Raw genomic sequence first — 72,089 nt, forward strand, 5'->3', positions numbered from 1 at the left:
AAGAAAGAATATTAAAAGCCATAAGGGAAAATGGCCATGTAACATATAAAAGTAGAACTATCATAATTATACCAGATTTTTCAACAAACACTCTGAAAGCCATAAGATCCTGGACAGATGTCATACAGACCCTAAGAGACCAAAAATACTAGCCTAGGCTATTATACCCAGCAAAACTCTCAATCATCATAGATGGAGAAAACAAAATATTCTATGATAAATTCAATTTTAAACAATATACATCTTCTAATCCAGCCCCACAGAGAATAATAGGAGAAAAATTACAACGCAAGAAGAGTATCTGTACCAGAGGGAAAAAAAATCAAGAAATTAATCATCTCACAACAAAACCAAAAGGAAAGAATCATACACACATGATACCACCTCTAAGAACAAATATAATAGGATCCAATAATCATGCTTTTAATATCTGTCAACATCAACAGACTCAATTGCCCAATAAAAAGGAATAAGCTAACAGACTAGATACACAAGAAGGATTCAGATTTTGCTACATACAAGAAACACACCTCAACAACAAAGACATATACTATGTCATAGTAAAAGGCTGGAAAAGTTTTTCAAGCAAATATTTCCAAGAAACAGGCAGTAGTTTCATTCTAATATCTAATAAAATAGACTTTCAACCAAAAGTTATCAAACAATATAGAGATGGACAGTACATATTCATCAAAGGAAATATCCACTAAGATGAAGTCTCAATTCTGACCATAAATGCCACAAATTCAAGGGCAACCATATTCATAAAAGAAACTTTACTAAACCTTAAAACTCTCATTGGCCCTCACATAAAAAAGAAGACTGAATTCAATACTCCACTTTCACCAATGGACAGATCAAGGAAGCCAAAACCAAACAGAGACACAGTGTAATTAATGGAAGTTATGAACCAAATGACTTTAACAGATATTTACAGAACATTTTACCCCAAAATAAAGGAATTCACTTTCTTCTCAACATCTCATGGTTCTAAAATTGACTATATAATAGGACCCCAAACAAGCCTCAACAGATACAAGAATAAAATAATCCCATGCATTTTAGCAGATTACCACAAACTAAGGGTGGTCTTCAGTAACAACAAAACAACAGAAAGTCCACATATTCATGGAAGTTGCATAACTCTTTATTCAATAATAACATGGTCAGGTAGGAAATAAAAAAAACTTTAAAGTATTTCTAGAACTTAATGAAAGTGAAGATATAAGATACCCAAACTTATGGGACAATGCATTACTAAACGGAAAATTCATAGCACTGAGTACCTTCATAAAGAAATTGCAGAGATCCTACTCTAGCAACTTAACAGCACATAGGAAAGCTCTAGAAGAGAAAGAAGCAAACGTATCCAAGAGGAGTAAAAGGCAATAAATAATCAAAAACAGAGCTGAAATCAACCAAGGACAAGTATATAAGAATCAGCAAAACTCAGAGCTAGTTCTTTGAGAAAATCAATCAGATAAATAAACTATTAGCCAACCAGACTTAATGACAAAATACAGTATTAAAATAAACAAAAGCAGAAATGAAAAGGGAAACATAAAAACAAAAATTGAAGAAATTAAAACAGCCATCAGATCTTACTATTCAACGCTTTAGTCAACAAAACTGGAAAGTCTAGATGAAATAAATCACTTTTTAGACAGATACTATGTATCAAAGTTAAATCAAGAGCTGGTGAACTATCTAAACAATTCCATCTCCCCTAAGGATTTAAAAGAATTCATTAAAAATCTCCCATCCAAAAAAAAATGCCCGGGGCCAGATGATTTAGTGCAGAATTCTACCAGACCTTCAAAGAAGAGCTAATTCAAAACTCTTCAAACTATTTCACAAAACAGAAACAGAAGGAACACTATCTAATTCCTTCTACGAAGCCATAGTTACTCTGATACCTAAAACACCCAAAGACCCAAGAAAGAAGGACAACTTAATACCAATCTCATTTATGATTATCGATACAAAAATATTCCACAAAATTCTCACAAACTCAATCTAAAATCACTTGAAATCATCATTCACCATGATCCAGTAGGCTTCATCCCAGGGATGCAGGGATGGTTCAATATAAAAAAAGATCAATTAGCAAAATCCACTATACATACAAACTCAAAAGAAAAAAAATTACATAAAAATCACATTAGATGTTGAAAAAGCATTTGACAAAATTCAACACCCCTTCATGTTGAAATTATTGGAAAGGTCAAGAATTCAAGTCTCTTGCCTAAATACAATAAATGCAGTATACAGCAAACCAAAAGCCATTATCAAATTGAATAGAGGGATTCTTGATTCCCACTAAAATGAGTGAAGGACAAGGCTGTCCACTCTCCATATCTATTCAATATAGTGTTCAAAGTTCTAACTAGAGCAATAAGACAACAAAAAGAGAGCAAGGCATTAAAAATTTGGAAAGAAGAAGTCAAGGCATCACTATTTGCAAATCAAACAAATCAATACCCTTCTTTTCTATGATTAATAAAAAGGTTGAGAAAGAAATTAAGGAAAACAATACCCTTCAAAAATAGCCATAAATAGTATAAAATATCTTTATGTAACTCTTACCAAGCAAGTGAAAGATCTGTACCACAAGAACTTCAAATCCCTGAAAAAAGAAATAGAAAAAGTCCTCAGAAGAAGGAAAAATTTCTCATGCTCATTGATTAGTAGGATTAGTATAGTAAAAATAGCTACCCCAACAAAAGCGATCTTCAAATTCAATGCAATCCCCATCAAGATTTCAACGCATTTCTTCTCGGACATGTAAAGAGCAATTCACAATTTCATGTGGAAAAACAAAAAAGGCCACAATAGCGAAAACAATTACTTTTTTTTTTTTTTGAGCTGAGGACTGAACCCAAGGCCTTGCAAATACTAGGCAAGCGCTCTACCACTGAGCTAAATCCCCAACCCCCACAAAAACAATTCTTAACATAAAGGAATTTCTGGGGGAATAACTATCCCTTACCTCAAGTGTGTGACACAGCAATAGTGAAAAAAAAACTGTATGGTATTGGTGCAGAGACAGACAGGTCAATAAGGGAATAGAACTGAAGACCCAGAAATAAGCCCACAAACTTATAGACACTTGGTCTTTGACAAAGAAGCCAAAAACATACAATGGGGAAAAAGATAGCATCTTCAATATATGAGGCTGCTCTAACTGGTAATCTGTATGTAGAAAAATGAACATAGATCCATATTTATTACCTTGCATAAAGCTCAAATCCAAGTGGATCAAGGACCTCAACAAAAATCAGATACACTGAATTTAACAGAAGAAAAAGTAGGAAAGAGCCTCAAGTTCATTGGCATAGGGGAAATTTTCCTAAACAGAACTGCAATGGCTCAGGCTCTAAGATCAAGAACTGATAAATGGGATCTCATGAAACTAAAACACTCCTGTAAGACAAAGAACATAGTCAATAAGACAAATTGGCAACCTACAGATTGGGAAAAAATATCCAAAATATATAAAGAACTCAAGAAGCTAATCACCAAAAAACAAACAAACAAAAACAAAAACAAAAACAACAAAAACAAAAAGAAAACCAAAACCAAAAAAAACCCAACCCAATCAAAAAGTGGTGTATAGAGCTAAACCATCCCGAGTGTGGTGACTCAGACCCCAAAAGACATATATGGTACGTAATCATTAAAATGTGGATATTAGCAAAAGTACAGAATACCTAGGATACAACCCACAGAACTTAAGAAGTGTAACAAACAGGCCAAGTGAGGATGTTTCAGTCCCACTGAGTAGGGGGAAGTTAATAATCACAGGAGGCATAGGAAAAGATGGATCAGGGTGGGATGGGGGAGGGGAGGGGAAAAGGGAACAGGACCAGGTAATAGTGGGGGGCAAGAGGGAAGTCCTGAGGGCCAGCAGAAGGAATAGAAATATGCAGCCTCAGAAGGTGGGAGATGGGGAAACCCTCTAGTAAGTGCCAGAGACCTAGGAGGTGAGAGATTCTCAGGACTCAATCAGTGACCTTAGATGAAATGCCCAGCAAAGGCAAGAGAGAACCCAAATAGTCCACCTCCAGTAGATAGACAGGACCTCAGGAGTGGGGATGGGGTTACCATAAACCCACAGTCAAAATTTCTGACCCAGAAATGTTCCTGTCTAAAAGAATGGCAAGGACAAGAAAATGGAAAAGAGACTGAAGGAAAGGTGGTCCAGCAAACTGAATGGGGATTTATTTTATACGGAGACACACTATTAATGATGCTATGGTGTGCTTATAGACAGGAACCTATGTCTCAAAAAACATGGCTGTCTTTTGAGAGGCCCTATCAGCAGCTGGCTGAGACAGACAAAGATACTTACACTCACCCATTAAACTGAATTTTGGGGACCCATATTGTTGAATTAGGAGAAGGGTGAAAGAAACTGAAGAGGAGTGTGACCCCTGTAGGAAGACCATCGGTCTCAACTAACTTGGACCCCTGGGAGCTTTCAGACACTATGTCACCAACCAGGCAGCATACAGGTCCCGAGCCCTGGATACACATATAACAGAGGACTGCTTGGTCTGTCCTCAGTGGAAGAAGATGGGCCTAATCCTTGAGAGACTTGAGGCCCCAGGGAAGGGGGGAGGCCTGGTAGTGAGGAAGCAACCTCTTGGATATAGGAGGGAGGATGAATGGGACAAGGAACTGTGGGAGAGGAACCTGAGGGGGACAATAGCTGGAATAATAATAATAATAAAGAAATTATGAATTGTCTGACCTGGGCACTCAGAAATGAAATTAGGTCAGGTCATCTGCAGAAGCGACACACACTTTTATGTGGTCAGTCATATCTTCAGCCTTCAACATTGATAGTGTTATTGAATCATGCTCTTTAGTCTCTGGAGTAAGAAGTTATATGCTAAATTATTTTTCAATGAAAATTATAAAGATAAATTTAATAAAACTATATAAATTTGCAATGACCTTCGAATCTTAATTACACCTAGAATAATTAAGATTATTTAATTTCAGATGAAAAATAAAATGTACTCTGTAATTTCATAGAAACTGGGTACTTTTATTGGTAAAAAGTAGAGTTCCTTAAGTCCATTGTAATATAACTTTGCCATTTGATAAATAATATTAAATTTTGCATTTTTCAATTATTGGATATTTATTTTACATGTGGTTTCTACTTTCAAGATATGTACATTCAAGAAATATCTTGAAATAGTATGAACTGGATGACACAAGTAAAAGTATCACCTATACTATAATGGACATTTGACATGTTTGAAGGAAGACAGATGTTTTTATTTAAACTGTGGGTATTGGGTGGAGGTAACTCTACCCAGCGACTGACTAGGAATCACCAGGTTTAGCAATAACCGGGCACATTTACTGTCTCACACCTTTTGCTAATGAAGAAGATAAGCACTGCTTAGCTGAACCCTCTCCTAAATTTCACACAGACTACAGCTCGCACTATTTAAAGGCCTAGATATTACCATCTGCCATTGCCGCTAAAGGGTCCAAAGTCTACCCTTTGCCCCCTTTACTTTCTTACTCATACAATAGAGCATCTGAACGTTTCATCAAATATGCAATAGAATCTCAACGATAAAGTAATCTGGTTTAGTAAAAGTCCAACAATTAGCCCCCACACAGGCAACTATGTCCATGTGATTGACGCTTCTTCCCAGGATGCTCCCTAGCTCTAGTTCTTAGCACGTGAGAGGAAGAGCATTAAGATGTTGTTTACATTAATTTCTGCTTTGAGGATTAATAATGATAACAGATTAGTTAAGATCATTTGGCCTTGGAAACTCCTTGCTAGTCAAGAAAGCTGCCAAAGATAGGAGGGAAGGAAATATATTTTCAATAAATGACAAATTCAGTATATCTTCTTTCTCAGCTCCAGTGTCCTGTTTTAGCGGGCTAGCATGTCTAATGTTTCTTTTTTTACTCAATTTCTTTTGAACTATTTAAAGCTCTATATCTAAATGTTTTATTTACTCGTTCAATTTGAGTTTGCCTAATTTATATTCTGACCTTGGTGCATTTCCCTTCATAATTCTGGTTCTTGACCCCCCAAAATGTGGGGCCAAAAGAATATAGCTCTGCGATTGCTATAAAATATATGATCAAACTTTCCTTTTCATATGTCTATGCAAATGCGCAAGCCCAGCACAGTTTCTACAGTGCAGGTAGCTAGGCATATTCTTTACACTCTGTGTGACCCCAGGAGGAATTTCCATGACCAAAGTAAAGGAGCCCTAAGGCAGATTATAAGGGCTAGACAAGAACAAAGAGGGACATTTCCATCCAATCCCACTGTGTTTTGGTGTCAAAAACTTGATGTCTTAACAGAGGAGATTCTGCACATCTCTTCACTGTGAGAAAGCTACTCTCTTAGATGGACAGAACAATTACACACTAATATCTCATTCAGAGAGGCTTTTAAAAGTATTTGTTTGGAGGTTGTTTTGAGAAACATCACTGAGCTGAACACAAAAAAAGCCTCGTCCGTGTAGATTTGCCTTTGAACTAGGCATTTAGCTCTTATTCTACGGTGGTCGTTTATCAGTAAAGCTCATAGGAAGAAGCATATTTACAGGCAATGCACTCAGCAGTGGAGGGACCACCCAACTCTTGGAAATAATCAGTGAACTATTAGAAATCTGTTTGGTGACAGCAAGAGGCCCTGGATGAAGGAGCCTCCTTCCATGTCCTTTAGCACCCAGGAGAGCTACATTACAGAATGTCTAAGGGCCTAGGTCTAGTGCCTAAGCCAATTACATTGTTTTGGCCAAGTTACTTCATTTCCCTCTATCTTAGTGTCCCCATATACTTTTATTTTTGGATATTTTATGTAGTTACATTTCAAATGTTGTCCCTTTTACCCCCTCTCCCATTCCCCCTCCCCCTGCTTCTATGAAGATGCTCCCACTCCCACCTCAATACCCTGGCATGCCCCTACAGTGGGGATATGAGCCTTCACAGGACCAAGGGCCTGTACTCCCATTGATGCCCAACAAGATCATCCTCTGCTACATATGAGGCTGGAGCCTTGGGTCCCTCCATGTGCATTCTTTGGTTGGTGGTTTAGTCCCTAGGAGCTCTGGGGGGGGGGGTCTGGTTGATTGATATTGTTGTTCTTCCTATGGGGTTGCAAACCCCTTCAGCTCCTTCAGTCTTCTTTCTAATCCTCCATTGGGGTCTCTTTGTTCAGTCCAAGTGTTCGCTGCAACTACCCTCATCTGTGTCACTAGGGCTCTGGCAGAGCCTCTCAGGTGGCACTCGTATTTGACTCCTGTCCACGAGTACTTCTTGGCATCAGCAATAGAGACTGGGTTTGGTTGCTGCATATGGGATGGATCCCTAGATGGGGTAGTCTCTGAATGACCTTTTCTTCAGTCCCTGCTCTACTCTTTGTGCCTGTATTTCCCCCCATGAGTATTTTGTTCTCCCTTCTAAGAAGGAATGAAGCATCCACAGTTTGGTCTTTCTGCTCCTTGGGCTGTGAATATGATCTGTGAATATTTCTTAGGTATTCCTAGCTTTTGGGCTAACATCTCCTTATCAGTGAGTGCATACCATGTGTGTTCTTCTGTGACTGTGTAACCTCACTCAGGACGTATTTTCTATTTCCATCCATTTGCCTATGAATTTCATGAAGTCATTGTTTTTAATAGCTGAGTAGTACTTCATTGTCTACACATTTGTACCACATTTTCTGTATCCATTCCTCTGTTAAGGGACATCTGGGTTCTTTCCAGCTTTTGGCTACTGTGAATATGGCTGCTATGAACACAGTGGAGCATGTGTCCTTGTTGTATGTTGGAGCATTTTTTGGGTGTATGTCTACATACTTCTAAAGGCTTGAATATTTGAAATCATCTAAGGTACTTAGAATGGTACCTGGGGCATAGCGCTCACTCAGTAACTATCAGTTATCAATGTCAAATGATTAAAAAGCTGGAAACTATAAATATATGAGGGTAAATAATCAGGCTCCTGACTTAATAATGTAAAGCCAACATGAGTAGCACTTGAATATCCAGTGAGGACAATCAGTGTTCACCCTGAAACCTGGTAAAGCAACTCAACTAGCCATCCTAAAGAGAGTGTGAGACACACACATGTCCATTCATAATACTGGTATATGCCCATCCTGCAAGACATTCATACGCACTCACCAGGTATACTATGGAAATACTGCATCTTATGGTAAGTTGGAAAAAAATAATGAATTGGGTGAAATGAAAATAAACATTTGAAAGACGTTCCGCAGCAAGCAGAAGTGATCTAGAGAGGCTAATCTTGTACTCATTATTAAATGGAGGCCCATGCACACTGAAGGAGGAGCTGAAACATTAAATAAGACAAAATCATCTCAGATGAAAGGCATGCTGAATGAATAGCAGGCAGATTTAAAAGAGAACGGGATGAAACACAGAACCATTGTAAGGAAGCCGAGATAAAATATTCGTATCAGCTCTCCTAACAAAAAGAGCAAAATCGAGACTACAGAAAATTAAGTCAATGATTAAGGAAATCTTGAGAAACGTACCCAGAATACAGAGCATAAAGACAAAGAGATGCAAAGATGAGAGAGAATATTCAAAATGTGAAATAGAAAGGAATGAAATTGCACTCACTGCCAATTAGTATTTTTGAGACAGGGATCGGACCTATTAGGACAAGAGCGAAGATCTTCCGTCTAAATTAGCCATAGAGACGAGCAGAAGGCGAATGCCATTTTTTGAGGGGGGTGTCTGGAGAAAGGTTCAAACTTAAAGATTGAAAGTTTCTATTTTGCAACAAACATTTAAACTAATTTAAAAAGTAATTTAAACTAGTTTTAAAAATACCTATTGAGTTCTAAGTCCAAAGGACAGGGCTGAGTGTACTATGTAAAACAGCAACAGGCCACTACTCCATCTCAGTAACTCACAGAAGAAGATGCATTTTAAGAGGGAGCTAAGAGCAAGGGGCAAAGACTGGAGTGTAAATAAATAAAATAATTTTTAAAAAGATCTCTGAAAAATTGTGCTGCAATTTATTATTTTCCTAAATGATTTCATTATCAATTTCTTTCCTTTAAATACAAAGGACTAGCAGTCTGTGGATAGAGTGATTTATAATACAAAGTTTAAGGAACACAAAGTGAGAGGGTACTGTGACTGTTTTGAGAAGCATTGCTTAAATGCTTGTATAAAGATTAATCACTCAATTAACAAATTGAGCATCAATTTTTTGGAGTTTCATAACAAAATACCACAACTGAGAATCTTTTTTTTTCTTTTTTTTTTTTGGAGCTGGGGACCCCAGGGCCTTGGCAAGCGCTCTACCACTGAGCTAAATCCCCAAGTCCCACAACTGAGAATCTTTAAACAAACTGGAAGTCTAATACCATAGTATCGTCAGTTCGTTTCTTCTCTAGATGTTGTCATTAGTTTGCAGGTGGCTATTTTCTCTGCTTCTTCCTGGTCTTCCTGATGCACATCTGTATCATAAAGCCTTTTCTCATAAGACCACCAATACATTAAAACAAGACTAATGTAATCATCATCATATTTTAATTAGCTTCTGCTTTATAAACCATAGCAAAACTACAGCTAGGTTCAGAAGTACTGGGAGTTAAATATTTAACACATAAATTTTAGGTAACATAATTTAGCCCATGATAGTTTAGGTAGAAAAAGAAATGGTTTTTATCAGATTTCCAGATCATTTCATAAGTCAAAAAGCATGAGACCATTCATCCGGGTATAATGGAATAAAACCATCTTATATTTTAATCATTATATATACAACCATCCTATAACACATACATCACTTTAAAAATTTCGAAACATTAATTGTTCATAATATTTAATTATATTGATCAAGATACAGAATCCAATGTTCTATGAAGAAAACTGAAAATAAAAAATGTATAAAATGTATTGTTATTGATACATTAAAAAACAAAGCAGAAAGATTGTAACACCATGTGTGGGTTCTTTGTGATTGGGTTACCTCACTCAGTATGACATTTTCTAGTTCCATCTATTTGCCTATGAATTACATGAAGTTATTGGTTTTTGCTAGCTAATAGTACCACATAATTGGATATTAGCTAAAAAGCTCGAATTACCCAAGATAGAATCAACATACCACATGAAGCTCAAGAAGGACAACCGAAGTGCAGATGCTTCAGTCCTTCTTAAAGGGGGGAATAAAAGTATTCATAAGAGGAGAGGTGGAGACAACATTTGGAGCAGGGACTAAAGGAATGGTCATTCCTACCTGGAGATCTAGCCCATATATATACAGCCACCAAACCTAGACAATATTGATGAAACCAAGAAGTACATGCTGACAGCAGACTGATATAACTGTCTCCTGAGAGGCTCAGCCAGAGCATGACAAATACAGAGGAGAACGCTAGCAGCAAACCATTGAACTGATAACAGGGTTCCTATTGGAGGAGTTAGAGAAAGGACTGAAAGAGCTGAAGGGGATTTCAACACCGTAAGAAAACCAATACCAGGGATTAGGGATTTAGCTCAGTGGTAGAGCGCTTGCCTAGCAAGCACAAGGCCCTGGGTTCGGTCCTCAGCTTTGAAAAAAAAAAAAAAAAAAAGAAAACCATTACCAACCAACCAGAGCTTCCAAGGTCTAAACCACTACCCAAAGAGTACATATGGACAGACCCATGGCTCCAGCTGCAAATGTAGCAGAGGATGGCCTTGTTGGGAACCAATGGTAGGAGAAGCCCTTGGTCCTGCCAAGGCTGGACACTCCAGTGTTGGGGAATGTCGGGGCGTGGAGGCAGGAAAGGGGGATGGTTGGGGAGGATAGAAGAAGGGGCATGAAGAATGGGATGGGGGTATATGGATGGGAAAACGGGAAAGGGAATAACATTTGAAATGTAAATAAAAATCCAATAAAAATGAAAATAGAAAAATAAAACATAAAAGATTACAATAAAACAGTAATTATAACTTACAACTAAATTTATAAAACTAGAAAGAAAGTGCATGAGAGGAAATAAAGTTATCATTGATAAGGCTTCCATTTTTATTTTGCAAAATTAGCCCCACAGAAGATTAGAAAGGAAAATCCAACCTGAAGAAAACACTGGAAATAAATAAATAAACTCACACCAGCAAAACCGAAGTAAGCTCTCTCTCTCTCTCTCTCTCTCTCTCTCTCTCTCTCTCTCTTTCTCTCTGTCTCACACCTCACACACACACACATGCACACACACACATACACACACATAAACACACACATACACACACATGCACACACATACACACACATACACACATGCATGCACACACATGCGTACACACAAACAGCACCATCACCATCACCACCAACACAACAGGCATTAACAACCAGTTGGCATTATTAACTCTTAATTTGGACTCAGTTCCCTAATAAAAAGACACAGAATAGCACAATGGATATAAGAACAGGATCTTTTTGGTGTATAGTAGTAACAGAACTCAACATCAAAGATGGATATTACTAAAGAGTAAAGGGTTGGAAAAAGACTTTCTAAGCAAATGTACCTAAGAAGTGAGCTCATATAGACATTGTGATATCTAATATAATAGACTTTAAACCAAAGATAATCAGAAAGGACAGGGAAAGACACTTCATAATCATCAAAGAAAATTCCACTAAGATGACATTTCAATCCTTAAAAATCTATGCCACAAAAACTAAGGAAAGCCACATTTATAAAAGGAGCATTACCAAAGCTTAAATAATACATCATCCATCAGCTATCAATAGTGGGAGACTTCAGTACCACACTCTCACCAATGAATATGTCCTTCAGACAAAAAATAAAATGGGATATATTATAACTAATAGACATTATGAAGCAAATGGATCTAAGGGATATCTACAGAACATTTCACCCAAACACAAAAGAATGCATCTTCTTCCCAGCAACTCATGGAACTATGTCCAAAATTGATCACATGCTCAGTCACAGAACAAGTCTTGACTTGTAAATTAAAATAACTCCCTAAATCCCATCAGACCACCATGTATTAAAGCTGGATTTCAACAACAGAAACATCAGAAAGCTTACAAACTCATGGAAACTAAACAACCATTTACTAAATGACATCTGAGTCAAGGTCATATATAATTTCAAATAAAGAAATTAAAGACTTTCTAGAATTTAATGAAAATGAATTTACAACATCCCCAAACTCAAGGGGCACAATGAAAGTGGTGCAAATAGCATTAGGTGTCTACATAAAGAAATTGGAGAGATCTCATATGTCAATATAAGAGCACAACTGCAGGCTCTAGGAAAGGAGGAAAAGGAAGAATAGGAGGAGGAAGAGGAGGGGAGAAGGAAGGAGAGGAGGAGGAGGAGGAGGAGGAGGAGGAGAAAAAAGCAGCAGCAAATACACTCAAGAGAGTAGATGGCAGGAAAAATTAATGAAACTGAGTGATAAAATCAAGAAAATAGAAACGAAAAGAACAACACAAAGAATCAATGAAACGAAGAATTGGTTCTTTGAGAAAATCCACATGATAGACAAACCCTTATCTAAACTAAAGAAAAGACAGAAGGAGAATATCCAAATTAACAAAATAAGAAACAAAAAGAGGGACAAAATAGACAGTAAGGAAATGCAATGAATCATTAGGTCATACGTTAAAAACCTATACCTTTTGGGAAACCTAAATGAAGTGGGCAACTTTCTTGATAAATGCCACTTATCAAAGTTAATTCAAGGTGAGATATCCAATTTAAAAAGGCCTATCATAAGAAAATAAAAACAGTCATGTAATGTCTCCCATGCAACAAAAACTCAAGGCCAGATGTTTTGACAAGGAATTCTACCAGATTTTCAAAAAAAATTTATACCAATACACCTCAAGTAATTTCATAAAATAGAAGTAGAATGAACATTGACAAATACATTTAATGAAGCCACAGTCACCACGATACCCAAACCACACTAAGATTCAGCAAAGAAAGAGGATTACAAAATAAATTCCCTCATAAACATAGATGCGAAAACACTCAATAAGATAATCTAAAATGAAGGTCAAAAATATATCAAAAGGTCACCCACCATGACAAAGTAGGCTCCGTCCGACAAGTTCAGGAATGGTTTAACATATTAAATCAGGCAATATGAGCCGCCATAAAAACAAACTGAAAGAAAATATTTTGATCATTTCATTAGATGCAGAAAAAGCCTGTGACATAATTTAACATCCTTTCATGGCAAAAGTTTCAGAGAAATAAGAGATACAAGTGACATACCTAAACAAAATGAAGGTAATTTACAGCAAGCTTACAGCTTATATTAAACTAAATGGAGAGAAATATGAAGCAGTTCCACTAAAGTCAGAAACAAGACAAGGCAGTCTACTCTTTCCATATCTATTCAATAAAGTATGTAAAGTTCTAGCTAGAGCAATAGCACAATTTAAGAAGCTAAAGGGGATAAAAAATTGAAAAGAAAAAGCAAAGTATTGCATTCTTCAGATTATATGAAAGTATACATAAACAACTCCAAAAACTCTACCAGGAAACTCCTACAGTTGATAAAAACCCTTAGCAATGTGACTGAATACAAGCTTAAATAATAATAAAAAAAACAGTAGCCCTACTGTATATAAACAAAAAATGATCTTGGAAAGAAATCATTCACGATATCTTCAAATGATATAAAATATCTAGAATAACTGTGCAAGCAAGTGAAAATCCTGTATGAAAAATATTTGAGCCCTTGAAGAAATAAACTGAAGAAGACCTCAGAAGATGGGAAGGTCTTTCATGCTCATGGGTTGGTAAGATTAATTTAGTAAAATATAGCCATCTCAAGAAAAGCAAAATACTGATTCAATACAATCCCCATCAAAATGTCAACACAATTATTTAAAGACCTTGAAATAACAAACTTCAACATGGAAAAACAAAAAAATCAAGATAGTTAAAACAATCCTATAAAATAAAATTACTATTGGAAGCATCAATGGTCTCTGATTTCAAGCTCTACTACAGAGCTATAGGAGTAAAAATCTCAAGTTATTGGCATAAAACAGACAGGTTGGTAAAGAAGTGAAATGGAAGACACAGCTATCAATCCACACACCTATGGACACCTGATATTTTATAAAGAAGCCAGAAATATTCAATCAAAATATAAAGTATTGCCAATAAATGTTGCCAGTCTAACTGGATGTCTGCATATAGAAAAATGCAAATAGATCCATATATTTTACCCTGCATACAATTCATTTGCAAATGAATCAAAGATCTCAAAATAAAACCAGATATACTAAGCCTGATAGAAGAGAAAGTCAAGATAGCCTTGAGTGCATTGGCATAGAAGACAAGAGTGAACCTACTGAAGACTCCTATTAATGGCTGTCATAGATCTGAACTGGCCGGCCTTCTTTCGTAACAAGTCAAGGCTGCTAGTGGTCAGACTGCTATATCACCCCAGCCACAAAACCTGCAGCCTACAATTTGTTCTGCCTCCAAGATGTGCTGTCTTAATGGTGGCACTGAATTTGTGGTAGTGGCCGACAAGTGATTGGTTCAACTTGATGCCTACACCATGAAAGGGAGCCCACACCTTATAGTACTAAGATGGTTAGGAATCAGAGGCTGGATAACCCAGAGATCTAAGATAGAGCCAAACACAATTGACAAAAACAAAAACAAAAACAAAACATACACATAGAAAACAAAACAAAAACAAAACACCAAACCAACTACCGCCACCAACAACAAAATGAAGAAAACAGAAACAGAACCAATGAAATGATTCCTAATGATATTCTGCTATATTCATAAATTGCTGTCTTGTCCACTTGTTATCAGAGAGGCTTCCTCTAGAAGCTGATGGAGCAGACGCATATACCTCTAATTAAATATTAGGCAAAACTACCTAAAGACTATACATGGACTGACCCTGGACTCTGACCTCATAGGTAGCAATGAATATCCTAGTAAGAGCACCAGTGGAAGGGGAAGCCCTGGGTCCTGCTAAGACTGAACCCCCAGTGAACTAGACTGTTGGGGGGAGGGGGACAATGGGGGAGGGTGGGGAGGGGAACACCGATAAGAAAGGGGAGGGGGGAGGGGGATGTTTGCCCGGAAACTGGGAAAGGGAATAACACTCGAAATGTATATAAGAAATACTCAAGTTAATAATAATATAAAAAAGAGTATATTTAATAATCTAAAAAAAATATTAGGTAAAGCTCAGGAACCTTTCATGGAAGAGTGGGAGGAAGTATTTGAGGAGTGAGAAGGATCAAAGACACCAGGATATCATGGCCCATAGAATGGAGTAAGCAGGGCTCACAGGGGCTCACATAGAGTGAAGCAACAGTCAGTGACCCTGTATGGGTTTGAGCTATGTCCTCTGCCTATACATTATGGTTGTTCTTGTTTGTTCTTATGACACTCTTAGCAGAAATGGAGATTGTCTTTGCCTCTTTTGCTTGCTCTTTGAACCATTTTCCTTCTACTGGGTTGTCTTGTACAGCCTTGATTTGAGGGTATATGACTAGTCTTATTTTAACTTGTAATGCCATGCTCAGTTGATATCTGTGGGAAGCTTGTTCTTTTCTGAAGAGAAATGGAGAAGTGGATCTGGGGAAAAGGTGAGGGTGGGGAACTGGGAGTAGTGGAGGGAGAAGAATCTGTGGTTAGGATGAAATATATGAGAGGAGGATAGATAGATAGATAGATAGATAGATAGATAGATAGATAGATAGATAGATAGATAGATAGACAGACAGACAGACACATAAAGAGATATATGGATACATAGATAAGAATGGTCTATAAGAACAAGAGAAAAAATTGTATATTCTCCTGTTACACTTTGAGTTGTCTAGCCAGAGTTTCTTGGTTTGGTAATGGTGCCAGGTTCCACATGTTTCATTTTGTGGCATAGGACCTAAATCCAATTGTTCCTTTTCATGATGTCCATGCCACTAATGCACCAGTGGGAATAATTTGTCACCCTGGTCATTATTATAGATGGCAGAGGTCACAGATCAGAAGGATTGATTATTTCTTTTGTTCCCTGGGGAATAATGATACAGGAATGATCAATTGAGGTTGGGAGTTGAGAGGGCAGTGCGGGCAGAATAATGGGAGGGAAAGCTCATACTCAAGGCATTTCAAATAGTCATGGTGAAATCTATTACTGTAGAGGCTTCCTAAAATATACACATACATAAAAAGGATTTAAATAAAATAATACTATAAAAGAGCAACAAATCTATTGTAAAGTAAACAAGAAAACAAAGACAAAGAAAAAGCCCAGAGCCAAGCTGGATGTCCTCCTTTGGAGTATCTGTTCCATGAATTTCCTAGATAGTATAAGTTTGCACTAATGCTTTTGATCATCCACCAGAATGTGTCAGTAAGACACTATTCTTGAAGGGACTGCATACTTGAGTCACAGAACAAGACACCAACTGATGGTAATGAGCAGCTTCATCCCTAATGACTAATTTTACAAGCTCTAGAAGATGACCATGCACACTATAGGAGAAAGAAATAATCCACCTTACTCATCTGTGGACCCTGCAAGCCCAATAAAGACCAGCATGGCATTAAACCACAACCACAACAAAAGAAAAAGAAAATCACAAAACAACAATAACAACAAAACATCATTGAGGAATTAGCAGGGCTTTGACTTGTGTGGGTTCCACAGGTTGATACCAATAATTAAAGATCAAAATTAGACACATGAAAGAAATCCAAATAAAAATTCCCTCAAGGCCTTAAAATAATAGCATCATCATGGCATATATCCTCTGAAAAATGCTACAGTAAATTCATGAAGGCACAAGTGTATAATGAATCAAATGTCTTAGTACTGGCATGGAAATAGCTTTGGAATGGTGGATACAACTGGGAGAGACATGTAGATGCCAAGATCATTTGAACTACTTTGTTCATTTGTTTGTTTGTTTGTTTGTTTAGCATATGTGGAGATCAGAGGGCAACTTGTGAAGTTCTGTCTTTCCTCATATGAGTACTAGGAATGAAACTAAGGTCATCAGGCCTGTTGGCAAATGCCCTCACCTAGATTTATTTCCCCCTTTCCATGGAAAGAGTGGTCTACACAAATGTATCTGTGGCATTTTTAATGACTACAGGACACACCTGAGGCAGCATGGTCCCTAACTGTCTGCAGGTGACACTGCTTCAAATGGATTCTTTCTCATTCCCATTGTGTACTTGACGACCATTAGAAAATCTTGTGCTTCCCACGTGTCACGTTCATTTTATTCACTGGCTGATTTCTTTTCCCTGTGGGATTAGGTGGATTGCTCCTGGCATCAATAGTCACTGCTAAGTTCTTGCCTCTCTGATCTGCTTCCTGACCTCTTCCCTTTACATAATACCTTGAAGACATCTTACTCATTTGCCTGAGTTTAATTTACCTTCTTGATGATTTTTTGTTATATTTAATCTTGGTTATACATTTATATATTTGTATAAATGCATACATATTCAAGTGATTATAGGACAACCATGCTTATGTAAAGCATGCCTCTTAAATCCACCCTACTCAGAACCAGTTAGAAATGTTTTGATTATGTTTCTGATCATAATTATAAAACTCATAACATAAACAATGAGGAGGTAGAAATAGCTCATGTTTTTAGAGAGGTTGGACATGGTTGCTTGACCTCAGGCACTTGGGAAAAGCAAGAGGCATCAAGATCACTAGCATAGGAAATCCTTTACCTCTCCTGGTAGATAGATCACAGGGTAAAGAATGGGACGGAGAAGTCATCTTCAAAGGCGTTTCTAAAGTGACCTCTTGACCACTTGTCCTCTCGTCAGATTCCACCTCCTATAGCTTTCACCACATTCCAAATTATTGCTTCCAGTTGGAAAGCACGTGTTTCACAATTGAGGCATCAGGGCAATTTCCTATTCAAACTATAGAAGAAACTTTCTAGGCTCAAAATAAATTTTACTCCAAAAATATTCATAGGAGGAGATATGGAGACAAAGTTTGGAGCACAATCTGAAGGAATGGCCATTCAGAGCCTGCCCCACCCGGGACCAAGCCCATATACATATGGCCACCAAAACCAGAGAATACTGCTGATCCCAAGAAGTGCATGATGACAGGAGCCTGGTATAGCTTTCTCCTGAGAGGCTCTGCCAGAGCATGACAAATACAGAAGTGAATGCTAGAAGCAAACCATTGAACTGAGAATGAGGTCCCCATTAGAGGAGTTAGAGAAAGGATTGAAGGAGCTGAACGGCCTTGCAACCCCATAAGAACAACAATACCAACCAACTGGAGCTCCCAGAGACTAAACCACCATCCAAAGAGTACATATGGACAGACCCGTGGCTCCAGCTGCATATGAAGCAGAGGATGGCCTTGTTGGGCACCAATGGTAGCAGAAGCCCTTGGCCTGCCAAGGCTGGATCGCCCAGTGTAGGGGATGTTAGAGCAGTGAGACAGGAAGGGGTGGGTGGTTGAGGAGGGGGAAAACCCTCATAGAAGTAGGGGAGAGGGTATGGGATAGGGGGGTTTATTGATGGGAAGCTGGGAAAGGGGATAACGTTTGAAGTGTAAATAAAGAAAATCCAATAAAAAACAGATTTTCCTCACACATATTCAGCATCTCTAATCTGAAAATCTGAACTCACTAGTTCATTAGTTCAACGCACAATGAAACAAAGTTCATGCTTTTTTATGCACAAAATTTTTAAAAAACTTGTACAAAGTTGCTATCAGATGGTTTCTAAACCATATATTAAGCATGTGCGAATTTCAGGGTTGGAATTGGGTCTCCTTCCTACAATAGTTCATTATGTGTGTACAAGTGTCAAAAATCTGGGAAAAATAAAGATCTGAAAGACACAAATCTCAAGCATTTTTGAATAAAGGATACATAATCTGTACCATTCAGTCAATCTCAAGCCTCTGAATTCTATTTATTATTTTACAATTTGTTTTCTGTCCTTATTCTTAAGTACTATTATCCAAGCTTGAAACTTTATCATCTCTTCTATGGATTACTGCATATCTGATTTCTGTGAGGTTTTTGTTACCCATCATTATAAACTTTGAACTCACTTATCTATATTAAAATCAATTTTCTTAAAACCCCAGGACTACATTGAAACTGAGGTTTCAACTCTTGCTACATCTCATAACACTCAACCCTGTTTATCTTTGTGTAATATTTGTACTCTTCACTTTGCAAAATATAGCATAAGTCCCAATAAGCTTACTGTGTGCCTATGATGCTATCCTAGTTTACTCTATTTTTGCCATGAGTGAAAACAATTTAGTGGAAGAAAGGGGCTCATATTAGCGTATCCTACCAGATCAGTGTCCATCACTGAGACTGTAGAGTTTGATGGCATTATGGGACAAGGGTGGTAAGATGGGACCTAGTTGAAAAAAGTAGACCCTTGGAGATGTGCACCAAAAAGACATTTAATCCTCTACACTTTGTTTCTCTTTGTTTCTCAGCTTCCAAGAGAGGAGCAACTCAGTACCATTGTGCTCTTCAACAATGGTGTTTTACTTCATCTGAGGCTCCAAAAGTGAGCCGGCTGAAACTGTGAGCCAAAATTCATCTTTCAGGGACACGCAACCTTGTGACATATTTATAAACCTCAAGCTCAACAACGAAGCAACCAAGTTATATCAAAGAAATTTCTTTCTCTACATTCCTCTCTTTCTGTCTCTCTCTCTGTCTCTCTGTCTGTCTCTGTCTCTGTCTCTGTCTCTCTGTCTCTCTGTCTCTCTGTCTCTCTGTCTCTCTGTCTCTCTCTCTCTCTCTCTCTCTCTCTCACACACACACACACACACACTCACCCTAATATTTTAAGTACATATACAGTTTTGTGTTAAGCGACATTCATAACTATCTTTGGTCCCATGAGGCTAGCAGGTTATGAGATACATATTTTTAAGCAATTATCTCAAGTATTTGTCATAGCTGTGAAAAGAATTAATGCAAATTCTTTCTATCTAATGATAGCTGTCAAAGTCAAGAAACATGTTTATTTGAAATGGAACTAATTAAACTATAATAGAAATGTAGTAGTAGCAAATGTATAACACATGCATATATTTGACTTTGTTTTTATTATATCTTTTATTCTGCATGTTTTAGTTGAATATATGAGTGCTCTGTCTACATGTACACCTACACTGCCAGAAGACAGCATCAGATCCTGTTAGAGTGGTAGCAAGGTACCATGTGATTACTGAGAACTGAACTCTTAACTGCTGAGCCATCTGTCCAGCACTTACATTTGAATAAGCCAGTACTTATAATAAAACCAAAGATAAAAAAGTTCATGTAATTGTAAGTACTACTCAAAATAGCATGATTCAAAGTTTGAAATTTCACATATGCTTTCAGACACGTAAAAAAAGTCTATTAGAATTTTCAAAAAAATGTATAAAATTGAACACATGCTATGATCAAAATAAAATTGCACAAAATCTACTATTAAAACTATATTTAAGGACTGGAGAGATGGCACCGTCGTAATGGGCATTTGCTTCTCTTCCAGAGGACCCAGGTTGTATTTCTAGCATGCTCTTTACAGCTGGAAATAGTCTGTAACTCGGCATCCATGGTATCCAGTGCCATATTATGTCTCTACTGGCTCCAGGCAAGCCTAAAGTATACGGATATACATATGGACAAAACCCATGTTGTGCTCAATAACTTCATATATATTTTTCTTGAATGGCTATCAATTATAACATTTCAAAAACATATGAATTTTATACTTAGACAATTCTCTGGTGATAAAAAATAAAGTGAATGACATTTAAAATAATAAGAAATTTTGAATAATCTGTGAAGAAATTGTCTGAAATATTTTGAGAAATATGAAGTGTTATATTGTATTTCTAAGTTTGTCTCACATACTTAAAATGCTTCTATGAGTTTTCTATGATTTATATTTGAGGAAAATAATAAATCACATAGAAATATTTTCTGTTTATATGTAATTCATACAATTATGAATAATCCAGGAATATATACTGACTTCTAGAAAATAATACCTAATATTTTCCTCTTGGTCCACTTGAATGATACAACTTTAACAGTTAATATTTTTATTTAAGTTTACTTAGATATAGAATTAGTATTTTTAACTTTTTAAAAACAAACTAAGGCACAACATGTGCTCCAGGATGAAGTAGGAATTTTCACCAAGAGTAAAAGGAGGGTTTCCCATAAAGATGAATCATTTAATACTTTTGCCTCTTGATCCAAGGCACTTGACTTTCTCTTCCCTTCTAACACGTCATGGTGATACTAAGAATCAAAGGGAAATTGTGTTTATTTTTCTTTTATATCCTGTACTAGCCCATGGATCCCTTCCTTATTCTAGTTTTTTCTTGTTTGGTTTTTTAAAACATGCTAAGGAGCTGGGGCTTCCTATTAATAACTTGTGAGGAAGAGGAGAACAAAGGTCTTGCAGGTTACTTTCCTTTCTCGCTGCCTCACTATTCCAAGATGTTCTCTTATTTCATTGGTTTCATATGAGTTATATGTCATGACACTCGTTGCGAAGTCTAGACTTAGTTTTTCTGCTACATTCTTCGGAAGCCTGCACTCATCTCTGGAATAATGACCTATACTATTCCTTTCCATTTCTTCCTTACATTTTATCTTCCATGACAGTTTTATACTTCAAAAATTTCTGGCATTGGTAATTTAATGGACCCTTGGAAGGACAGATCCATAGAAACAGTAGTCCTAACCAACTTCAGTTTCAATGTTTGTTTTTGTGAATCAAGGCAGCTTTTTCCACTGAAGACATGTATCCATTATATCTAATAAACTAGAATGTTTATCTATCAAAAATATAATTGGTTTCTCAACTTCTTAAGAGATTGCAAAAACTCATGTGTTCCCTGATTTGAAAGAAAAATACAAAGCTCTGAAGACATCAAATTCCCAAAGAGTTTATTAAAGGAGCACAGATTGCTTTTCTACAAAGATCCCTTGCATAAGTGAGCTTGGAACTTTGATTCTGTATAAAGTATACAACAGAACATACTTGATTGGCTTAGGCCTGGTTTTACATACTTGAGCATTCAGACACATGTCCTTTTGTGTTACTGGAGAATATACACGCATATATGGAGGTCAATTTCCGTGGAAACATGGATTTAGAATCTATTAGAATATATATTTATATCTTTATCATTCTTAAGTTTTCTGTATTTTTCATGCATTACATTCCGTGATGGACTCACATTAAACTTTCTACTAGAAGGATTGACATTAGTTATGGGATAGAATCATCACAGCTCTTTTAGACATATAACCACTGTGCCATTTTGATGTAATTCTGTATAAATTTCAAACACTCCTATTTAACATAATCAAGTGGTATGAAATCTTCTTTTTAAATGGCAAGTATACAGTACTGCTCAATTGGCACTTAGCCACAGCCCTTTTACAATATGCACAATAGCTTCCAGCAGGGAGAATTTTAAGGACCATCCTTTGAAAGCAAAAACTCGCACACGTAAGATCAGTAGACTTCAAGGTTCTATCTCTAGCTTCCCTTGAGATGTTATTTAGCTAATGCACAAATGTTACAGCTAAGCAGTTAAAACTAAAAAAAAAAGGTACATTCAGTTTTGTATCCTCCTGATCCTCCTGACTAATGTTGTCACCTCCTAATTCTACATAAAATAATATCTAGAATGAATTTGGATTAATTTCAGCATGTCAGTATTTTCTGGCTTTTGAAGAAGCTGGCAATGAGCATTGACAAATGTAATTTTTCATAGAGGAAGAGCACCATGGAGTGACTATGCACTCAACGACAGAGCTTGATTATATAATACTCAGTTTCTATGCCAGATGATAATTGTGTCATAGGCTTCTGGCATTTGCCATTGTAACAAAGGACATACAGTCCAGTATTATGCATCTCTACAGTGCACTCCTGAGAAATGAAGATTGGGTCTTATCTAACCTTGAAAGTGCACAGTATCTGCACATAGTTTACTTGGACAAACTATTTAAATGAATGGATTGATACTTTCACATTAAAAACGATTTTTTTAGAAAAACAACATGATCTGACAATCAAGACCACAATGGACTATACATCAGCACTTTCAATCCCGTTTCATCTGGCTGTCCCTTCATTGTTCCATATCTATTTCCATCTCCTTGAATTGATTTGCTTATCCTACTGAGAATATAATGAAAGACGGAGAAATACAGAAAATCTCCAAATTGAGCTTGATTGACTTATGAATTAAAAAGCCTTAAATTCTGTAAGTCAAAAACCATACAAAAAAAAAGAAAAAGAAACAAAACAAACAACAACTACAACTCCCCTCTCCCTTTGTTTTCAAGCCATCAGGATTGAAGGTTTTATTTCTTTTCCTATCATGTCTGGTAATGGAGAGGATCGTGTTATCGTATGTATTTTCTCTTGTTCTGTTTCCTTATTTTCTTTAGTATACTGGATTGTTAAAACTTCACGATTTCCATGTCTTGAGCAAATGTCATTTGCCCTTTTTCTCCTCTCATTCTTTCACCCCTCTGCTTAAAAATCATTTCATGGCACTGCAAGCAAGGGATTCTGAAAATGGGATTTTGAAAATGATTAGCCAATCTGCACTTGATCAATGCAAAACTCAAGTGAAGTATTGTTCCTAGGATGTATTGCAATAGTAGTAGATCACTTCTACTCAAGTTTATCATTAATACTTTCCTCAAAGAAGCGGGTGAGGGCATGGCACTTATTTAACTCAATTATAGTAAATATTAAGCTCAAAATAGTCTTATTTGTACATTTTCATTTGTGCATTCATTCACTCTAAATACCAAGTGCAGATTCCCTCATATCCTCCCAGTCCCACCCTTAAAAATTCCTCTTTCCATTACCTTCTCTCCTTCTCTTCAAAGAATGAGAAGCTCCACTTGAGTACCATCCCACCTTGGGACAGCTAGTTCCAGCAGAACCATGGGAGGCCCAAATAGACAGTCCAGTTAAGAGAAGGGCGCCCAATAGCAGGCAACAGAGTCAGAGACAGCTTCTGCTCTAATAGTTAGGGGACCCACATGAAGACCAAGTTGCACATCTGCTACAAATGTGTAGAGGGAATTAGTTCAGGCCCAGCATGCCCTTTGGTTGGTGGTTTAGGCTTTGTTGATATGCCCTGGGCCCAGGCTAGGTTGAATCTGCAGGCCTTTTTTTCTGTTGTCCTTGAACCTTCCGGCTTGCTCAATCTATCTCCCTCAATTCTATCCATTTTCTTTTTTCTTTTCTTTTTTTTCATTTTATTTTTTTTTATTAACTTGAGTATTTCTTATATACATTTTGAGTGTTATTCCCTTTCCCGGTATACGGGCAAACATCCCCCTCCCCCCTCTCCTTCCTTATGGGTGTTCCCCTCCCAACCCTTCCCACATTGCCGCCCTCCCCCAACCAGTCTAGTTCACTGGGGGTTCAGTCTTAGCAGGACCCAGGGTTTCCCCTTCCACTGGTGCTCTTACTAGGATATTCATTGCTACCTATGAGGTCAGAGTCCAGGGTCAGTCCATGTATAGTCTTTAAGTAGTGGCTTAGTCCCTGGAAGCTCTGGTTGCTTGGCATTGTTGTACATATGGGGTCTCGAGCCCCTTCAAGCTCTTCCAGTTCTTTCTCTGATTCCTTCAATGGGGGTCCTATTCTCAGTTCAGTGGTTTGCTGCTGGCATTCGCCTCTGTATTTGCTGTATTCTGGCTGTGTCTCTCGGAGGCGATCTACATCCGGCTCCTGTCGGTCTGCATTTCTTTGCTTCATCCATCTTGTCTAATTGGGTGGCTGTATACGTATGGGCCACATGTGGGGCAGGCTCTGAATGGGTGTTCCTTCAGTCTCTGTTTTAATCTTTGCTTCTCTCTTCCCTGCCAAGGGTATTCTTGTTCCCCTTTTAAAGAAGGAGTGAAGCATTCACATTTTGATCATCCATCTTGAGTTTCATTTGCTCTAGGCATCTAGGGTAATTCAAGCATTTGGGCTAACAGCCACTTATCAATGAGTGCATACCATGTATGTCTTTCTGTGATTGGGTTAGCTCACTCAGGATGATATTTTCCAGTTCCAACCATTTGCCTACGAATTTCATAAAGTCGTTGTTTTTGATAGCTGAGTAATATTCCATTGTGTAGATGTACCACATTTTCTGTATCCATTCCTCTGTTGAAGGGCATCTGGGTTCTTTCCAGCTTCTGGCTATTATAAATAAGGCTGCAATGAACATAGTGGAGCAAGTGTCTTTTTTATATGTTGGGGCATCTTTTGGGTATATGCCCCAGAGAGGTATAGCTGGATCCTCAGGCAGTTCAATGTCCAATTTTCTGAGGATCCTCCAGACTGATTTCCAGACCGGTTGTACCAGTCTGCAATCCCACCAACAATGGAGGAGTGTTCCTCTTTCTCCACATCCTCGCCAGCATCTGTTGTCCCCTGAGTTTTCGATCTTAGCCATTCTCACTGGTGTGAGGTGAAATCTCAGGGTTGTTTTGATTTGCATTTCCCTTATGACTAAAGATGTTGAACATTTCTTTAGGTGTTTCTCAGCCATTCGGCATTCCTCAGCTGTGAATTCTTTGTTTAGCTCTGAACCCCATTTTTTAATAGGGTTATTTGTTTCCCAGCGGTCTAACTTCTTGAGTTCTTTGTATATTTTGGATATAAGGCCTCTATCTGTTGTAGGATTGGTAAAGATCTTTTCCCAATCTGTTGGTTGCCGTTTTATCCTAACCACAGTGTCCTTTGCCTTACAGAATCTTTGCAGTTTTATGAGATCCCATTTGTCGATTCTTGAACTGAGAGCATAAGCCATTGCTGTTTTGTTCAGGAAATTTTTTCCAGTGCCCATGTGTTCCAGATGCTTCCCTAGTTTTTCTTCTATTAGTTTGAGTGTGTCTGGTTTGATGTGGAGGTCCTTGATCCACTTGGACTTAAGCTTTGTACAGGGTGATAAGCATGGATCGATCTGCATTCTTCTACATGTTGACCTCCAGTTGAACCAGCACCATTTGCTGAAAATGCTATCTTTTTTCCATTGGATGGTTTTGGCTCCTTTGTCAAAAATCAAGTGACCATAGGTGTGTGGGTTCATTTCTGGGTCTTCAATTCTATTCCATTGGTCTATCTGTCTGTCTCTGTACCAATACCATGCAGTTTTTATCACTATTGCTCTGTACTACTGCTTGAGTTCAGGGATAGTGATTCCCCCTGAAGTCCTTTTATTGTTGAGGAAAGTTTAGCTATCCTGGGTTTTTTGTTATTCCAGATGAATTTGCAAATTGTTCTGTCTAACTCTTTGAAGAATTGGATTGGTATTTTGATGGAGATTGCATTGAATCTGTAGATCGCTTTTGGTAAAATGGCCATTTTTACTATATTAATCCTGCCAATCCATGAGCATGGGAGATCTTTCCATCATCTGAGGTCTTCTTCAATTTCCTTCTTCAGTGTCTTGAAGTTCTTATTGTACTTTTACTTGCTTGGTTAAAGTCACACCGAGGTACTTTATATTATTTGGGTCTATTATGAAGGGTGTCGTTTCCCTAATTTCTTTCTCGGCTTGTTTCTCTTTTGTGTAGAGGAAGGCTACTGATTTATTTGAGTTAATTTTATACCCAGCCACATTGCTGAAGTTGTTTATCAGCTTTAGTAGTTCTCTGGTGGAACTTTTGGGATCACTTAAATATACTATCATATCATCTGCAAATAGTGATATTTTGACTTCTTCTTTTCCGATCTGCATCCCGTTGACCTCCTTTTGTTGTCTGATTGCTCTGGCTAGAACTTCAAGAACTATATTTAATAAGTAGGGAGAGAGTGGGCAGCCTTGTCTAGTCCCTGATTTTAGTGGGATTGCTTCAAGTTTCTCTCCATTTAGTTTAATGTTAGCAACTGGTTTGCTGTATATGGCTTTTACTATGTTCAGGTATGGGCCTTGAATTCCTATTCTTTCCAGGACTTTTATCATGAAGGGGTGTTGAATTTTGTCAAATGCTTTCTCAGTGTCTAATGAAATGATCATGTGGTTGTGTTCTTTCAGTTTGTTTATATAATGGATCACGTTGATGGTTTTCCGTATATTAAACCATCCCTGCATGCCTGGGATGAAGCCTACTTGATCATGTTGGATGATTGTTTTGATGTGCTCTTGGATTCGGTTTGCCAGAATTTTATTGAGTATTGTTGCGTCGATATTCATAAGGGAAATTGGTCTGAAGTTCTCTTTCTTTGTTGGGTCTTTGTGTGGTTTAGGTATAAGAGTAATTGTAGTTTCATAGAAGGAATTCGGTAGTGCTCCATCTGTTTCAATTTTGTGGAATAGTTTGGATAATATTGGTATGAGGTCTTCTATGAAGGTTTGATAGAATTCTGCACTAAACCTGTCTGGACCTGGGCTCTTTTTGGTTGGGAGACCTTTAATGACTGCTTCTATTTCCTTAGGAGTTATGGGGTTGTTTAACTGGTTTATCTGTTCCTGATTTAACTTTGGTACCTGGTATCTGTCTAGGAAATTGTCCATTTCCTGAAGATTTTCAAGTTTTGTTGAATATAGGGTTTTATAGTAAGATCTGATGATTTTTTGAATTTCCTCTGAATCTGTTGTTATGTCTCCCTTTTCACTTCTGATTTTGTTAATTTGGACGCACTCTCTGTATCCTCTCGTTACTCTGGCTAAGGGTTTATCTATCTTGTTGATTTTCTCAAAGAACCAACGTTTGGTTCTGTTGATTATTTCTGTGGTCCTTTTTGTTTCTACTTGGTTGATTTCTGCTCTGAGTTTGATTATTTCCTGCCTTCTACTCCTCCTGGGTGTATTTGCTTCTTTTTGTTCTAGAGCTTTTAGGTGTGCTGTCAAGCTGCTGACATATGCTCTTTCCTGTTTCTTTCTGCAGGCACTCAGCGCTAAGAGTTTTCCTCTTAGCACAGCATTCATTGTGTCCCATAAGTTTGGGTATGTTGTACCTTCATTTTCATTAAATTCTAAAAAGTTTTTAATTTCTTTCTTTATTTCTTCCTTGACCAGGTTATCATTGAGTAGAGCATTGTTCAATTTCCAAGTATATGTGGGCATTCTTCCTTGATTGTTATTGAAGACCAGTTTTAGGCCGTGGTGGTCCGATAGCACGCATGGGATTATTTCTATCTTTCTGTACCTGTTGAGGCCCGTTTTTTGACCAATTATATGGTCAGTTTTGGAGAAAGTACCATGAGGAGCTGAGAAGAAGGTATATCCTTTTGCTTTAGGATAGAATGTTCTATAAATATCCGTTAAGTCCATTTGGCTCATGACTTCTCTTAGTCTGTCTACATCTCTGTTTAATTTCTGTTTCCATGATCTGTCCATTGATGAGAGTGGGGTGTTGAAATCTCCCACTATTATTGTGTGAGGTGCAATGTGTGTTTTGAGCTTTAGTAAGGTTTCTTTTACATATGTAGGTGCCTTTGTATTTGGGGCATAGATATTTAGGATTGAGAGTTCATCTTGGTGGATTTTTCCTTTGATGAATATGAAGTGTCCTTCCTTATCTTTTTTGATGACTTTTAGTTGAAAATTGATTTTATTTGATATTAGAATGGCTACTCCAGCTTGCTTCTTCCGACCATTTGCTTGGAAAGTTGTTTTCCAGCCTTTCACTCTGAGGTAGTGTCTGTCTTTGTCTCTGAGGTGTGTTTCCTGTAGGCAGCAGAATGTAGGGTCCTTGTTGCATATCCAGTTTGTTAATCTATGTCTTTTTATTGGGGAGTTGAGGCCATTGATGTTGAGAGATATTAAGGAATAGTGATTATTGCTTCCTGTTATATTCATATTTGGATGTGAGGTTATGTTTGTGTGCTTTCATTCTCTTTGTTTTGTTGCCAAGACGATTAGTTTCTTGCTTCTTCCAGGGTATAGCTTGCCTCCTTATGTTGGGCTTTACCATTTATTATCCTTTGTAGTGCTGGATTTGTAGAAAGATATTGTGTAAATTTGGTTTTGTCATGGAGTATCTTGGTTTCTCCATCTATGTTAATTGAGAGTTTTGCAGGATACAGTAACCTGGGCTGGCATTTGTGTTCTCTTAGGGTCTGTATGACATCAGTCCAGGATCTTCTGGCCTTCATAGTTTCTGGCGAAAAGTCTGGTGTGATTCTGATAGGTCTGCCTTTATATGTTATTTGACCTTTTTTTCCCTTACTGCTTTTAATATTCTTTCTTTATTTTGTGTGTTTGGTGTTTTGACTATTATGTGACGGGAGGTGTTTCTTTTCTGCTCCAATCTATTTGGAGTTCTGTAGGCTTCTTGTATGCCTATGGGTATCTCTTTTTTTTAGGTTAGGGAAGTTTTCTTCTATGATTTTGTTGAAGATATTTTCTGGTCCTTTGAGCTGGGAGTCTTCACTCTCTTCTATACCTATTATCCTTAGGTTTGATCTTCTCATTGAGTCCTGGATTTTCTGTATGTTTTGGACCAGTAGCTTTTTCCGCTTTACATTATCTTTGACAGTTGAGTCAATGATTTCTATGGAATCTTCTGCTCCTGAGATTCTCTCTTCCATCTCTTGTATTCTGTTGGTGAAGCTCGTATCTACAGCTCCTTGTCTCTTCTTTTGGTTTTCTATATCCAGGGTTGTTTCCATGTGTTCTTTCTTGATTGCTTCTATTTCCATTTTTAATTCCTTCAACTGTTTGATTGTGTTTTCCTGGAAGTCTTTCAGGGATTTTTGTGACTCCTCTCTATGGGCTTCTACTTGTTTATTTATGATTTCCTGATATTCTTTCAGGGATTTTTGTGTCTCCTCTCTATGGGCTTCTACTTGTTTATTTATGTTTTCCTGGAATTCTTTCAGGCATTTTTGCGATTCCTCTCTGTAGGCTTCTACTTGTTTATTAATGTTTTCCTGTGTTTCTCTAAGGGAGTTCTTCACGTCTTTCTTGAAGTCCTCCAGCATCATGATCAAATATGATTTTGAAACTAGATCTTGCTTTTCTGGTGTGTTTGGACATTCCATGTTTGTTTTGGTGGGAGAATTGGGCTCCGATGATGCCATGTAGTCTTGGTTTCTGTTGCTTGGGTTCCTGCGCTTGCCTCTCGCCATCAGATTATCTCTAGTGTTACTTTGTTCTGCTATTTCTGACAGTGGCTAGACTGTCCCTATAAGCCTGTGTGTCAGGAGTGCTGTAGACCTGTTTTACTGTTTTCTTTCAGCCAGTTATGGGGACAGAGTGTTCTGCTTTCGTGCGTGTAGTTTTTCCTCTGTACAGGTCTTCAGCTGTTCCTGTGGGCCTGTGTCTTGAGTTCACCAGGCAGGTCACTTGCAGCATACAAGTTGGTCTTACCTGTGGTCCCGAGGCTCAAGTTCGCTCGCGGGGTGCTGCCCACGGGCTCTTTGCGGCGGCAGCAACCAGGAAGACCTGTGCCGCCCCTTCTGGGAGCTTCAGTGCACCAGGGTTCCAGATGGCCTTTGGTTTGTGTGCAGAAAGCAGTCTCTTCTGGTTTCCCAGGCTTGTCTGCCTCTCTCAAGGTTTAGCTCTCCCTCCCACGGGATTTGGGTGCAGAGAACTGTTTATCCTGTCTGTTTCCTTCAGGTTCCTGCGGTGTCTCAGGCAGGGGTCCTGCTGCTCCTGGGCCCTCCCCACTGGAGCCCAGAGGCCTTATACAGTTTCCTCTTGGGCCAGGGATGTGGGCAGGGGTGGGCAGTGTTGGTGGTCTCTTCTGCTCTGCAGCCTCAGGAGTGCCCACCTGACCAGGCGGTGAGGTCTCTTTCCCATGGGGTCTGGGAGCAGAGACTCTATCCATTTTCTATATGACTCCCCAAGATCCTACAGGTGTTTGTCAGTCTCTACATCTGTTTCCATCTGCTGTTGGATGAAGCTCCTCGGGAGACAGTTATGCTTGGTTCCTGTCTCAAGCATAGCAGAGTATCATTAATAGGTTGTGACTGCTCCAACATGAGACCCATCCCATGTGAGAGAGTTAAAATGTTCTTAATGTGTTAAACCCTTGCAGTGGATTCAAATACTTTTAATTGATTATAATTCTTTCATTGAAATGTATCACTCCTAGTTCAATTCTAAATTAGCAAGATATTAAAATTTGTTTCTCCTACATGTATTCAAATGTGAGAAAATTTAAATGGGAGGGAGGTATTTGGAAAAGTGTCTTTTTATTACCTCTTGCCCTCTGAAGCTGTCTTTCCATGCCTATTTTAGTGCTAGCGATAAATTGAAATCTAAATAAAAAGGAAATATAAGACCCAAGTTAGCATAGTTACCCCCCAAACCATAAGTAAATGCAGAATAGTCATACATGAGCAGATATTTGGAATTTTGTGGGCCCCATATGTAGCCTCCTTTTCAATCTCTTCATTAACAGCCTTTAAGTGCTCTTGTTGGTAGAGGCAATGCACATGGGCATTATATCCCAGAGTATGCTTCACTGCTTAATAGTAATTCAAAACTCTCACATAAGATTAATATTGGGTAAGGGTAATGGAAACTGGCAATCTGCCACCAATGACTTTGGCAACATTTAGATCAAGGCAACCGAGAGTTCTCAACTTTACAATGGAAAAAAAAAATGAAAACTTTTGATTTGAAATCTTTATTTTCCCCTTAATTAGTAAATGAATGCTTACCTCAAAATTAACAATGGTATTTAACTTTCTCGTGTAATATCATTCACTTATTTACAGAAAAGATAGAAGGGGGCATGTCTTGATACCTTGCTTTTCATTTTTATCTTTCATATATACATATTGAGATTTTACTCCTAGAAACAAGATATTCCTATTCATATCCCTTCAGATTAAAGTCGACAGTCTTTTATGTCTTAAATATACGTCCATGACTAATGAAAAAAATGTTAACAAGCCTAATGTCCTACTTCTATTCTAAAATCCTCTTGTTAAAATAAGAACTGGTTAGAACTAATTGCTTAAAACCTGGTTAGAAGCGAATTATTGCTTACTTCACCATTTGAAAAGCCAAAGGTAGTTTTAACCATTAAAAGTTGTTTGCAATGACAAATTTCAAGCCAAGTTTTAGGTGGAAATGTTCCAAAGTACAGAGTTATTGAATTTAAAAGCTCACATTTTTACCTTTAAAAATCAGAATTTAACACTGATGCAATATGGTTTAAAGAACTGTAATATAGTAAAATTTACTTTTTTCCCTATAAGGCAAAATTCACCATTCTAAGAGGATAGCTTCTAGAAAGTTAGAATGTCCAATACATTAAACATATGGTATTGGTACCATTTTGTCCTGTCAACGTAAGGGATTCTGTCTAATTGTTTCTAGTTTCTCTTTGAGATAGAAACCAAAGAACAAATAATTTCTGAATGTCAAATAAGTAAATTACCCCCAAAGGATTAATCATAAAAAATGAAATGATTCCTTTTCTTTTAGTCTTACCAAGTGTTTGATTATATCAATTTAAATATCATTCTTCTAAGGTTTCTACCCTAGCAGATCATAAAGTTATGTTTTCTTCCAGTTACAACAAATTTTTAAATGAGTAATTTAAGTTCCTAAAGTTAAATATTGTTGGGTTATAATTTTGATCTGGAATTAGAGCTTGAGTTGGCTCAGTAGAGGGTAGAGTTTTTTTCTTTTCTACTCTTTTTGAGTCATATTTAGAGTCTACTTAAGTTAACACAACTTTTAACTGCTAAAAGACAAGTAAACAGTAAGCTGAATAAGTACCAAATAGATGCATTCTCCGGGTATGGCTTAAAATTTTCCTTATGCATTTGTTTACATTCGCTGTTATAGCTCAGGAGCAATGCTATTCCTTAAGATTTTGTTAAGAATATTCTATGCCTAAAATATCAGAATTTGTTTAATTTAGCCTGCTGTCCATGAATATATGCTATTATGATTTGTTCAGATATATGTGAATGTTTATCTACTACACAGATACAGAGAAAGAAAGGTAAATCACTTAGACATCAAGCAGTAAATTTTATAATTTGTCTTTGAGTATATGATAGTATAATCAAATATCCTGTCTAATATCTTTTCTCTAATATCTACATGAGTAGACTGGGTAAGTACTAGGATCAGACTTACTTGTGATTTTGTCAGTATTTGGAAAGATAACTACAGTATCTTTTTTAGATGAAGAAAGCAATTTGCCAACATGTAAACTTTACTCTTTCTTATGGTAGTATACAAATCTTCACTCATCATATCTTGGAACAAAAAAGATTATTAAATATTTCTGCTCTCAAAAATATGTTCTAAGTCAAGAAAGAAATTACTTAGGAATGAATCAGTAATGGACTCCTTTCTAAGAAGAACTGGTAAGAATTCCCTAATAATATAAAAGAATAATTAGTTCTTTGCCTTATTGATTATGAAGAAATGAGTTCATAACTAACTAACTAATGAACTAACTGACTGCCTGAATACCTTTAACTGAAAAAGAAACAAAGCCAAATAAAGAGATTTACTTATTCGTATAAAACAGAACAATTAGTTTTTAAGGTAGCAAATCTCAAATTTGTTAGTGTTTAGAACAGACTGCATAGGCTCATATATTTGAATGTTTGTTCCCTGGTGATTGGGACTGTTCTTGTGAAGAATTTAGGAGGTGTGAGAATGTTGAGGATGTGCTGCTGGGGTGGACTCTGAGGTTTCAAAAGTCCACACTAGGTGCAGCCTACCTCCCCCTGGTTGCAACTTGCAGATCAAAATGTAAGTTCCAGTGCCATACCTCCTTGTCTGCTGCTGTATTTCCTGCTATGATGGCTATGGATTCACATCTGAAATTGGAAGTGTGCCCAAATTCAGTATTTCTGTTTATTAATTGCGTTGGTCACAGTGTCTTTTCACAGCAGAAAATAAGTAACCAAGAAAAGCTCTTGCAAGTTATACTTTCTTCTGTATTATTTTCACTTAGGCATGCACAAAAGCCATTTGGCTTGATATAGTATAATATGACTGAAGCTACAATGAAAAGTAAAATACGTAAAAATATAAGCACCCTTTAAAATAGTGTGCAAAAGAAGAAACTTACAAAAACTATCAAATATACACAAACACATATTTTTAGTACCTGAATTTTTTGTTACCATAGATCTTCATATAAAAGAGTTTGTCATTCAGTTTAAGTAATGTGCATGCTAAATAATACAAAAAGTGGTGATGCTTCCAAAATTACATGTGCACAAAACTCAATGAGTAATAGGAAGCTGATTACTTTGAGTACAACGATAAACTTAGCACACTCAATTCTCGAGAACTGATTGTGCACAAGTATTCTTAATTTGTTCTTTATAAAGTTGACATTGGGAGCTAGAATCGGGCAGAGTTCTCTGAGGACCCGAAAGAGTAGAATGGATATATACATATTAAAAAGAGATTTATTATTGACTTACACCACAGTGGCTGGGTAGTTCATCTGCATAGCATAGAAGCTGAGAATCTGATAGCTGCTCAGTCCTAGTTACTTCCTGACTAGTCATACACCGTGATCTATGGCCTAGAGTTTCCTGAAGAGCTGCTGCTGTAAGCCATGTTGGAAGGTTGAAGAAAATGGAGTTTGATATCTGCAGAGAATATCAGCAAAGTCAATGATCAACAACTCGAGAAAGGGTTAGGGCATGCACATGCACACTGCTTTATCCTCAAAACTCTTTATATTTGGCATTGAAATTGGTGTTTATTTGATGGTGGGTCTTTACCCCTAGATGATAATCTTTCATATTACATCTTTCTTCTTGGATCTTCCCCCTTCCTTCCTTGTCTTTCTGATATGTCGTAGTATTTGTAGTACACGGATAAGAGGTATTAAAAGCTAAGAGAAAAAAGCCATAATATGTAAAATTGCATAGTGCAATGCAAGGTTTCTCAACATCAGCACAATAGCTGTTTTGAGCTGGATGATTCTTTTCGATAGGGAACTATACTGCACACTGAACATTGTAGAATAATCGGTGACATTCCCATCTCTGTGCACTGTCAGTAGAATGTTGCACGCTGATGGTAATTGGCAGTTGGAATGAGAAATGTCCCCCACAGACTCAGGTTGACCATATAGTCCACAGTTGGTGGGTAACTAGGAGTGCTTAGCAATGGTGACCTTGCTTAACAATCAAGTATACTAAAGAAAGTGAGGAAACAGAACAAGAGAAATACAGACAATAACATGGTCCAGTGATATCTCTGTGGGTGGACTTTGCGGTTTTATAGTTCACAGTGCTTCTAATTAGCTTTCTTTGCCTCGCTTCATGTTTGTATTTGGCTTTGCAAGTTCCTGCCTTCTTGATCCTGCTGTCCTGTCTGCTCTTCAGCACCCTGCTGCTACCTCACTATGTTGGCCTCTTATCCTTCTTGATCCTTAAGGGCAAATTAAGTCTGTCCTCAGAAAGTAGCCATTGGTTGTGTGTGTGGGTTTTTGTTGTTGTTGTCGTTTGTTTGTTTGATTGTTTTGTGTTTTTTTTTCTCTCATGGCAATAGAGAATCTAACTTGAACAATAGCCAAAAGTATTCCTAAACCTTAGCAATTGTCTCCTTAAGATCAAAGTACTTCTGGTTGGTAACCACTGCTCTTGACCTCTGCAACCTTTTCTCTAACTAATCCTGACTGAGGTGATTGATCATGGGATAAATTCCTTTCACAGTTGCGTCGATTTCTCAGTCCACAAGAAAGTTACTGCTATCAGAATTTTAGACATACTGTCATGCTATTAGTACAGTGATAGGATACATATCATTGGCATTATTTTTACTTGTCAATAAGATGCATTTCCAGGACAATAATATCAAAGGAGTTAATGTATTATGTGAGTACCCTTAAGAGGCTTTTCATGCTTATCTCATTTCTCAACTAAGTCACTTCACCAAAATATTCAGCATGTAAACATGCTTTCTTTTAAAGACTCTTCTTAAAGTTATGGTTTCTGTAAGGAAGTCCTCTGGATACTGAAGAGCTATATACCTCTCACACATAGTCCATTGGTAAACAATTAGTAGGAATATTCTCATCAAGATAGGCAGTTCCCTGGGGCAAGGAATGATTCTTTTTTATCCTTGTGCCCACAGCAATTATTGTATCATTTATTGCACAGGAAATATTTTTTAAACAAAATATGTAGGTATTCAAAGAATCTCGTTTTCTAAGATTACTAATTTCCAGAGTACAGGACATGAATAAATTTATTTTAATGTAAAAACAGGGAACAGAGATAAGAATGGCAATCACTCAAAGCAGCAGGGGTGGGGAAGTAAAAAAAAATAAGAAAGGATGTGGTATACTATTTTAATCTCAGCATAGCATCCCAGAACTTGAGAGAGAGAGAGAGGCTGGTGGATCTCTGAGTTCAAAGCTCATCCTACAGAGTGAGTTCCAGGACAGCCAGGCATGCACGGAGAAATCTTGTCTCAAAAATAGATTGCAGATAGATAGATAGATAGATAGATAGATAGATAGATAGACAGACAGACAGACAGATAGATAGATGATAGATAGATAGAATATAGGTACATAGATGCATATACATACATACATACATACATACATACATACATACATACATAGGTAGATAGATAAGATAGATAGATGATAGATAGAACATAGATACTAGATATATAGGGAATTAGAGTAGCAATCTGTGACTTTTGAATATAGAAAGTAGAGATGGACATGAAAATAAAGAGAACATTAGAACTGCAGCAGGAGTAAGATTTCAAGTAAAACACCTTCTCTGGAATCTGTGGCAGGATAATGTTGGGTATTCCCTCTCGTTATTGTTTTTGGTTTCCTCATCTGAGCACGCGTGTTACCCAATGGTAAGTTCTACTAAGTAATGGTTGAATTTTCTTCAGCAAATGCCTGAGAATCTCTGAATTTTTCTCATAATGTAACTTCCTTGACATATTTTGGAAGGCTGTTTGCCTGGATGGTGTCATCCTTCATAGACTATAACATCTGCCAGTGTGAATAGTCTGAAGGATCATTTTTGATAGTGTAGATTGTATTTCACAAGATCTTGTTGCTATTTTACACATTGATTTCATATCTTCAGTAGTACCGAAGATTTTGAATAATTTGTAATTAATGTTTCTGATGATAAAAATTTAATCACATATATATGTATATCTTTAGATTTTGGCTGTTTTTATTCGTTTGTTTTTATTTAGATTACTTGCCCTGCTGAAAAGAATTCAGCTTACCAAGTATATTTTGTTAACTACTAGCATCTCCTCAAATTTTAGTGATGATAGATTCACTTTTATAATATCATGGTGGAATAACAATTGTTCTCCAAACTTTTGTGCCCCACAGGAATTCCAAATCTTAAAGCTGTCAACTGTGCTGATGACTGACTCATTGGTTTAATGCCACTGCATTTGTCTTGCTTGTCAATCTTCCCAAATTACAGCTGCCATTTCTCACTATTAGAAATATGTCAGATTGGCATTTTTAAAGTATCCCCTGAAGGAAACAATACAATACTAAACAGGTGTGTATGTGTGTATGTATCTGTATTTATGCACACATGATGTATGAATATGCCCTCCTTTATGTATTGGGATCATTAAGCATATACAATATTCAAACTTCTGGCAGAAATAAGAAATTACTTATATATAGAAATGTACAAAGTACACTGCATATAAAATTTTAATGAATTCATTTATGGTAATAGGTATGATTCGCTTTTTCTTTTTTTGTGATATTATGGAAAGTTGCCAAGAATATTTTCTTTCCATGATACTGTTTGGTTGTTCATCATATAAGGTAGACTACAGAGTACTTTTTATTTTCATTAAATCACGTATAATGCAATTAATTCTTCAATGCAATAATTTGTAACTCCTTTATACTTATAATAATTGACTTAATAATGCAACCTTCTGACCAAAGATTCCAAAGAAAGCAGAAAAAACATGTCAGAGGTGTGATATAGAGCAAATAGCACTGAGCCAGATGAAATTCAAATGTTATGTTTGCTAGGTTATATCCATTATTTTTTCTTTACCAAGTGTAAATAAAAGACAATGGCACTGTATAAACTTCTATAATGTATATTATTTTCATACAATCTTTCCTGAGAATCAAGACAATAAGGAATTAAATACACTTTTCTCGGCTACTTAACATAGGAATTCCAGGTAAATAAAATAGAATGACATAAATATGGCATCTGTCTCTAATTTTCCTGTGTGTGTATGTGTGTGAGTGTGCATGTGCGTGCGTGTGTGTGTATATGTACGTTTTGAGACAGAATCTCACATTGCAGCCCTGCTGGCCTGGAACTCACAGTGCTAGCCAGAACGGCCTTAAATTCACAAAAATCCACATGAACTGCTTCCTGAGTGCTGAATTAAACATAAGCTACAAGCCCAATCCTCTCTCATTTTGAAAAAAAAAATTGGGTTTTATTAAAAAAAAGTGCATGAGTCAAATTTAAGTGGAAAATATAATATCTGAATGTCTCATTTGCTTATTTTCTTTGAGTATGTTTTTTAGTCTAAGGGAGTGATGAGTATAAAAAAAGAAATGAGAAACAGCTAAAATTGGCCAATCATTAACAAACTTAGCTTAGTTTACCCACTCTTATTGTTTAATTATTGATTATTGATATATTCAAACATTTAATAGAGTCTGTTGAAACAGAACCATATACATATATGGTTAAATTTGCCATGAAGAATTCATCTGTTTTCATTTAGGTCTTGAAGAGAAAAGGGTAAATATAACATGCAACGTGAAAACTTTTAACTTAGCTACTTCACTGTCATCCCCAATCTCCTGCATCCAATATTTGGAAAGTTGAAAAGGTTAAACACACAAATTTAGTTTGATTTCTTCCATGGTGTATGTTTTAAAATATGTGATCAGTTATATTTTTGTATTCCACAGAGAAAAATCTTGCTAGCTCAAATTCTATCCACATGTATTTCTGACTTAGGAATGTGTCCAGTCTGTTTTTCCCCTTTAGTTAGTCTTTAAATTAGCTTATTTAGTGAACCTAGTGACTTAAAAACAAGAATGTGAGAGACTATCAGTATAACTTATTAATTGGGTCCACATTTACTTTACAAATGAGTAATACAGACACTAGAAGCACTCCTTGCCCTATATAAAGAGGAAACAGAGCAAATCTACATACATGTACTAGCATCTATGTGTAAATTTGGATTCAGTTTTTGAATTTGTTTTAATTCTTTAATGCCTCTTGAAAATCATAATCTAACTCAAGGTTCCTAAAGCATTAATCGCATGACTCTCTTCTGTTGACTCTACCACATTTTTTTCTGGAAAGGTAGAGGATTCATAATAGCTACTTCAGGACTTGAGGTATTTTGAAATGTTGATTGGCAATATGATTAGAACCTTCTCCCAACACCCAAAGAAGAACCATTGAGTTTTAAAGACGTTATTTACATGTGGTTTCAACAATGTGTGGATGAACCAATGTAAACATTCACCATATATGAATTACAAATCACTTTTATATCAGAGGCATATACATTTGGGTTATTATTAAAACTTTTTCACTAAGTAGTTTATAATAATCTCTTGTTGCCATAATTGTTTAAGCCATTTTGTATTCAAATACTGTTATCAATTTTCCTCATCTTATTTTTGTGGTGGGAAGGTGATGAAAATGAGTTCTTTCTGTATGATTTCTAATAAGCATCTAATGTTGACCCTCTTGCTCTCATCTATCTGCCTGTCTGTCATCTATCTATTATCTATCTATCTATCTATCTATCTATCTATCTACCTATCTATATCTATTTATCATATATCTATTATCTATCTATCGATCGATCATCTATCTTCATATATTTGTTCATCTATCTCTGTATCCACCCATCCATCTTTCCATCCATCATCCATCATCCATCTATGCATCCATGAACAAGTAGGTCTGTGGTTTTCCAGTAGATAGAGTTATATTTTTCCCCTTACCCTGTGTGTGTGTGTGTGTGTGTGTGTGTGTGTGTGTGTGTGTGTGTGTGTGTTTCCATGCATCTGTGTATCTAACCTCAGAAGACAGATGTTGTTGGTTTGGTCTAATGTTGTTCGCATTATGCTAATCTGGGTACTCAAAATTGCGGGAGTATCCACATGTCTGAATAGAAGACACTAGGAACCCTGCCCCCAGTTGGTTTTGATTGGTAAATAAAGTTGCCGTTGGGCAACGGCTGGGTAGTGAGACAGAGCCAGGACTTTGAGAATTTCCGGTCAAGGGACTGTGGAAGCAGGAAGAAGGTGAGGTCTTCCACACAGAGAGGAGGAGAACCAAGACACCAAACTGGAGAGGTGCAGGACAGAGACCATAGCTGTTATATTGGAGCTAGGGAAACGTAGCTTAAGAGGGCTGCATGACTGGTCATCGGGCTGCATGATGAATATAGATTTTAGTAAGTGACAACTTGGAAATATTGAAGTGGGGTAGCCTAGCCACACAGAGGTTGGAAGTGGGCCAGACATTGAGCTGTTTAAAACTGTTAAAAACAGATAAACATATAAAGGCAGTGTGTATGTTTCTTTCTTTATGGAACCTAGACTATCTGGGCGGGTAACAATGAGCGCCATAGCCGCTGGGATCAATTGAATAATTGGGTACTGCTACAGACAGGTGACACCGAGTCTCTGACAAACAGGAGTCAATTATAATCATCATTTGCAGTCTCAACAGACTGAATGTATAAACTTCAGAGAGCCCATTGCAATAATTGTGTGACGTCAAAATTGTCCCTTAAGTGACAGCACTGATCATCTGCTACCAGAGTTGTTCTAACCTACATATCGGGAGTTTTGCCTCAATCTGTCACTCTTTTACTTCCATTTTGCTATCTTGCCTCTTAGTCCCTTAAGAGGTTTGAGTGGTTTCTGTAAACATGTCTACATTTTTTGTCCAGTGAGATGGTCAGACATGCTCATCTGGCTTTTCCTGTTGTGGCTAGAATGAAGAATGCTCATTACAGGGAAGGTTAAAGTTCTCGAACACCTGAAACATGCCAGGGCTGCAAGGTCAAGAGTGCTCTTGGAATAGGGGCAGTGACAGAGAAAGCTGAATGACTTTTAAAATAATGTTTCAAAATATGTAAAATAGAGCCAAGGTCTGGGCAGAATAAAGCTCGAACAAAGGGAGTAGATTTAAAAAAGAAAAAAGGAGAGAGAAAGAAAAAGTTAGAGTCAAAAGTTCAGGGACCAAAAAGGAGAAATCAATGGGGAAAATGACTTTTAGAAAGGTAGTGACCCCAAGTGATTGACTCATTTTTTTCAAAAAGATTAGGTTAATATGGGAATTGACTTATTCTGGTTATCTTAATATGTCAACAGAAAAAGTACAAACCTGAGTTCAGAACCTTTATTCTCTCAACTTCCTTTGTTGGTCTGATTCCGACAACAATATATTCTAAACCATGATATTGACCAAACATTAATGGGCTCCTCTTTGTTTTGCTTCCCTGGTTTTGCACTGCCTAAATCCACCCCTACGTAAGCTTATCAATTAGATTGATGCCAGCCATAAACATGACCATTAGCTGATCTGCATGTGTGTTTATTCAGGTGCCTGCTTCATACCTACATACCTACACTTGCTGGCCTGGAAACCCACACAGGCAATCCCGAAAGTTGGGCTCATTTTTGGAGTTCTATTCCCCTTCTGACTCCTTCCCATCTTTGTTCAGTGAAGCTGTTTTCCACATATCTATAGCAAACCATCACAGACAAGTTGCCATTTTCTTATTTTTGTTTTCTGACATCTTTACTACAGCACAGTAGCTCTTTCTGTCCATTCCGTTCACATTGTTATGTGCTACTGACATTACTAACGTTTTTTATCCATTCCTACAATTGCAACAAGATTTTTAATGAATCCAGTCATTTTTTCTAATTTGTGTTCTGTAAATACTTGATATGTTCCCACCATACTCAGAATATTCAGACTGTGGCTTGAACACAAAAGACAAATCCTTGCCTGTGTGTGTGGAGCATATATTTTAAACCCGGGGAATTAAATATAACAACTGCTCTTTGTTCTTGATTATGTGACCAGCTGTTTCACACTGTAGCATTGAACCACAAGTCAAAATAAAGTCACTCTCCTTTAAATAGCTTTTGTCATGGCATTTTATCACAGGAAACATGATAAGAGTCAAAGATCATATTAAAATTCTAATAAAAGAGACAGAATAATATTCAACATATTTACTGTCAATATAACAAACAGACTGCTCAGCCATGGTCATTTCTGTGCAGACAATACTAGCAGTCTACCGATAGGCTAGATACTAACTTATTCTGTGCTGGATTTTTGGGAAGTCCAGGGAATTCGTGAGAAAACTGAAACTTCAGGTCTACAGAGATGGGATGGGGAGATGTGAACTCAGCATTTCATTGCTAGCCATTATGGAAATATTTCAACTATTATATACTTTTTAATTTATCTATACACATATGTATCACATGCAAGAAGATATCACATACAGACAAAAGTGCCTCATGGATTCCCACTTCACAAGTTAAACAAACAGCCTATTAAAAAAATTGCTAAGACTCAGATTTGCACGGATCTTCTAAAGATTTATATTGCTTTCATGTCAAAATTCTATAGTCTTCATAAAAAGTAAGTGTTAAATTATGAATAGTATTTTTAAAGTTATTCTATAGTATTTCAGAGTTAATAGCATTTTTCTAATTGATTCAGAAAATAATTGATATGTCTCTATTCTGCAAGACTTACTTACTGAGGATATGGCTGTGCACACTGCCTTCATGGGGCAAACATTTTAGTCTGATGATCTTAATACAAAAATTTTAATGTCAGAATTATGGTTTGTAAATAACTCATATATTATTTGGATTAAATTGTACACACTATTCTCTTCAGTGACAGGATTTAACATGCTATTGCTATGCTGTGTCCTGTACATGGGTGCTTGTAAAAATATCAGCCAACATAGAAAAAAATGAAAGAAATGTTATATTCTGTGAGGACAGAGATAAAAACAGCCCCTTCATAGAAATACTTAAATACTATTTAAAATAGAATGTAGGCACACATAATTATATATCATGATTGTGAAATAAGTTCCAAATAAATTGAGTAGTTTTTTGTGATATATGTTAGTAAATTTAGGTTGGGAGGAAAACAGTATAATCAAGAACAGGTTGAAGAACATTCATTCCCATCTACATTGAGGCTTCCTTTATCCTAAAATTCTGATCTTCCTTTGGAAAATCATAAATGTGTTATCTGAAGAAGATAGTAAACCTCTTGGAAGGAGAGAGCATTCTGGCTTTACTTATGCATGTGTATTCTCAAGCCAATATTAATAGAAATGAGAAATGTAGATAGAGTAAGAAATGTTGGTGGCTATGTGCCCGAAGAGTTGAGTTTTGGATTTCATGTACAGTGCTAGCAGATGAGAGGGAGTCCACCCCAAACAGTGTCTTATTGTTAACACAATAAGCATGTTCTTGTTTTTCAAGGAACCTGATGGGGTGCCTGGCTGTTAAATGCTAGGAGATTAGGTATCTTCTTCACTAAATTGACTTGCTGGATAAATAAAAAGTTCTCAGCTTTCAGAGTATGTATATTTAAAGAAATACATTTAATGAAATAAGTCAGCATGGGAGTTGGTATTTCCCCCCAAATATTGAATAGAGTGAAACCACGAGGTTATAAAAATAAACCCATCTGCATCATCTGCCAGTTTTTCAGAGGTGTGCGAGATGTTAGAAGAACTTGGAGAAACAAAGAATGAGTTACAGATGGGGCAGATACAACAGATGCTGTAGGCGGTCATGCTGTGCTGTTTCTAGTCTTTGCATCTCCCCATGCAAGTCATGATGGAAAGCTTGTGACTCTAGATGGAGGCCAGGATCCTGGGGCTTGTGCTTATAAGGCAAATCTGGGGGCCTCTCTTTCATAAGTGCTTCTGTTAACTGTCCACTTGGAGAACAAAGCAACACAGAGTGAAACAAAACACCAAGAGCATTATCTTCCTTGAACAAATGAGCAAATAAGTCACAATTTGCATGCCACTAAGAAAAATAGAAAATAAGGTAACAACAATAATTGGTGGTTGAGTAGAGAAAGAAAAGGTTCACGCTTATATTTAAAACATTGTAAACTGTGAATTTCATGTTTATGTCTGTAGAGGGTGTGTGGTAAATACCTGGGACTGAGGGAGAGGAACATACACTTATATCATTGACATTAACAATAAACATTCTGTATTGTAATTAGAAGTATTTCAGAATGGGATGGTTTCAAAGGTCTATTTTTTACAAGCAAAAATAATTTTCATTTATTTGATTCCCAAGCATCAATTTGTTGATTCCACTGAGTGAAGAACTTCCAATTGTTTTGAATATGGCCAAACATACCTGTAATCTGGATATTTGGTGGGTGGAGGAAGGAGGGTCAACAGTAACAGGCCAGTCTCAAATGCTGAAGAGCAACCCAGGCTACGTGAGACCATGTCTCTTTAAAACTGTAATAAATTCACAGTGATGCTATCAAACTGTTATCATAAACAGTCCTGGGACTCTCTTATAATGAGAACTTACAGCAGAGTACTACTTCATTCCATGGCAATCTCAGCATCATTACTGATCTTCAAAGCACAGCAACTCTTCTATCACTGACCAATCACACACCATTTAAAGTCTTGTCTAGTGCTACAGAAGGGTGGGTAACTCCAGGCAAAGCGTCAGATTTCATGCCTTTATACCCATAAAAAGAAACCACCTGAGATGTTATCTATATGTTCCAAAAGGATTGGTTATGTAATGAAGGAAGGCCATTTAATATAAAGCAAAAACAATGATGACTTAATAAATAAACCTAATGAATTAATTTGATTGACTCAATGGATTAGCTTAATCTGTTTGATTTCAGTAGAGCAAGACATCAGAGTTTTTGCATGAACTCTGCTTACTGAGAAACCTATTGCAGTCTGGTTTGGCACCCAATTATTTAGCTTTAGAGCATAGGTGTGAGGACAAAGCAAATGTGAGCAAGAACCGTAAAACACGTATGTTCCAATACAGACGTCAGAAAAGCAAATGTCATCCAATCAATTGGGTTCTTTTTATTCCTAGTGTTTTGGGCTATTACTAGTTTTTGGTAGATGTTCTCTTGTTTCTTTCCAAAGTATATGAAATGCTAGAAGCTGTATTTACCAAGCACTCATCAGCAATTGGTCCTAATTATAAAACTATTACTCAAACAAAACTTCACATTAGCAGAATTTCACCAGTTCCCAGCCTGAAGATACATCTACCTCTCCAGGTTATTAAAATGTATTTGTCAATAATGGGGAATTTTACATTCATAATTATTTTGTTTCCCAAAATCCTATACAAAATATACCCGTTGGTGGTTGTTAATATTATGCCATCATCTCTGTCTTTCCTCACCTTTATTGTAGTGTGGACTTCATACTCAATTTGATAGAAAAAGTGTTATGTGATTTATAATCAAGAGATTTGAAAAATTTAGATGAACACTTGAGTGGTGAAATCTCATGTCTGACTTTGGAGTTGACCTAACTTAAATTTGGTTACTGTGGTTTCTATTTGACTCAACTGGACCCAGTTATTAGGAAACTTTTATGCTAACTCTTTCAGGAAAGAAAAAATTACAGTGCAAATTTCTCAATTATGGTATTGTATAGCTCATGTTTCAAACTCATAGTAAAATTTATGCAAAAATTTATCCTAATTTTTCTGAATATAATCAACACTAACCTTTTTAAAATAATGGCTTAAAAATCTTTTAAAAGTTAGTTTTACAAAGCCTTATCTTACAAAGATGCTGTACACTGATCCTGTTTCAAGCTTTTTTTCCCCTCTGTAGTTGTTTGTCTGTTGTATTACCTCTTATAGCATTAATAAGAGACACAAAATCCAATTAAAATACCCTCCTATTGGCATTATTAAGATTGATTTCATCATAGCTGATTGGCTATTTTGAAGCTAATGCAGTCCTAGCTACACACCTCGGCCTGATTTGTCACTTTCCTCCACTTCTGTATGTGACAGACACACAATTTTACAACTACACCAAATGTCCTTCTCAGTCTAGGGCAACCTCAAATGCAGTATCTTGCCATTTACTGAAAATAAGAAAAAAACGCTGTTGGAAATGATCTCAGTTTACCTGGGAATAAATTAAACCATTCAAATATCCCAGCTCAGTTGTGACATTTAAACATGTTTAAATGGAGGAGGGTAAACAGGTAAATAATGAAATGCTCTTTACTGTTTTTCCTTCAGAATACTGAGAAAATGTAGTCATATAGCAAGAAACATTTTAATATCAAACTCTGGGATAATTAGAAGGGATATATGGCATTAAGATATTTTAGCTCTTACATTTTTATCACATCAAACTATTTTTTTCTTTTCCACTTTTATTATTAACCTTTTTATGGAAAATTGGCTTACCAAGAATTTATGAATTAATAAGTCTATTATAATGATGAATGATAATTACCATTTAAATCCCTACTCATTCATCAGCTAGTTCAGTGCATGTCAGGTGACACAGGAGTGTATGATTACTTGTCTGGTGAGTATTTTTCAACTGATTGTTATACTTCCTTGAACTTTAGAGCCTCACACCATATTTTTTAAAGAGTGATAAAACGTAGCTAAGTAGTTTGACGAAGAAATTATAGATCACGCTATAAATAACAGAGGATCAAGTGACTTCAATATTTTCAGAAGATTGTCCTAAGGTTCAAATGACAAATGGAGAGTGCCCAGATGGGTCAAATGAAAAGTTCCTAGACAGTCTTGAGGATTGTAGGAATGGTGGAGTGATAGTAGCTGAACCAGTCACTACTCAATGTCAAACTGTCAGGAAGTTCGTCATTCAATACATCAGAAATCTTGAAGATAGGAATTGGTTTCTAAGCTGGTACCTGTAGAGAGACACCTAGTCTTTATGCCAAGGGCACACTACCCTGAAGCTTCAACACACAGTGAGTTCAAATGGGTTTTAGTGAGCAGGTGTGGAGTTGGTTGAAATTCTCATTAAGGGAATCAAAGTAGCAGAATGCTTTCACATCTACAGGTTGCATATGGGGGCCCTCCCTGAGAGAGCTTGAATCTGGGTTGGGGGGTGTTCACAACACCCTGGCTATGCAAGTATTGTGTTAAAATGCTAATTATTGTGTTACCTGGTCATTCACTGGTAAAGTGTGGATTTTCAAAGCCTGTGGACATGGATGCTGCCTGTTTCATTTCCGGTTCAAATTAAGCAGTTTTGCTGTTGCTTGCTTGTTTCTGTTTTTATGTTTTTCCACAACTATGACAGGAGCTCATAGAGTATACACTCTGGATCCTTACCTTGACTTTGACCCCTCTTCAAACTCACCATAACAAAAAGGGATGCTAAGTGAAGTAATAAGGACTAGATAGGTTTGTGTTTTCTGACTAAGAATAAATGTGTTGGAGTATACATTCTTATAAGCCCAATAATCATCCTAAACAATGAGAATCTTCTTTACAGTTAGCCTTCATTTAAAATTTCTTGTACACGGAATTGTTTCTAATCTATTTTATATTATGGGACATTTATAGCGAGGGAAAAAGTTGAGTATTTTATCTACTTTCTACACAGCATGGTGATTGGCGCTATATATTCTTGAGGAAGGGACACTGATTCAACAAACATGATCACCTGTAAAAAGGAGTTCTTAATTTTCCCTATGTATCAGAGTTATATAGAGGATAACTGGCCCCATCACCAGATATTCTGATTTAGTAAATCAGAGAAGGCCATTTGTGACCTTAATTTTAATTTAATCTTAGGAATACTTATTTCTAAATAATAATACAATATATTTCTATGCAGTTGTTTAAAGGCATTAATTTATTATCATAGTCTTGGGTGGTAGGGTTCAGATGGAAATGAAGTGGTAAAGCACTTAATAATTAATGCCATGACTTTTGGATGTTTCAAGAAACTACATTTTCTTCTCTGCCATAGTGCTTGGAGCCATCTGTATTCCTAGGCTCTCTGATCTGTATCTGCTTTTACATCTTCCTCTTTACTAGAACTCCAGGGCCTCTCTCTCGTTAGGACCCTGTGTTTATCTAGTCTACCTGGATGGTCTAAGAAAATGTCCTTCAAGATTTTTGCCTGCATCACAAAACTTTCAAGTCTCTTTACTATCTAAAATAGGATATTCACCGGTTCTCAAGGGCCCACAGCATCTTTGAGGGACCATTAGTCATCCTCCGCTTGCAGATGATACTTAGAATGACACAGATGAGAAACACCGGCTAGGAAAAGGAAATAAGTAATGATATCTGCTCTGTTTTGTTGCAAAATATATTAAACATGATCAAATAAAGCTGCAGTTGACAATTCAATGATTCTACTGAGTAGCTGTAAGTCACGCTTCTCAATATTTACTCACTGAAACCAACCGAGAAATTTGAAACAAAAGTATTTTTAGTCCATTCTGCTTGACACCCTTCCACCTTAGAAGTAGTGGGGTTCTGACTAGAGTTATCAGTGCATTTGAAATCTCTGTTCTTGCAGTCCAGTTGTGACACCTGGACAATACAGAGTAGCATCCTGAAAGGCCCCGGATGTGAGGAGTACAAAAGTTGACTGGATCCCTTGTGGACCTTACGTATGCTTGAATAATTTAAGAAACTAACTTTTAAAACAAAATAATAAAGAGTATTTTTAAATTGTTATTTCTTAAGTTTAGGGTTATGAGTATGCTTCTTTGTCTGTACAGACAGAATAAGAAGCAAGATTCTCTGGAGTTAGATGTATAGGGGAGACTGAGCTCCTATAAGGTGTGAATGCTAAGACCTGAACTGTGGTCCTCGGAAAGAGATGTAAGTGTTGTTAATCACTGAGCCATTTATCCAGCCCATAAATAAGTACCATAATCTCTCTTGTTTGATGTCTATATCCTATCTATATTTGCCAAGTGTAAGTATATCTGGGAGCATCATTTTTATTGTCATTTAAAGTTAAGAATAGTGAAGCTTCAGGAAGATACGTTACAGATTTAATAAATTATTTAACTTGATTTTATTTTTAAGTTATTTTATTTTATGTACATAAGGGCTTTGCCTGCAGGTATGTATAAACATCGTGTGTGTGCATGATGGTGAAAGAGACTAGCAAAAGGTGTCTGGTCTCCTGTTTCAGGAGATAAAGATGGTTCTGAACAATTCTGTGGGTGCTAGGACACACCGCTGATGTAATGACATGAAGCTTAGTGCAGCATTAAATAATAAAAAATGCATCATCCCACCCTACCACCGGCTACTCCCTAGCCCAGCGGGCAGTCCTGAAATTTCTCGACCTGACTCGCTAAGTTTCCATGGTGGGTCATTGCCACTCCAGCCCCACACATTCAAATTCTGTGGCTCGCTGGGGTGCCTTGCCACTGTACCTTTTTCGGGAACTCAGCTGAGCCGTCATGTAAAAGAAAATACCAGACAAACTTACTTTAAAATCAACAGGTAACTCAATGACTGGACGTGACTACTAACATTCTAATTAGTAAGCCAAGTGACTGATGCTGGTGGATCCGTCATCTAACGTTGGGGTTAGGGTTGGGCAGTGGGGGTGAGGTGGGAGTGGTGTCTAGTTTATTACATCTTCGACCCCAAGCTCTCTCTCCATCCAAAAAATCTCAAGTCCCTTTTCTCCTCCTCTCATCCCCATCTTCGACTTGGAAGTCTGGCCTAGGCCTTCCCTAGGGATCGGTCCCCAGAAATCTTTATTCATTAGTGGAAGACTCTTGCCACAACTTGTAGGAGTGAGCAATATCAATTGGATTTACGGACTATTCCAATAGATAGAACCTATACTTGAAACTCTTTGAGTGGCCAAGAACCAGAGAATCAGATAAGCCAGGAATCTAGGGACAAAATCAAACATATATTCTGCTCAAGGAACACACCCATAAAATGACTTCTAAAGAGATTCTGCTATACTCACAGATCAATTTTTCCTTCTTCCTGCTGTAGACAAGAGCGAATACATAGACCAACAGTTGGAAAACATGAGGAGCGTGAGAATTCTTGGAACACCCATTCCTAAATGAGATGTCTTAATAAAACCTCTCCTCACAGATCTCAGAGAACCCTGTGGAAGAGGGGGCAGAAATGTAACAGTCAGAGGGGACGAAGCACACCAAGGAAACCAAGAACTTTACACTTAGTACCGACACACTCATGAACTCACAGAGACTGTGGCAGCATGTACAGAGGCTGCATGCATCTGTGACAGATGGAGGCCGGGCACTGAGAAGAGAAGTGGACAAAAGCCCCCATGCCAAACTCAGAAGCCATGTCCAATTGATCAACATTCGCAAATGTAAAAAGCAGTTCTGTCTAATGCAGTCCTCCTGGAAACATAAGCCAATCTTTAGTGTAGGTCTCATGCCTAGAAGTAGATGGTCAACATAAACAAATTCACTGGCATCTTGGGATGTCCTTTTTCTCACAAGATTTTGAACGGAAAAAAAATTTAAACCTTGCAGGTCTTTTGCATATATATTATGGTTTCCAGTTTTGTCTCCTCAGGGTTTTCCTGTGTGTATAAACATGTGTATCGTGTGCTTTCCTTTGGTTATTTTTCTTCTGTCTGTTTCTCCTGTCCTATTACAGTTTGTTTATTTTTGTCTTGTCTTATTTCATTATTATTCTTTAGACACCTATTTGTTTTCTAAGAAAAGAGAGAAACAATGGATTGCTATGGAAGAGAGGCGGGGAGTTCTCAGAGATGGGAAAGGGGAAATAATAATCATAATATATTGTATTATAAAATCCATTTTTATTAAAAGAAAGAAGAGCAGAAAAAGGGAACCAAGCCTGTGTCTTACATAAAAGAAGCACATGCTATTAACTGCTGAGCCAGCACTCCAGACTTTTTATTCAGTGTTCAACTATTTTAACTCCAGAGTCAATATTACAATGCCATTAAGTTTATCCTTTTTCTTTTCAGAATTATTATTAATATAAACAACTCCCAGCGTATAAATGATTCCCATTCAGTTAGTTTGACCTGTAAGAAGATTGGGTAAAGTAGAGAAGCAGAGGACATGGTCATGTTTAAAAACAATCATGTACATGTTTTTATAACACCAAAGCCAAACAAAATACAGGACCAAGCCTATTTCAGACCACCTGGCTCCCAGGAAGCAACTTCTGAAGTGCATCAGGTTTCCCCCTCAACTGTCTATTTCTCAGCTCTTTAATCTTTGGTACCTTATTAAAGTTTTCCACACAGAGCATTAAATCTTTGGGATATAATTGACAGTAATTGCCCAATGAACTGCTCTTCTGCCTTTCTATTTCCAAATTCACGGAGTTGGAACACACATGTGCATTGTGTCATTGGAAGCAATTATCAATAGTTCAACCACAGCCAGTCATGGCAATGCCACCACGAAGTGTAGACTTCCAAAGTTGAATGTGCTTTCTAAAATTGGAAGTTCATTGAGTATTTTATTGTTCACCAGGCCTCAAAGAAAGAACAGAATTAATGGGTTGCTTCTTTCCATTGTACATATTTACTGAATGAATTTAGTATGAATGACTAGAATTAATTTTCCATACCTACTGCTGCAACAGTGGGCTCTGTATTTAATACAAGTTAAATGAAGCTTGAAAAACAATGATAAAAGCCAAGAGTTACAAAGGTAGAACTCAAAATCAGGTCTGATTCTCCAGTGGTATGGTTGAAGCCAAGCATTGTTGCGTATGGCAGCAGCAAGAGAGAAGGGCCAAATGTGATAGCTAGATTTCAGATAATAGCCTTCATATTTAGTTAGTTTCACAAGGAAAACAAAAGTAGGAAGATTATAGCATCATCAAGGAACAAGATTCTCTAATCGTCCCTGGACCTATTTTAGATTTGTTATATTTCAATAGTTTTAGAAGAACTTTTGCTTATAGTGGAGACATTTTTATATGCAGTATGATAAAGTTCATAACTACTTAATCTGCATAGAGTTCAATGTCTACTATATCCCAGTTGTGGGCAATGGGTCAAAACACATTTTAAAAAAGATAAAACAATCTTGACATGGTGGCACATGCTAGGACATCAAGAACTCCAGAGGAAGAGAGATCTCCAGGAACTTGAGGTCAACCTCAAACTAAGCTATAAATTAAGTACTATGGAAACACTGTGCGATCCTGTCTCAAATAGAGGGATAGAAAGAAAGAAAGGAAGGAAGGGGGGAAGAAAGAAAGAAAGAAAGAAAGAAAGAAAGATAGATAGATAGATAGATAGATAGATAGATAGATAGATAGATAGATAATTAGAAAGCTGTTACTGAGTATAAATCTAGATATATGAAGAATGTAGTAGCCTTGTATTCCTGGGTAATGTTAGGGTATATTGGGAGTGATAAAATTTTTTTCTGAATAGTTCACTTTGTCTTCTTTGAATTTGCCAAAAGCATCTCCCTATGCTGAATCTTTCCATAACACAATCTCTATTGCTCCACTACCCAGTGTCATGAGGAATGAAGTCTTTATGACTGCTGTGCCAAACTTGATCACATAATTTCCTTTGTCCGAGCATTAAGGATATCTTTAAAATTTACGCCTATATAGATATTAAACTTTTTCTTCTTATTCCTCAACACACTCTATCGATCTTACCCAAAGCAAGTTCTATGCCAGATTCCCATTCCAGAATATTAGGCTCCATTTTCCCTTGCTTTCCTTCCCATTACTCCCCTGAGCTCCAACTGTCTCCTCTATTCCTCCCAATGCAGCACATCTGTTTTACATGTGTGCCGAGTAAATACAGCAATCTGACTTCTTTCTAATAGCCCATCCCATTAAATCTGCAATCAAGAACTTAATGAAAATTAAACTTTGGATTTCTCATCTCCCCTATCTTATACTTCAGTGAGTTTTTCTGCATATCTCCCATAGACTATATGCCATAAAGTGCATCAGAGCTGCTCGTGTATGTAACTTACACTATTTTATAATACTGTGTGTTTTTACATATACAGGCTGAGGCTTCTTTTCTCTGGGTACGAGACTCAGTGTTCTCAGTCATTTCAATGACTGTGAACATCTATCCCTATAATTCTTACCTTTTCTGTTCATTTTAGCTGCCTAAATGTCCCCTTCATCTAGGATAGAAAAATAGTGAGCACCTAACCTTGAATATTGCTATAGTTTTTCAATACCTTTATGTTTTGTCCAGGTTTACTACTAATTAATGTCATACCTCTTCATTTAGGTTATACTTTAACGCAAAGATAAACTAGGTAAGGGGTCTAGGGAGATGTCTCGGTGGTGGGGGGAATACTTGCTACATTAACATGAGAAACTGAGTTACAATCTCCAGTACTCATGTAAAAACCTGGCCTTAGCATGCACTGGGAATAGAGACAAGCAGCCTGAGCTCACTGAACAGTCGGTATAGTCAATCAATAACATCCAGGCTCAGTTAGAAGCCTTATTTAAAAAATCAAGTAAAAATCAAAGGAAGAAGATACTGGAGGATATGCACACTACACGTACACATACATACTCATGAAGGTAGAACAAAGGACACACACTCAATGTGAGTAGGGGAAGAGAGATTAATGTTTTGAAATGTGTAGCCAATTATACCATCTTTCCTATTAACAACCTGTCCATTCTCCAGCTTCATACCACATAGTACAACGCCTTGTCCTCTTCATACTGGGCTCTGTCTAGATTCAAGGACTTTGTATGATAGTCTTTTTGGATGAAATCCCCCCTTTTCCCATGTTCGGTCTAGTTCTGGGGCTTCTTCTTGACTATCCTAAACAGAGCTCATCTTTTTCCCCCTATAACCTTCCATTCCCTCATATCTTTTACATCTTGCAGTTATCAAAACTTTATTACAATGTGTGGACATTCCCATTCACTAGCCTGTACTATAATCTCTGTGACAGGAAGACTATTCACAACACAACCCAAAATCCAGTGCAGCACAACTTTCCTCTACAGATTAATAACAGAGAAAAGTGTTTAACCATTACTAAAGATGCAGAAAAATCCAATATCTATGAGTATCATGTAGAAATATTATATTAAAATAGACAGGAAATGGAACTACTTTATTTGGCTGATATCAAGAATGTGGAAAAATGTCGGAAAATAAATGTCAGTTGGAGAATGAAGAAGAGTAAGGATTTTGCTGCTAAGTGAAAACAGACACACAGGGCTCTTGGCTCTTAAGAGAAACCAGTTCTCAAAACTTTGGACCCTGCCAATGAGGATCCGATGGTAGTCTACTTCTCTGAAAACTGCTTGATTATTTAGGGGATTTAAGTCATCGAATCACAACCCAAAAAATATCATTTAGTGAAAACTGATTCCTATTTCTCATAATAGTTTGATATCTTAAGAGTAAATCTAGCAAGGAATCACAGAATGAAATCTGTGGCAGTAGGGACAAGAAGGGACAGGTGTCACCAGGAGATACATGTACCTATATAAATGCACTGAGTTTTTAAAGCTGCCTCATTTAAGAAACTGAGACTGTAGAAGAAACATATGTCTGTGATGTTTTGCATACTATTGATTGTTTAAACTAATGACAGCAGAAACCATGAAACAGGTCAATTGGCTCAAGAAAAGGCAGTTGATGGGTGAGAGTGTAGGGTAGTAGAGAATGCAACAAATTTTTTTTAAATCAGTGCTTGAGACCTGAAAGTTAGTTGTTGTTGTTGTTTTTTAATATGGCAGTTAAGGGACCAATTATACATTAATGCAATTGGTACATAAATGACTACTTTTTCTGTCTTTAAAATATTTTCAGCTTCCAGTCTCCATCTCCGTCCCGGAGTTAAACCTGTGGCACAGCTCCCCATATGCAAATCCTGATCAGAGAGAGTCATTTTCCCAGGAGCGCTGTCACTCATAAGTTCACAGGTGAGAACACTTTTGCTCCAATAATTGGAAAAGGGAGGAACTGCAAGGAGAACACAGGGCTAAGGAACAGCAAAACATGAGGGCACAGGATCTTTCAGTTGACATATGAGCCATGGAGTTAATCCTGTGCACAGCTATTGGTACCCAAATTCTGCCCAGAAAGAGCTGGTCTCATAGGGGTGTTGAGAATCTCAGGGCAGAAGATACCATAGAAAACATCGACACAACCATTGGCAAAGAAAGTGTAAAATATAAAAAGCTCCTTAACCCAAAACATACAGGAAATCCAGGACACAATACAAAGATTACCTAAGGATAAAAATTCCCAACTTAAAGGGTCAGTAAATATCTTCAACAAAATTATAGAAGAAAACTTTCCTAACCTAAAGAAAGAGATGCCCATAAACACATAAGAAGCCTAAAGAACTCCAAATAGATTGGACAATAAAAGAAATTCATTTGTAACATAATAGTCAAAACACCAAATGTACACAACAAAGAAAGAATATTAAAAGCAGTAAGGGAAAAATGTCAAGTAACATATAAAGGCAGACCTATCAAGATTACATCACACTTCTCACCAGGCTATGAAAGCTAGAAGTTCCTGGGCATATGTCATACAGAAGCTAAGAAACACAAATGCCAGCCTAGCTACTATATCCAGCAAAACTCTCAATTAACATAGATAGAGAAACCAAGATATTCCATGACAAAATCAAATTTACACAGTATCTTTCCACAATCCAGCCATACAAGGGATAATAAATGGAATATTCCTACACAGGAGGGAAACTACACCATAGAAAAAGCAAGAAAGTAATCTACTTGCAACAACACCAAAAGAGGAGAGACACACAAACATAATTTAACCTCTAACAAGAAAAATAACAAGAAATAACGATGACTATTCCTTAATAACTCTTAGCATCAATGAACTCAATTCCCCAATAAAAAGACAAAGACTAATAGACTGGATATGTAAAGAGGATCCAGCGCTTTGCTACAAGAAACACACCTCAGTGCAAAGACAGACACTACCTCAGAGTAAAAGGCTGGAAAACAATTTTCCAAGCAAATGACCAGAAGAAACAAGCTGGAGTAGCCATTCTAATATAGAATAAAATCGACATTCAACCGGAAGTCATCAAAAAAGATAAAGAAGGATACTTGATATTCATCAAAGGAAAAAATCCACCAAGATGAACTCTCAATCCTAAATATCTATGCTCCAAATGCAAGAGCACCTACATTTATAAAAGAAAATTTACTAAAGCTCAAAGCGTACATTACACCTCACACAAAAATAGTGGGAGACTTCAACACCCCACTCTCATCAATGGACAGACCATGGAAGTAGAAACTAAACAGAGACAAAGAGAAACTAACAGAAGTTATGAACCAAATGAATTTAACAGATATCTATAGAACATTTCATTCTAAAACAAAATAATATACCTTCTTCTCAGCATATCATGGTACCTTCTCAAAAATTGAACATATAATCAGTCACAAAAGAGGCTTCAACAGATACAAGAAGTTTGAAATATTTCCATGCATCCTATCAGATCACCATGGACTAAGGCTGGTCCTCATGCACAGTGAAGTTGAACAACACTCTATTCAATGATAACTTGGTCAAGGAAGAAATAAAGAAATTAAAGACTTTTAAGAATTAAATGAAAATGAAGGTACAATGTACCCAAACTTATGGGACATAATGATAGCAGTGCTACAAGGAAAACTCTTAGCTCTGAGTGCCTGCAAAAAGAAACAGGAGAGAGCATATATCAGCAGCTTGACAGCACACCTAAAAGCTCTAGAAGTAAAAGAAGCAAATACACCCAAGAGGAGTAGAAAGCAGGAAATAATCAAACTCAGGGCTGAAATCAACCAAGTAGAAACAAAAAGGACTATACAAAGAAACAACAAAAGCAGGAACTGGTTCTTTGTGAAAAATCAACAAGATAGATAAACCCTTAGCCAGACTAACCAGAGGGCACAGAGAGTATATCCAAATTAACAAAAATCAGAAATGAAAAGGGAGATATAACAACAGAATCTGAGGAAATTAAAAAAAAACATCAGGTCCTACTGCAAAAGCCTATGTTCAACAAAACTGGACAATCTGGATGAAAATGACAATTTTCTAGACAGATACCAGGTACCAAACTTAAATCAGAATCAAATAAACCATCTAAACTGTCCCATAACCTCTTAAGAAATAGAAGCTGGTATTAAAAATCTCCTAACCAAAAAAAATGCCCATAACCAGATGGGTTTAGTGGAGAATTCTATCAGACCTTCATAAAAGACCTAATATCAATACTGTCAAAACACAAAATAGAAACAGAAGGAATACTACCAATTCCTTCTATGATGCCACAATTATGCTTATACCTAAAACACACAAAGATCCAACAAATAAAGAGAACTTCAGTTTCCCTTAGGAATATTGATGCAAAAATACTCAATAAAATTCTCTCAAACTGAATCCAAGAAAACATCAAAATGCTCATCCATTATTATCAGGTAGGCTTCATCCCAAGGATGCAGAGATAGTTCAGTATATGAAAATCTATCAACATAATCCACTGTATAAACAAACTAAAAAAAAACAACCAACCAAACAAACAAACAAAAAACCACATGATCATCTCATTAGATGCTGAGAAAGCATTTGCCAAGATTCAACAACCCTTCATTTTAAAAGTCTTGGAAAGATCAGGAATTCAAGGCCCATAACTAAACATAGTAAAAGCAATACATTAAATGGAGAGAAACTTGAAGCAATCCCTCTCAAATTAAGGACTAGACAAGGCGGCCCACTCTCTCCTTACTTATTTAATATAGTACTCAAAGTCCTAGCCAGAGCAATAAGACAATAAATAGAGGACAAAGTGATACAAATTGGAAAGGAATAATTCAAAATATTATTTACAGATGATATGATAGTATACTTAAGGTACCCCAAAAATTCCACCAAAGAAATACTACAGCTGATAAATAACTTTAGCAAAATGATTGGATATAAAATTAACTCAAATAAATCAGTAGCCTTCCCCCACTCTAAGGATAAACAGGCTGAGAAAGAAATTAGGGAAAAGACACCCTTCAAAATAGTTACAAATATCATAAAATACCTCAGTATGACTCTGACCAAGTAAATGAAAGATCTCTATGAGAAGAACTTCAAATCACTTAAAAAGAAATTGAAGAAGATCTCAGAAGATGGAAAAATTGCCCACGCTCATGGATTGGCAAGATTAATATTCTAAAAATGCCATCTTGTCCAAATCAATCTTCAGATTCAATGTAATCCCCATCAAAATTCTAACTCAATTCTTCATAGAGTTAGAAAGAGCAATTTACAAATTCATTCAGGAAAAAAAACCCAGGATAGCAAAAACTATACTCAACAATAAAAGGACTTCTGGGGAAATCAACATCCCTGACCTCAAGCTGTATTACAGAGCAATAGTGATAAAAACTGTAGGGTACTAGTACAGAGAAAGGCAAGTAGATCAATGGAATAGAATTGAACAGCCATAAATTAAACCCCATACCTATGATCACTTTATCTTTGACAAAGGAGCTAAAGCCATCCAGTGGAAAAAAGACAGCATTTTCAACAAATGGTGCTGTTTCAACTGGTGGTCAGCATGTAGAAGATTGCAAATCTATTCATTCTTATCTCCTTGTACAATGTTCAAGTCAGTGGATCAAGGACCTCCCCATAAACCTGATACACTGAAATTAAGAAGAGAAAATGAGAGAGAACCTTGAACACATCGGCACAGGGGAAAATTTCCTGAACAGAACACCAATGGCATATGCTCTAAGATCAAGAATCGACTTATGGGCCTTCATAAAATTGCAAAGCTTCTGTAAGGTAAAGGACATTGTCAATAAGACAAAACATCAACCAACAGATTGGGAAAAGTTCTTTACCAATCCTACATCCAATAGAGAGCTAATATCCAATATATACAAAGAACTCAAGAATTTAGACTCTACAGAACTAAATACCCCTATTAAAAATGGACACAGAGATAAACAAAAAATCCTTAATTGAGGATTATTGAATAATTGAGGGAAAACTTATGGAAATGTTCAACATCCTTAGTCATTAGAAAAATGCAAATCAAAACAATCTTGAGGTTTCACCTCATTCCAGTGAGAATGGCTAAGATCAAAAACTCAGGTGACAGCAGAAGCTGGTGAGGGTGTGGGGAAAGAGGAACACTCCTCCATTGTCGGTGGGATCGCAAGCTGGTACAGCCACTCTGGAAATCAGTCTGGTGGTTCCTCAGAAAATTGGACCTAGTACTTCCTGAAGACCCAGCTATACCACTCTTGGACTTACACCCAAGCAATGCTCCAATATATAACAAGGACACATGCTCCACTTACATTCATGGCAGCCTTATTTATAAAAACAAGAAGTTGGAAAGAACCCAGATGTTTCACAAAAGAATGGATACAGAAAATTTGGTACATTTACACAATGGAGTACTACTCAGCTATTAAAAATATTGACATCATGAAATTCTTAGGCCAATGGATGGAATTAGAAAATATCATCCTGAATGATGTAACCTATTCACAAAAGAACACACATGGCAGGCACTCACTGCTAAGTGGATATTAGCCCCATAGCTCAGAATACCCAAGATACTATTCACAGATCACATGACACTCAGAAAGAAGACTACAAGTATGGATGCTTCAGTCTTTCTTAGAATGGCGGACAAAGTATTCACAGGAGGAAATACAGACACAAAATTTGGAGCAGAGTCTGAAGGAAAGGATCCATGCCATATACAGTCAGGAAACCAGAGACCATACCCTACTGTGAATGCCAAGAAGTGCTTTCTGACAGGAGCCTGATACAGCTGTCTCTCGAGAGACTGTGCCAGAGCCTGACAAATACAGAGGCAGATGCTCACAGCCAACCATTTGACTGAATAGGGGGTCGCCAAAGGAGGAGTTAGAGAAAGGACTGAAGGAGCTGAAGGGGTTAGCAACCCCATAGGAGGAATAACAATATGAACCAACCAGACCCTCAGAGCTTCCAGGGCTTAAACCACCAACCAAAAAGTACACGTGGAGGGACCCATAAGTCCACCCGCATATGTAACAGAGGATGGCATTGTCTGGCATCAATATGAGGGGAAGTCCTGGGTCTTGTGAAAGCCTGATGTCCCAGTGTAGGGGAATGTGAGGGCGGGGAGGTGGGATTGGGTAAGTGTGGATGGGTGATCACCCTCATAGAAGCAGGAGAATTAGATAGAGGGTTTCAGGAGGGGAATCCAGGAAATGGGATAACGTTTGACATAACATTGAATAACATATTCAACAAAAAAGATAAATATAAAAAATAAAAAGAGAATAAAAAGCACATTGCAATATGAAAAGAACACTTTCTAATATTCGAGTCCTATATACCAGTGATTCTCTACCTTTCTAGTACTATAACCATCTAATACAATTTCACATGTTGTGGGGAACCTCAATCATAACATTTTTCATTACCACTTCATAACTGTAACTTTGCTACTATTATGACTCATAATGAAAATATCTGATATGCAGACTATCTGACATGCTACCCTCAAAGTTGTCACAATCCACAGGTTGCTAGCCACTGCTAATGACAGTCATTGTTAAGGCTTTGGTGAATTGCTGAAATGCAAAACCATATTTACGTAGACATTTGCACACTCCCTTAGCCATCATGCTTTTATATTACAAGTAAAAAAAACTACAGCCTGAGCTTTACAATTTCCATTTGTTAAATTACCATTGACTTTTTATCTTACATTATATAAACTTTATAAATATAATTGTGCCTGTCTGATACCCCATTGCTTTACCATTATTGTATTTAATAAACTATATAATATTTTTATTTATATATTGTTTATGTTATGTTTCTAAACTAGCTTCTATGTCTGTGTTATTTGTATTCAGAATTCTACAGCTAGAGTAGGCTGCCAGAAATTACATGATAAAATTTAAAAAATATATAGCTACTTGAAAATTCATGATATGTATTGTCAAATGTTTTTCATGGGATTTGGCTAAGTTCAGGTTATGGCACTGACTCTTGAGATGCACAGTTCGCCATGCACGCATAAGCAGAGAGCAGTATATTGATTGATAACAAGTATTAAAAGCACAGTGTATCCCAATGCCTTAAAATATTGAATACTAACACAATATAAGCCAGATCATTGTGTAGGATTTAAAATCATAAATGCCAGGATCGATGAAAGTTGTTTCTGAATCTCTTTTCCACCTAGAAATGTAAAAATGACAGAAGTTGGAAGGGAGCGTGGAATGCCTTTCACTTTGGAGGGAACTGCTCAATGCAACTAGATGGCTATGCAGACATCTGAGGCACCTTCAGATGAAGTGGAGCTGAAATGCCTTCTCAGTTCCAGGACTGCAATTCGCCTCTGCAGTACTGTTGGGAAATGCTGGGAGGCGTCCCAGGCTGGGCGAGGAAGAAGTAGACTGGCATCTGACTTCTTCCTAGGAGAATTCCAACTTGACAAAGTGGCCGCATACTCAAGAAGCAGCCTCTGGTGCCTAAGAGGAGGAAGAAGGGGAGAAAGAAGGCACAAAGGCAGGGAAGGCAGAATTCTTTCACTTTTTTGTTAGTATTTGCTAATTGTGTTGCTTACTACCTTTGTCGTGTGTGTGTGTGTGTGTGTGTGTGTGTGTGTGTGTGTGTGTGTGTGTGTGTGTGTACACGGACATTTTCACTTTTTTATTGTAGACATAGACCTTTTGTGTCAATTAAGTAAACTTTCATTCTAGACATCACAAAATAATTTCATGCTGGGTAACCTGTCCGGAGAGTGAGATTCTAGCCACACAAGCTAATCAAACTTTCAGGGAGTGTGAACACCAAGACTGTTTAGTCTCAACTTTGTCCCTTGGTAATTAAGTGCCACAGAGAAACATTCAACTTCAGAATCCCAAAGCTTAAGTGGATGAAAGTTTGGAGCTCTGGTATGGATTAAGGCAAGTTGACATATGAACTGAATGGAGCTTTTCTACCTCGGCTTTACCGTCCCACCCTCACATTCCTCCACTTTGTGTTCTCCGCTATCTGCAGGGAAAGCATGGTTGATAAAATAAGCACCAAGAGAGCCGGTCAGCACATCAGCAGCAACACTGGAAAACCGGTAGACAATGTGAAGAAGAGAAAAAGTTGACGTTTTCCTCTAAAGTATGAAGAGTATTGAACTGGGAAATCTTTTACGTTTGTAAAAATAAACTCCTGAGATTTTTCATGTTTTCCCCAAGAAAAATAAGCTGCAATTTTCTAAGCTATAATTTTCTAAACTTTTCAATTTTCTAAACTTTAATACTCTGCATCCCTTTTCATCTACTACTGCATAGAAAGCAATGTGGAGTCTTAATCATTCCACCAGCAGTGTGAATTACCTTTTATTACCACACTGTCTTAACACAGTGTTCTCTTTCATAATGCAGCCAGAAGATATTGCTTGCTAGAAATTTGTCACTCCATTCTCTAAAATGTAATTCAGGGTTCTACCCATTCACTTCTCATTAACAACAAAGTATGTATCTAGAGACGTGTGCAAAGTTCCAGAGCATGTAAGCCCCAAAAGTATTCTGAGGGCTGACCATCCTATCTGTAGGTGAGCCTTCCAGGTCATGAACAATTCAATGTTGCAAAATTCAGGGCTGAACTTTCCAAGTGCTCAGGCCTAACCTTACAATCACTCAATGCAAATCTTCAATTGTCTTCCCAATTGAGTACAAGCGATCCAATAAATATAAACTATCATCTATGATGCATTGTATAGGCCAGTCAAAACCAATAGCATAACTAATCACGTACAAACCATACACAGTCATCTAATATTAAATTGCAAATTCTTTCTACATTGCTGCCACAGTTTTAGATAAATCAAATGTCCCCCCTCCCCATGACCTGTTTATGCCTACTTCTATAAAATTATTTTGTGTGTTACTTTCATTAATTTAGCCTTGTATGGAGACTTGGAAACTGTAAACTATGGGCATTGCTTATTCAAACCCTTGATTAAAACAATACTTCCAGTTGGAGCTTTATACTCTACTGGAGAACTGAACAAAAACCCCCATGATTTAGTTATGCAACATTACTCAGTTTAACTGGCGCTTTATGTTCGCTCGTGTTCAAATGCAAATGGCAAAAGAACATTCCTCAACCATCAGAAGACGCAGACTGTATTTTGTTAGGATAGTCATCTTGTTATGTCCTATTCAGCTCAGCCCCATTAAGTTTTTGGGCCTGGGATTGCTGCCTGCTCTGAGGATTAATGTCTCAGTATCTCCCCCTTAGTTTATGGTTACTTTTCAGGAATGAAATGATCATTCACGAAGTTGGCTTCAGTTTATGAGCTGTTAAACCGATGGTCGGTCTGATATGGAAAAATCATAACTGTTATCAGTAGGAACACTCATGTGCAGACATCTGCTGCTGTGTTTTAAAATCTGAAGATCCATTTTCCTCCCTTAGCAGTCATTTGCATGATCTCAGGTCTTATATTCAGTAGAGTCTGAGCTCACCCAGGTCATAAAGGGATGCTTCTCCATCAAACATCAACATTTCTATTTTATTCATTAGACGTCTGCCTATGCACAGATACCACTTCCCCCACAACCATAAGCAAATCAAAACATCATATGCTATGTTTTTTAAATCTGTATAAATACATGTGATAGCAGAAAAGGGGGGCATTTCTTGGTTATTTGTTATCATGGAGGTCTGTGTGTATTCGTCTGCATATCTGTAGATATATGCCCCAGTCTCTTCTAAAGTTGGTTGATTGAAAAGTGCCATATAGACAGCTCTGGAAATTAGTCTGTAGAACTCAGTGTAGATCTAGCAACTGGGAAGAGAATAAGTTACCAATATCAGCAAACAATACTTTCTGGAGCATATTTTAGTGTCTCAACTAGTTTACACCCAATCCCTTTAAATATTGAATGACTTATTAGATGAAAATACTGCTGAAATTAATGGAAAAAATGAACAAATGGACAAATAAATGCAGAGTTTTTAATTTATGTCTACTTATGTTGTCTGCAGTCTTTAGTTCTTGACAGACAATAAACACACATGATATTTTTCTTGGGGAGCTACTCCTTTGACTAACACATTGCTTCTGTGTCAATTACAAATACAAGTGAATGCTAAGAAAAAAAGCCACAAATTTCTTGATTAAAGCTCTGTTATGAAATAGAACAAGTAAGGGTAAAACTGGAGCTCTTGATGGGTAAGTTTGCCATGTGTTTATTGTATAGAAATATGTCAGATAATTAAGTTATGGCTCACATGTGGATTTGCAAGACCCCCTTTTAAATAAAATTATTTTGATCAAGGGACTACAAATTGGAGAAGAGTTTGAGAATATTTTTTATTTTGTTTTTTCCCTTTTTTTTAAAATTTTGAAAGGTCTTTAATTTTTTCTTTGTTTCTTCCTTGATCATTGAGTAGAGCATTGTTCAGCTTCCATGTACATGGGTGCTTTCTGTTGTTTTTGTTTTTATTGGAGACCATCCTTGGTCCGTGGTGATCTAATAGGATGCATGGGATTATTTCAATTGTCTTGTATCTGTTGGGGCCTGTTCTGTGGCCGATTATATGGTCAACTTTGGAGAAGGTACCATGAGGTGCTGAGAAGAAGGTATATCCTTTTGTTTTAGGATGAAATGTTCTATAGATATCTGTAAAATCGATTTGGTTCATAACTCAATGTTAATTTTACTCTGTCTCAGCTTAGTTTCTATTTCCATGGTCTGTGCATTCATGAGAATAGAGTGTTGAAGTCTCCCACTATTATTTTGTGAGCTTTAGTAAAGTTTCTTTTATGAATGTGGAGGCCCTTGCATTTGGAGCCTGTATATTCAGAATTGAGAGTTCATCTCGGTGAATTTTCATTTGATGAGTACAAAGTGTCCTTCGTTATCTTTTTTGATAACTTTTTGTTGAAAGTCGATTTTATTTGATATTAGAATGGCTACCCCAACTTATTCCTTTGGACCATTTGCTTGGAAAAATTGTTTTCCAGCCTTTTCCTCTGAGGTCTTGTCTTTTTTTGTCACTGAGGTGTGTTTCCTGCATGCAATAAAATTCTGTTTACATATCCAGTCTGTTAGTCTATCTAGGATTTTTTAATTCCACTGATGTTAAGAGATATTAAGAAAAAGTGACTGCTGTTTTCTGTTATTTTTGTTGTTAGAGGTGGAATTATGTTTGTGTGACTCTCTTCTTTTGGGTTTGTTGAGATAAGATTAATTTCTTGCTTTTTCTGTGATGGAGTTTCCCTCCTTGTATCAGAGTTTGCCATCTACTATCGTTTGTAGGACTGTGTTTTCTAAAGATATTGTGTAAATCTGGTTTTGTCACAGAATACATCTATTTTAATTCAGAGTGTTGCTGGGTATAGTAGCCTGCACTGGCATTTGTGTTCTCTTATACTTGGTATGACATCTGCCCAGGATTTTTTAGTCTCTGGTGAGAAGTCTGCTGTAATTAGGTCTGCCTTTACACGTTACTTGACCTTTTTTTCTTACTGTTTTTAGTATTTTCTTTGTTTTGTGCATTTGGTGTTTTATTATTATGTAACATCAGGAATTTTTTTCTAGTCCAGTCTATTTGGAGTTCTGTAGGCTTATGGTATGTTCATGGTCATCTCTTTCTTTAAGTTAGGGAATTTTTTTTTCTATAATTTTTTGAAGGTTTTTACTGGTCCTTTAAGTTGGGTATCTTCAATCTCTTCTGTATCTATTATCCTTAGGTTTGATCTTCTCATTGTGTCCTGGCTTTTCCTAGATGTTTTGGGTTAGGAGCTTTTTGCATTTTGCATTTTCTTTGACAGTTGTGTCAATGTTTTCTATGGTATCCTCTGCCCCTGAGATTCTCTCTTTTATCTCTTGTATTCTGTTGGTGATGCTTGTATCTTTGACTCCTGACCTCTTTCCTAGGTTTTCTATCTCCAGGGTTGTCTCCCTTTGTAATTTCTTTATTGTTTCTACTTTCATTTTTAGAACCTGGATAATTTTGCTGCATTCCTTCACCTGTTTGGTTGTGTTTTTCTGTATTTCTTTAAGGGATTTTTGTGTTTCCTCTTTAAGGGCTTTTACCTTTTTATCTGTTTTCTCCTGTATTTCTTTAAGGGATTTATTAACGTCTTCTATCATCATCATGAGATGTGATTTTAAATCCTAATCTTGCGTTTCTGGTGTGTTGCGGTATCCAGTACTTGATGTATTGAAAGAACAGGGTTCTGATGATGCCAAGTAGCCTTGGTTTCTTTTGCTTAGGTTCTTATGCTTGCCTCTCACCATCTCTTTATCTCTGGTATTAGTTGGTCTTACTGTGTCTGTCCCTCCTTTGAGGCTGTGAGCCTCAAACAAACAAACAAACAGATTTCTTTGGCCAAATTTGTTCATTGCTGAATTCTAGGAATTAGTTTAAAATATTTCTTTGGGAGATAATCATAAAAATGTTTTATGGAGTTGGGGTCACAGCTCTCTGGGTAAAGCTCCTAATGCACAAACATAAGGACCTGAGTTCAATTTCCAACTCCCACATAAAAGACAATTGTAGTAGTGGATGCTTGTACTCCCAAATCTGTGGAAGTGGAGACAAGAGGATCCTTATTTCTGGACATCCAGATAGTTTAAATGAAAGAAAAGAGCAGAGTCAGGTATGGGAGGAGATGGAGAAGGTGTACAGAGGGTCAGGTTTGAACAGAGGTGTGTAGCACTGGGGGTTGGGACTGAGGGAACTGGGTTGGGTTAGAACTGAGGGTAGCAACCAGAAAGTCTCAGATGACAGGAAAGCAAGAGCTTCCCAGGATCCCATGGGAATAGCATTAGCTGAATTACTCCAAAAAGGGGAAGGAGAACCTGTCAAGACCTTATCCAGAGGTTAGAAATGTCCCCAGGGTTGAGGGATAGGGCCACCCAACCCCAAATTTAGCCCAGAAGTGTTCCTATCTAAAGGAAATACAGGGACAAAGTGTGGAACAGAGTCTGAAGGAGCAGAGAGACTGCCCCATCTGGGGATCTATCCCATATGCAGACACCAAACCCAGTCACTATTGTTGATGCCAAGAAGTGTTTGCTGACAGGAGCCTGATAGAGCTGTCTCCTGAGAGGATCTGCCAGATCCTGACCAATACAGATGCAGATGCTCGAAGCCAACATTGGACTGATCACAGGGAACCCAGTGGTGGAGTTGGGGAAGAACTGAAAGAGCTGAAGGGGCCCTGTCTGGCATTAATGTGAAAGGAGTCCCTTGGTCCTGTGAAGGCTGGATGCCCCAGTATAGAGGGAAGCTAGGGCGGTGAGGCAGGAGTGGGTGGGTGGATAGAGGAGCACCTTCATAAAAGCAGGGTAAGGGGGACTGTGGAGGGGGTTTGAAGAGAGAAAACCTGGAAAGGGGATATTTGAAATGTAAATAATTAAAATATCCAAGTTTAAAGAAAGAATGAGGGTTTTTTGGTTAAAATATTTTATATACTATATTCTGATTATGTTTTCCCCTCCCTCCTCTCCTCCCAGTTCCTCCTCATCTCATCTCCTATGTGGATAAATCCCCTTCCTGACTTTCATTAGAAAACAAACAGATATGTAATAAAATAAAAACAAACAGACATCTAATAAAATAAAAACAAACATCATAATATGTAAAAAAAAAAAAACCAAACAAAGGAGAAGGACCCAAGAAAAGGCACAAGGAGCAGAAGTAGAATCATGAATCCTGTAAAAAGACAGAACTGGGAACTACCATATTTACGCAAAGAACCAGTATTGTAAAAAAAATAAGAAAATAAATAATTAATAGATTAAATAATAAAATTATATATATAGAGAGAGAGAGAGAGAAAGCTCTGATAACATTATGACACAAGGTACCTCAAAAATTGCAATTAAATTCATTTTAGATTGGCCATGTACTCCTGGGCATGAGGACTAACCTTAAGAATGCTTTGTTTTCCCAATAAGACTCTCTTGCAGAAAACTAAAATTTCAATTCCAAATGGATATTATTTTGAGATGACTTCAGGGACAGGCACGGAAGCATGCATCCACTTCTTTAAGCTCTAGGAACCCACCTGCTGCAGACCCTTGCAGGCTCTGTGCATTGTTTTTTAATCTGTGAGTTCTCATTGCATATGTCCTCCTGTTGTGTTTAAAAGATCATGTTTCCTCCATCCCTTGTGGATCTTATACTCTTTCTGCCACCTCTTTCAAGAGTTTTCTGAGACCTGAGGTTTGATAGAGTCATCTTGTTTTGGGCTGAATGGTCCAAGGGCTCTCACTCTCTGCATAGTATCTGGCATTGGGTCTCCTTTGCCATCTGCTTCAGGAGGAAGTTTCTCTAATGATGGCTCTAAGAAGGCCCTGCTCTACGAATATAGCAGAATGTCACGAGGAGTCATTTTATTGCTAAGTTTCTTTAATCATGCTGAAGACTATAGTTTTTCCCCTCAGTCCCTGTGCTATCTAGTCTTAGGTTCGTTCTTGATTACCCATGCAGTGGTGAGGATGGGTTCCATCTCATAAAGTGGACCTCAGATAGATTGCTTGTTCACTCTCAGAAGCTTTTCTCCACCATTGTGCTAGCCTATACTGCAGGCAGGACACCATTGAAGCAGAAGCATTTACAGATGGGCTGCTGTTTACATTCCTCATTTGGTAACATACAAAGACACGAACATGTAGGAGTGACGGCTGGTTCAACTTCTCCATATTCACCAAGTTTTGTAGGTATTGGCTTCAGCAGTAGGAACCTGACATCAGTTTGTACTGGGCTATGTGTAGCTTTAGGAGACAGTTTTGATTGCTTAGGAGTTTCCATAGCAACCCTTAAAGGCATTGTGGTTTCTCATTGAGCTAAGGCTAAAAACTCCCAGTGACCCTAAGGGACTGCAGGCTTTCGCCTGACTCCTGGGAAACCAGACCCCATCACTAGCCACAGTCCTCCAAAGATTGGTGGCCATCAGTCACGTAGAGGCAATGTCCCAAGCCCCTCCATAGGTAGAGGACAGGACGTGACCTCAGGTCAAGTAGGCGCAAACAGATCTCCATTATAATGAGGTACCTAAAGGCCTGGAGGCTTAGCCAATAATCTTTCCTTCCCAGACATTCCTCCCTGCAAAAGGTATTTAATCTCAGGCCCACCCTGAGAACTGAGAACGGGAACGGTTTTACTCATCTACTGTCCGCCATGACAATAAATGCCTTGAAACGTTGGACTCCCTCTTTTCATTTAGATCCGCTGTGGGGAGTCACAGAGAAGGCCATCGCCTACAGAGTTGTCATCCAATCTCCCATAGACGGCCTCCCTGCTCTCCCGGTCCTGCTGCCACCAAATGAAATCTGCAGCCCGTCACTGTCAAGCCAAAGATTCTCCCTTGTGGGACCAGCCAGAGTTCCCCCTCTTTTCTCCTTGGCCCCAAGCCAGATCCAGTCCACAGGCCCCCATTCCATTCTCAGTTCTTCAGCGGCTCCCAGTGGTGCCTGGATGCCCAAGAGCCTGAGAACCAAACAGCCCTGACCTCCTTGCAGGGCCAGGGACTCCGAAGCTCTGACTGTTTCTATTGCCCCATACTGTGCTTCCCAACCCCTGGAGCTACAGCCAGACACCTGCCTAGTGGCCTGGGTAAGTGTGGTCAAACTTCCCGTGTCCTGCCTCCCCAGTAGCCGAGCCCTGTGGTAGACCCACCACAACCATAAAATAACTTAATCAGATGTAACCCATTCCTGATAGTAGAAGTTATATTTGATGACAAGAGATATCCAGATGTGTGAGGATCTTTCCCCTTTGTTATTTAGCAATTTCTTTTATATGGCGTTATATATGTATATCTTTTAGGAAGCGTCTATTATATTAGGTTTCCATTCTACATCTTAAATGGACCTTGGTTTTAGCTGCCTCTTCTTCCCCTCTTTCTTCCCCTCCTCGCCATTCCCCCGTCATCCATCCATAATTATCGACTCTTAGTTCCCTTTCCAGAGAGAATATATGCATATTCTAGCACTCTATATCTAATCTCTTTGGCTCTTATCCTTGACTTAACAGTTATTATCCACATATAAGGAAATACATACCATATATCTTTCTACGTCTTGGTTATCTCAATCAAAATGACTTTTTTCTCTTTCCAGCCACATATCTGCAAAATTAATTTGCTTATTAGCTATGTAATATCCCATTGTATAAATGAACTAAACTTTCTTTATCCTTTTATCTATTGAGGGATATCACGGTTGTTTTCAAATTTTTGGCTATTATGAATAAAGCCACAATGAACATGGTTGAGCAAGTGTCTTGGTGATAGGAGACATGATATCCTTGGGTACAGGTCCAAGAAGTGTATAGTTGGATTTTGAGGTAGATCTGTTTGAAGAATAAGTGGACTGAATGTTCAGTGAGAGACTATGTCTCAACAAACAAGAGGGAGAGGGATTAAGGAAGACACAGCAGAATCCATTGGCTTTCCCATGATCTTTCACTCACTCAGGTGTACATACACAAATACATGCCCACAAACATACAATTATGTAATAATTTTAATAAATTTACTATCTATAAAGTATAGAAACTATTCACTTTCTGGACTATTAACCTGAACTAAACTGGAAAAAATATTTACCTTGGACTATCTTGGTGATCTAGGTGATGTATCATGTGACTTTGCACAAGGAAGAAAGAAACTAATATAGGAAAGTAGCAGTTGGGTAACACTATTTGAGGAAGGGTCCAGAACCTATGAATTGAAGCTGGTTTCTAGAAGCCAGAGACAGATTTTACTGCGTTCAGAAGATATGAGTCCTACCACACCACCTCTTAATCCTTGAATGTGGATTTCAGACTTGCAGTCTGTAAGACTGTAAGAGAATACATTTGGGACTTTTTAAGCCCTGAAGTTTCTGCTTGTTTTACATTTTAATGCTGAAATAGAAAAAATAGATGGAATACCATACACGAAGCCACATGTGGGCAATTTCTGATCTTTCTCTCCTCTGACTCGTAAGCAACTTTGTAGCTCTTTAGTTGGTGCCAGCTCCCTTACTGGAGTCTTGGCTAATTCTCCGATTCTATTCACATTCTCTACCAATGTTGTAAATGTAAGCCTGTCTCCAGTTTTGGTCTAAAACTACATCACTCCAACTTCTTTTCAAAGCCAATTCTCCAGTCCATCTGCTCGGGTATAAATCCATGCATCTGCTTACTTGAGTCATTTATTCCATTGCCGTGCAAAACTCCTTACATTCTGCAACTGAACTATCTCCTTAGCTTGCTGTTATTCCGAGTGTTAAATATCTCAATGAAAGTTAACTGTCATGTACCAGATTTTCTAATTTAGAACATCTGAGGCATAATATTGTCTTCCCATTCTTTCCTTGCCATGTACAATTAATCAAGGATGTTGATGAAGCCTGCTTATTAAATGCCCGTGTGGGAAGTAACAGTGAAAAGTTAACATCAGACATCAGGAAACTAATATGGCACTGTCATGGTACAGGTCACTCCCTTACTGCACAGAGAGCAACATGAATTCCTGAATTATGTTCAAACCCTTCCCTGCACAACAGTCACGCATGCATTCATACACATGGGTGTGTGCATGCACAATGGAGTTCACAGACCTACTTCACAGTCTTTGCCCTTAGGATGTAGTGTGATGCTGCGGTTCACTAGCTTTTGGTCTCCTCTCAGTCTCTACTCTCTTTGCTTGCTTTTCTGCCCCCTTCATTTACATCTTCTTTATGTTTCCTTCGTTTAAAAAATATTGTCCACTGGACTGTCCATAATTTTCTTTCACAATTCATAATCACGAATGTTATCTCTTATGTTTGTCCAGAGTTCCCTGCCACCACCTATGCTTTCCCATTCCATTGCATGGCTGAGCCTTGCTCACGTCTTATTATCCTCTCATCATATCTGGTAAACATCCAGTGGCATGTTTATAACTAAGGGGCAGGCCTTCCTATACGCTCATAGTTTATTCTGTATTTGAATATGCTTTACAGATCTTTTAGGCTATGCTTTTTAAAAGGAGCTTTGTAGATACCCAAATGAAATGCAATAAACTTCAAATAATAAAAACACAACTGTTGCTAAAATTTGC

Source organism: Rattus norvegicus, chromosome 4 (genome assembly GCF_036323735.1).
Source record: "Rattus norvegicus strain BN/NHsdMcwi chromosome 4, GRCr8, whole genome shotgun sequence".
NCBI classification, from domain to species: Eukaryota; Metazoa; Chordata; class Mammalia; order Rodentia; family Muridae; genus Rattus; species Rattus norvegicus.